The following is a 71,848-nucleotide window of genomic DNA, read 5'->3' as shown; positions in this document are numbered from 1 at the left end:
TCCATACAATTTACATCTCTTTTGGTTGTGAGATCATCAGAATTAACGATATTCTCTTGATTGCTAATGTTGTACTCACTAGTGTCAATATCATCATTATCATTATGTAATTCATAAATGGTGTTGTTATGCCCATATGTGGTAAGTATAATAAAATTAATTAAATCAAACCAAATGGTAAGTGATATTACAATAAGTTAATGAGACTCCACTTATTATTTTACTAGATTTCACTTGCTATTTAATTAAATCGCACTTACTATTTAATGAGTTTCCGCTTACTATTCCATTAGACTTTACTTACTACTCAATAACCTTCCACTTACTATTTCATTACACTTCACTTACTAATAAATTAAACCTTATTTTCTATTTAATGAGACTCTAATTATTACTTGTTGATACTTTACTCATTAAGTGGTAAGTTGAGTCACAAAATGCTATAAGTAGGGTTGAGCATAAAAATTGAAAAATTTGTAAATCAGTCTGGTCTGGACCAAATTGCATGGTTTGGATTGGTTTTCTCATTGCATAGTTCAGCTCTAATTTTTGAAATAGGCGAATTGTACTTTACAATTTGATTAAAACTAACTTTATTATATTTATTTTGATATTTATAAAATTTGATTATAAATTTATTCCTAACTTTCTTAAATAAAATAACACTATACATTTTATTTCTTATATTTTATAGTGTGTCTTAAAAAAATAAAAAACAAACAAACAAAATGTGGAGTGAAAGTAGTCATGTTAAAAGAATAATTAAAAAATATATACAAAATGTAGAGTGGAAGTAGCCAATATAGGTGTTATTAGTTTAGCACAACTAATCCCTTCGAATACTAAAGTCTTTCACCTTAGCATACGAATTATAAAATCATTCTATGTTTTCTTCCGAATCAAATGTTATTTCAAATACATCATTTTCAGTTAATTCATCTAGAAGCTTAATATCTCTTTCAGTTGGAATATCATTAGAATTGACGATATCATCTTCATTATGAACATTATACTCACCATTATTACCGTCGTCATCATTCAGTTCATATATAATGTTATTCTTGTTTTGCTTAGTGTTGTCTTCCATCTGCAATAAGCATAAACAAATTAATTTAGAAAAATCAAGTAAAAAATGTTAAGTATAATACTAGGTGGTAAAATAAATGGTAAGTGGTAAGTCGAATCACAAAGAGTTGCAAGTAGAATGAGAAGGAATGGTAAATGTTGTGTTTTTGAATGGCAATTAAACTTATTTAAACCACGCTTATTACTCAATAAGACTGTACTTATTATTTTATCAGACTTGACTTACTACTTATTTGAATCACACTTACTACTCAATGAGACGTTCCTTACTAGGTGGTAAAATTAGGGGTGTGCGCGGTGCGGGTCGGTGCGGTTTGAGAGAAAAATAGAAACCGTATGGCGGGTGGCGGATTGATAAAAGTGTCACTAGAATTTGCCATTTTCCTTATCAAAAACCGGCGGTTCGGTTGGCAAATAATGGCGGATTTGCCTTGGCGGTTCGGGTGGATTGGCGGTTTATAAAAAATATAATTCAAATTACAAAACTTAAATCAAAGAGTAAAAAAAAGACGAGAGACATCGTGATGTTAAGCATCTTGCGAAGCTTTCTTCTGATGCAGCAAGTGTAGCAACAACATGATAATATCAACACTATGCCATCAGTTCATTACAAGTATCTGTGGAAGCTGCAATGATCAAATACAATACATAAAATTCCCCTCGAGCATTAATGTAATACTATATTCTAAGGTATAGAACAACAAGCAAACTTAAGTAAAAAAGAATTTTTAGAATCCTATAAAACATGATTTAATAGCGGTGCGGGTCGGTGCGGTTTGGAAGAAAAATAGAAACCGGCGGATTGATAAAAATGTCACTAGAATTTGCCATTTTTCTTACCAAAAACCGGCGGTTCGATTGACAAATAATAATGAATTTGCCTTGGCGGTGCGGTTCGGTGCGGTTTTGGCGGTTTCGACGGTTTTGGCGGTATTATGCACACCCCTAGGTAAAATGGATGGTAAGTGGTAAGTTGAGTCACAAAGAGTTGCAAGTAGAATAAGAAGGAATGGTAAGTGTAGTGTTTTTGAATGGTAATTAAACTCATTTAAACCACACTTACTACTCAATAAGGTGTACTTATTATTTTATCAAACTTGACTTACCATTTATTTGAATAACACTTACTACTTAATGAGACTTTCCTTACTACTTTATAAGACTTGACTTACCACTCATTTAAGCTACACTTACTACTTAATGAGACTGCACTTAGTACTTTATCAAACTTAGCTTATCACTCCTTTAAACAATATTTACTACTCAATGAGACTCTATTTACTATTTTATTAGACTTGACTTATCAATCATTTAAACTAAACTTAAGACTACATTTACTATTTCATCAAACTTTTTTTTTTTCTTACCACTTGAATCTCATAATTTTTCCTTTAACTAGGTGAAATGTTGTTCCAACAAAACATAAAAATTTATAAATTCAAAATATAATGTGTAATAACTCGAAAATTTAAGTTATCTCCTAAATTTTATACTAGTATTATGGTTGTATGTGATGATACATTATTAAATAAATAATAATAAATACATAACCTAATTTGGCATTGGATTATCAAATATGGGATTAATTAGGGATTATCATTTGGGGCCAAATTAATAGAAATATAGAATTATAATATTAGTTGGGCCAAATTAAAGTTAAAGATAGTAAATAAATAAATATAAAAGTAAGAGTAAATAAATAATAATAATAATAATAATAATAGGTGTGGTAGTAAAATAAATAATTAATTTATTGTTAGTATAAGATAGAGTGTAATTTAATTAGGGATTAATTTATTTATATAATTATATTAAAAAATTAGGCCAAAGTGTAATTATCTTAAATACTTATTAAAGATAAGTATGAATCTATATAATTAATTGGCGAATGTGTCGAATGATTTGGGCTTGGCCACGTGTTGGCCAGAGAGTGGTTTCACCTCCCTATTTATAGGGAGGAGGTGATTCACCTGGAAAGAAAGGAAAGGAAGAGAGAAAGGAGGGAAAGAAGGAAAAATTAAAGGAAGGAAAGGAAAGGAAAAGAAAATAATAGAAGTCGAAAAGGTCTTTGGTAGTGGAAAGAAAGCGTAAGATATTACAGTTAAGGTGAGTTATATTATACCTTGAGTCGCCATAATGTATTTTACGTATGTTTTAACTTACCATAATTTATTTTATACAAGTTATGTTTTATAAATTATTATAAACTATATTAAAATTTCAGTTACGTGGATTAGTTTCTGAATTCTATTTGTTAAAAATGAAACCCATTGATATGTTTGTTTATATTTTGATGAATATTTGACAGTGACCTTATAAACAATTATGTTTTGTAAGTACCACCACGGGAGTCCCATGCCTTGGGGGACTTAAATAACTATCGGCTTTTGTTTGGTCATTTTGTGGCCCTCTATCTGTCATGGATCCATTGACCTCTGTTCTGTGCGGAGCAAAGTGCTGTGCGGAGATAAGTGTGATACACTATTGTGGGAGCCACCTCTTGAATCCGTACCTCTGTTCTGATTGTCACTCATGTAACCTCTGTTCTGTTCTGTTCGGTACCGTGGTTATGATTAGTTATTTACATAATCTCAATTTTGCTACTTAAATGATTATTTGTTCAAACAAAGTTATCTTAAATATTTCAGTTATATAACTATCCATGGTTATTTTGTGCCCCTTATACTCTTGATATAATATTTCTCACTTTGCCATGTGCTTATAGCTGTTTACCAATTTTCAGGAAACAATGCAATTCAGAAATAGCTTTTGGAAAGTCTTAGAGATGGGGCTGCGGAATAGACACACACAATACTTTTATGATAATTTATATGTAAATATTGGCCTTTTTGATCAATAAATTTTATAATAAAAATAGAAGCTCCAATGATTATTTTGGTACCCTCAATTGAATATTATTTCCGCTCGCGTTTATTAATTTGTTTATGAATTGGCCGGAGGTAACCTCAGTTACTGGCCATCACGATACTTAACCTTTGGGTACGGGGAGCGGGTCGTGACATAATGAAAGTGAAAGTAAAAAGAGAGAGACTTACCTAAGGAGTTCTAAATCAATAACAATTCGATCTTAAAATCTTCAAAAGTTTTAGAAATGAACATCAAATTTTGTTTATGGAATCCTCACATGAATATGAAATTTTCCTATATTTTGTTAATCATATTCTCATTAATTGCATTTATTGTGGTAGATGAAAAAGATATTAGGTTTCATTTATTGTCATTAAGTAGATAAATAAAAAAATCATAATCCATAAAATGTAAAAAAATATAATAAAATTTATAAATTTCAAATTTATTTTGTACATTTTTTTTTTGTTTATATTCTATTTTATAAATTTTATATTTATTTTAGAGGTTAAGTGCCTTTTATTAAAGTTTGAATGGTAAGTGTAGTTATGTGGAATAGTAAGTACAATCATATCAAGTAATAAGCGTGTTTAGTTGTTGTAGTAAGTTGGAAACCACTCATTTAAACCACACTTAGGTGTCTTTTGGCAAACTTGGCGTTTTAGCTTTTTTGATTTTTTTAGCTTGAGACTTTTTTGTTTGTTTGGTTTTCTTATTTGGCTTTTTTGTATTAGAATGACAAAATTGCCCTCCACTTGGAAATGATGCTTTTTTGAATTTTTGTTGTATATGGGTCAATTTGGTAATTTTGCATCAAAGTCAAGTGTTTTGTCATTTTATGAATTTGTAGCTTTTTTTTGTCCATATGTGCTTATTTAGTCCCAACTCAAAAACCAAACCGGGGCTTACTATTTTATCAGACTTACTTACCACTCATTTGAATAACATTTACTACTCAATGAGACTCTACATACTACTTTATCAAATAACATTTACTACTCAATAAGACTCTATTTACTACTTGATCAAACTTGACTCATCACTTAAACACTTACTACTCAATTAGACTCTACTTACTACTTTATCAAACTTGACTCATCACTTAAACAACACTTATTACTCAGTTAGACTCTACTTACTATTTTATCAAACTTGACTCATCACTTAAATAATACTTACTACTCAATGAGACTCTACTTACTATTTTAGTAGACTTGATTAATTAATCATTTAAACTAAACTTAAGACTGCACTTACTATTTCATCAAACTTGATTTTTTTTTCTTACCACTTAAATTTCATAATTTTTCTTTTAACTAGGTGAAATGTTGTTCCAACAAAACATTAAAATTTATAAATTCAAAATATCATGGAAAGTTAAAGTAAAAAAGAGATACTATAGAGACATAGATTCTTACTTAAGGGTTCAAAATCAATAACAATTTTATCTTCAAATCTTCAAATATTCAAAAAACTTTAAAATAAACATAAAATTTTGTTCATGGAATCCTCAAATAAATTTTAAATTTTCCTATATTTTATTTCTTCATTAATTGCATTTATTATTTTCAAGTGTGGTAAATGAAAATGTGTGACAACCCTCACCACTGATTAGTGCTAATCTATGATTAAGCATGTTAACTGACTGGTTGACTGAAATCCTGAACTGATTGATTGAGTGTATAGCTTAAGTGCATTTCTATCTGTTGACTGTTGAATTATCTGTTCATGTATTATGTCTAAACTGCAAATTGAAGGCCCTATCGGCGGCCGAATCCAGAACCGATTAGTGTTTTGTGTTAATTAGAATTTATATGATTTTATGGTATGTTTAATTGAAATTTGATTTTGTATGATTAAATTAGATTAAATAATGTTGTATTGCATTAGTTGGACTTATTTACCAAAATGCCACGTTAGTGGGCCATCTCATAAAACATTTGAGACTTAATTCATATCTCTTCCTCAGCCATTTCCCTATACCAAACCGACTAGAGAGAGAGAGATAGGGGATAGCTTGATTTCATCATGTTTTGGCTTGGAGATTAAGAGAGTTGAAGGAAATTTGCATAATTGAGCTTCTATATTGAAATTAGAGACCCAAGGTAGGACATTCACCTTCTTGTTTGTGAATTCAAGTTAGTTCTTGCATGGCTCATGGTAGATAGGAGCCTAAGGTCATAGATTGGTCTTAAATTGTTGAATTAAAGCTTGTATCATGCATGCATGTTCATATTGTTGAGTTTTGAAGTTGTTTTATGAGGATTTCTTCATGCATGTTCATATCTTTGGTCTTGATCTATGAACTCACCATGTTTTGGAGTTAAACATTGCATTTGATCTTGTTTCGTAGCGTTGGAGTTCCTAGGAACCCATGCTTGTGTTGAATTTGCATTGTTCTTTATGTTCATGAAAACTTCTTTGAAATTTGTGTTCAATTGAACTACCTTTGGGTTTGATTTCTCAAATTAAGCTTTGAAACACGTCATATTATGAGTTTACAAGTGTTGTCCAGAAAATCAGCCCAAAAGGATCGAATTTAATGCTTTAAAGTTGAGTTTTGAGCTTGGAGGTTCAATCTGGAAATTCCAGATTTTGGACCCACGCTCGAGCGAGGAACTTTACACTTGAGCATACTATAGCGATCCCGGTTTTCCCTTTCTGTATCTGTTGTATTCCAGACTTTGGTTCCGTGGAGCTGGTAGTTGTATCTACCTTGTTGTCGTCCTTTGATTCCATTTGTTTGAGTTATAGGTTGTGTTGGGCTTGGTTGTTACAGGTTGGAAGAGCTTTGGCTCCCATTGTTATTGCCCAGTTTTTGTATGGTCCGCTCGAGCAGGTCATTCTGCGCTCGAGCATAGTTTACACCCTTCCAGTATTTCGTGTCCCTGCAAAACTTCTGCAGGTGTGTTTTCTACGCTCGAGCGGGTTTACTGTGCTCGAGCGGGTCGCGCTCGAGCGGGCTTGTTGGAGCTCGAGCGGGTAGTTCTTTTTCTGAAAAGTTCTGGAAGATGAAAATCTACGCTCGAGCGGACCTAGTTTTTGTTCTTTCCGCTCGAGCGCTGTGTTTTCCGCTCGAGCGGGAATGTCGTATAACAGAGGGCTGCTGGGCATTTTTGAATCATTTTCTACTCTCTCTCTCTCTCTTACTTTTCCAAAAACGTTTTTGAGAGCCTCTCTCTCTAGAAACTCCCTTTTCTCTAGGGTTTGATCTAGTTAGAGTGCTTCCCTCCCCTTTAGCCTTTGTAAAAGTTGTGTTGATCGTCGAGGGCTTCGTTTTGATCCGTGAATCTTGGAGTTTGAAGCATTTTGGTTTTCTTCATCCTCTTTTCTTGGGCTCCAAATTTGAGGTAAGGATTCCTACTCACTCTTATGGTCTTTGACATAGATTTTTGGTTGTTTTGATAAAATGTTGAAGTTGGGTAATTTTGGGACTTAGGGTTTCAAAATGTTAAAAGAGGGTTTTGTTATTTTGATTCTAAAATGTGTATTGTGGGTTTCAAAATAATATCGTTGTTGGTTGTTGATATATAGACTATTGGGTCAATATTGGGAAATGAGGTAGAAAACCCTAATTGGTAGTATAAATTAATTGGTATGATTAATTTGGGAAAATTGTGGTTATATGGAATTGAGTTGGAAATAATGAAATTGGTTCATTATATAGTAGAATAGTGGAGTTGGATTTATTAATCGCTCACTTTTGAAAACATTGATATTTTATCTGTTGGAGCTTTTATTATCTGTTTAGAAATAATTGCTTGGGCTACCGGTGGAGGGTAGTTTTGATTGTTGTAGATAATGTATGATGATTAGGCAAACTAAAACTAATCAATTGGATATGTTATAGAGTATGACGGTTGATAGAATACATTAACGTTATGTATTGATTGATTATGTATATGACCTATGTGTATATACGTTGTGTGTGTGGAAGGAGATAGGGGATGTACTCCACGGTTTAGGGGAAGATAGGGGATGGACCTCTAAACCGGATGTTATTTGGGAGGATATAGGGGATGGATTCCACTGATACAGTTCATATACTTGTCAGTTAACGTGTTGATAGAGCTTATATGCTTATCTATGGAAGTGTTGATACAACTCATATGCTTATATTTGGAAGTGTTGATATAGCTAATATGTATATCTGTTGAAATATGGATACAGCTTGTATGCTTATTTGTTGAGATGTTGATACAACTAGTATGTTTATCTATTGTAAAATGGGAAATGTTTAATATGAGTCACTGTCTCATATAAGTGGTTGGCCAGGTTCTGAGCCGTTGATGTAAATTGTGAAATTGATAAGAAATGGAAACTGAAATGAAACATGAACATAGTGGTCATGAAATGGAAATGGGTTATGAATTGATTTATGGAAATTGAACATTTATCAATTGCTAATGTCTTAGTTATTGCTCATACTGTGTTTAGCATATTTCTACTGGGCGTTGGCTCACCCTATATGGGACATTATTTTCAGGTACAGGTAGTATGCCACCTCCAAGGACATAGCTTGGATGATGATGAGAGTTGAAAACTCTTTTTGTTATTTTGTTTGTATTACATGTATATCAAGCCAAGGGCTTATTTTGTATAGAGTTAGTACTCTTCTTTTGCGTAACCAGGCGTTGACTTGGAAAACTGTAAGCCCATAGGGCATTTCCTTTTGTTGTTAACATGTAATACTGTTGTAAGAACTACTCTGATGAATAGAAATGCTTGGTTTCTTTTATAGCAATGCATGTCTAAAGTGATAGGTTTTGTGTATTATTTTGAGGGCGTTACACGTACACTCTGAGGTCATGCAATCCGCTCGAGTGTGGAAAGTGAAGCTCGAGCGGAAAATGCGTGTATCCAGTACTTTGCATGTGTTTACAGTCCGCTCAAGCGAGGGAATGCACGCTCGAGCGAGGACCTGTGTCTCACGCTCGAGCGTGGATCGAGCGCCTATCAAGCGTGATTTTTGTGTATCCAGTACTTTTACTGTAGCTTGCAGTCCACTCAAGCGAAGGAGGTCACGCTCGAGCGGAGATCCTTTGTCTGCATGTCTGTTCGAGCGTAGAAAGCCACGCTCGAGCGAGACCCCTATTTTCTGAAAATTTTGAAAAGTGTTTTTAAGTACATCTTTGCATCCTCATTCCATCCTAAGCATTCCTAGGCTTAGTTTAAAGTGTCTTAATGAGGTTATTGATGTAGAACCATACTGAGTCTAAGTAGGGACTAAGTCTTCGATTCCCAAATGTGTAACTTAGTGTTGTTCATTCTGTAACTGTAGGGTTGGTATCCGAGGACGCTCTAGCCTATATGTAGCCCTGTGCTCTGTGAGTAACAATGTTGTAAAGATATGTTCAATCATGAATATTTTTTGAATGAACAACTATACTGCTTTCTGAAATGATATTTCTCACTGAATGAATGTTTGCCCTATTTGTGAACTGTAGTCGTGGCATCCATAGCAATTTACTGTTACTGTACTGTACTGCTACGGTCACAGAGATTTCCGTCGGTTCCCATGTTTGGAACCACTACTGTTTACTGATATGATGGCCATTAATTGATTGTTCGGTATGATAAGACCTACTGTACTATTTGCTATAGGATGTACCACTTATGACTGCTATGATCGAATAACTGATATACTGTTCAAATGACTGTTTTAAATACTGAAAGGACATTCATTCTTAACCTCTTTACGCATATGTCATTCACTGGGCTTTAGCTCACTGTTTATATATATATATATATATGTAGGTGTCCAAGCACTGGATCGAAGCTAGGGGCGTGGGGTTTAAACTCCCTTTTTGTCAAGCTAACCAACGTGCCTCACTGCAAGGTTCCAAGTGCTGCCAATCTAAGGCTGCTTCGGAGTGTTTTAGATTCCCTTTTTTTGTCTCTGTTTTGTATAGACTGTTACTGTACTGTTATGGTAGGGATTTGGTCCCTAACCTGAATGATTGTATATGATGTATGTGCATACTATCTTTTGTTTCTGAATGTGTATATGTATGAATAGTCTTTTTGCATACAGACTGTCACAGCTCATTGGACATCTTTTATTACTGTTTTGGCTTCTGCCAGCCCCTGTACTCTGTATTACTGTCTTTCTTGATAAGCAGGCCTTTGGTAATCACGGATTACTGGCCGGTTATGGTGCTAAACCCATAGGAACGGGTTTGGGTCGTGACAAAAGGAAACTAGGTTTCATTTATTGCCATTAAGTAGTGACATCGGTGGGGCCATAAAAGGTTTTGACCTACCACTTGGAGCCCAATTCATAGCTTAAGCACTAAAGCCCAACACCCTTGAGAACCCAGAGTTGAACTAGGAACTAATGGCATCTAAACACGTGTCAAGCAGGGAACCTGCCACGTAAGCAGACAAAGATCCTGCAGAGTTATTGCACCACACATCAACCATTAATAAAGCTCCTGCAGCATTAAATGTGATAACCTCTTCACGACGGAACGAGCAGCCTCACCGTGAACAATGCAAGCTAGAGTATAGACTTTCGGCCAACACGACAAGTCGGAGTGGACAAGGAAATGATGGACAAGGGATATAAGGAGGCTTCCCAGACACAAAAAGAAGGTTAAGTTCTCTATTCTTATTCTCTCTCTCTACACACCATCAATCTTTCTCTTCTAACTTGATCATCGGAGGGTCCGTTGGGGGACTCCCGTTTCCCATTGGATATTTTTGCAAGCACACCAATGAGCTTATTGACTGGTGAATGGTATAGGAAGCGTGGGTCAGCCCAACTCGCCCTCTAGGGATTAGCAGTATCATCAGTTGGCACCGTCTATGGGAATGCCACTCTAGGTAACAGTTGTGCTTATTGTTGCCGGAGACCCGTTCCCGATAATTCTTCCTCACCGGCCATCAAGGTGAATGGTCACAACGAGATCCATGGCTTCTCAACACAACATCGTCGACCCCAAGCCGACCCTCCCAACCCAAACAACCCACCTCAATACTTCACAGAACTCACCAATAGTATCAATCGCTTGGCCGAGCAAAACCAGGCCTTGATTAACGCTTTGCTCCAGCGAAACCTCCCTATACCTCCTCTACCACCACAAGATATCTCTTTCAATCGAGAACAAACCCCGAGCCATCCTTTCCAACAAGCCCATCTCTCAAACGTAGAGGGTGTCTGCAAGCCCCACCTCAAGACATGAACTCGCCACCTCGGGGTTTATATCCATCAGTTCAAGAATCTGCTCCTAAAGGAGAGGCTAGTAGTGTTCAGCCCCCACTGCACTCTAGAGGTGACAATGTTCCTATTTGGGATGTGGAACTCGGAGCCATGAAACTCCAGCTTCAAGGAGTCATGCAGAACATACAGAATAAACCCTTCACAACAGCCAACTCCCCGTTTGTTGCCTCTATCAGGGACAAACTCCTACCCCCCAAAGTTCAAAATGCCCTCAATCGACTCATTGGACGATACAATGGATCCAGTTGATCATTTGGAGACCTACAGGACCCTCATGATCCTCTATGTTTTTCCTGACGAAATCATGTGTCGAGCTTTCCTCGTGGCGCTTAAAGAGTCGGCTCGACTATGGTTTAGTCAGCTGCCACCGGACTCTGTCTCTACTTTCCAACACCTAAGTGATTTCTTCCTGAGCCATTTCATTGGTGCTTAGCGCCAGCGGCGCCCGGCAACTCAATTACTTAATATTCATCAAACGGAAGGGGAGCCGTTACGTAGCTTTGTCACCTATTTCAACACTAAGGCCCTACAGGTGGCGGAAAACGATGACAAGGTCATCCTCACAGCCTTCATGGCCGATATACGACCATTCGATTTCCTTTTCTCCCTTTCTAAAAACCCTTCAACCACCATGGCCACCCTCCTCTCCAAAGCCTAAAAATATATGAATGCCAAAGACTCTTTGGCAGCCTGCCAAGATACTATAACTAAAAATCCAACCTCTAGGGAGAAAAAAAAGGAATCCGAAACCAGACCCTCCTAATATACACAACAAACCCCTCAGTATACCGACTAACTCGCTCGAGCCGATCGACCGGCACCTACCCGACTGCCCGGTCGGTTCGAGCGATACACCCCCCTCAATTCCTCTATGGAACAAGTCTTGAACCATATCCAATGAGATTACAACCTAAAATGGCCCCAACCATCACGATCTCCCTCCAACCGGCGAGATCAATCCAAGTACTGCCGTTTCCATCAGGACCACGGCCACAACACTGAGGAATGTGTTAACCTTAAAGACCAGGTAGAGGATTTGATACTCCAGGGGTGCCTCAGTCGATTCACGACAGCTCGTTCCCAGTAACGACCAAGGACCGACCCGCTAGGGGACCACCGTCGACATACCCCCCCGACAACCCGCACAACCTGAGCGAGACAATGATCGACCCCTACCACAACCTCGAGCACAAGGCAATCATGTCTCCCCCGGTCGGAGAGATCAGAGTCATCGCTAGCGGGCTCACATGCGGAGGTCCATCCCATTTGGCCCAGCGAGCCAAACTCAGAAAAATCAAACAAGGCTCCGACAAAGAAGTCACAACATTGGATCGCCCCTTCAAACACCCCAAGTAGTGGACTGAAGCCATCACCTTTACAGAAGTTGACTGCACAGGTATTCGTTACCCCCACGATGACCCCCTCGTTATCTCTGCTCTCCTATCCAATTACAAAGTCAAACGGGTGCTTGTCGACAACGGCAACTCTTCAGACATCATCTTCTTGAACGCCTATCGCCAGCTTAAGGTCGGAGAAGAAAAATCATCCCCTCTCCAAACCCTGCTAGTCGGCTTCACTGGTGATTGGGTGACCTCCATAAGCTCCATTGATCTCCCCATCACCATCAAAGAATATCCACGGCAAACCACCAAGCTACTCACATTCCTCATCGTCAACTATCCTTCTGCTTATAACATAATCCTCGGACGCATGGCTCTCAACGCTTTCCAAGCTATTACCTCTACATACCATCTAGCCATGAAATTCTCGACTGACCTCGGGGTCGGCACCGTGAGGGGTGAGCAGACAATGGCTAGAGAATGCTACGTTGCCTCACTAAAGGAAGTCAAGATGAAGAAGACTATGATCATCGAAGGTCTTGATGTCAGAGACGAGAAAGAATTAGTTAGAGGGGAACCAGTGGAGGAACTTGTCGAAGTGCCCTTCAATCATACCAACTCAGCTAAAACAACCAGGATTGGCAGTCAACTATCCTCTCAGGCTAAGGCTGATCTCACAGCTCTCTTAGCCGAGCACAACGATGTCTTTTCCTGGACCCACTCAGACATGCCAATTATCGATCCCTCTTTCATTACTCATCACCTTAGTATTGAGCCCCACTTCCGACCTTTCCGACAGAGGCAGCGTATTTTTCATCCGGAACACAATACCCTCATCGCCTGTGAGGTGACAAACTACTGAAGGCGCAGTTCATCAAGAACGTGGACTACCCCAGGTGGCTGTCTAATGTAGTCTTGGTCCACAAACATAATAGTTAATGGTGACTCTGCGTCGACTACTCCGACTTCAATCGGGCTTGCTCCAAACATAATTATCCTCTCCCCCGGATAGATCTGCTGGTCGACGCAACCACCAGACATCAGATGCTTAGCTTCATAGATGCCTTCTCCGGCTACAACCAGATCCTGATACACCTGGCTAACCAGGAACACACCTCCTTTATCACGGACAGAGGAACTTATCACTATCGTGTTATGCCATTCGGCTTGAAAAATACCGGAGCAACTTGCCAATGCCTAGTTAATGCCGTCTTTTAACATCAAATAGGTCGGAACATGGAAGTCTACGTCGATGACACGCTAGTCAAGAGTAAACTCTCCTCTGATCACTTAGCAAGCCTGTGAGAGACTTTCGAAACCTTACTCAAATATCAAATGAAACTGAATTTGGAGAAGTGCGTCTTCGACGTAGAATCTGGGAAGTTCTTGGGCTTCATGGTTAGCCAATGGAGCATTGAGGCTAACCCTGAAAATATTAAGGCTCTGATAGAAATGCGGTCCTCCAGAACAATCAAGGAGGTTCAACGGCTCACGGGCAGAGTTGTCGCCCTCAATCGCTTCATTTCCGGGGCAATCGATAAGTGTTTTTCATTTTTCAAAGTCCTCCAACAGGCTTTTGAATAGAGCACCGAATTCGAGGAGGCTTTTCAACAATTGAAGCAGTGCCTAGCCAACCCACCCTTCCTCTCTCAAGCGCTGCCAGACGAAACCCTCTTCCTTTACTTAGCTGTGTCAAACACTGCAGTCAGTGCGACCCTTATCAAGAAAGAAGGCTCAGTACAATGTTCAGTTTACTACATTAGCCGCGCTCTCAGGAGGGCAGAACAGAACTACCCTCTGCTGGAAAAAATGGCCCTCGCCTTGGTCATCGCCTCCAGACGTCTTCGACCTTATTTCCAAGCTCACTCCATAGTAGTTCTTACTGACCAACCTCTGAGAAAGGTCATGTAATAACCAGAATCGTCAGACGGACTTATGCAATGGTCTGTCGAGCTAAGTCAATTTGAAATCTCTTACCGACCTCGAACAGCGATCAAAGGTCAGGCTGTCGTCGATTTTATTTGGGAATTCACCAATCTCCGTCCAAACGTGCCCCCTCTACCAGCACACTTCCCCACTGATGCAGAAGACCCTCACTCCTGGACCCTTAGTGTTGATAGTTCATCTCGCAAAGAGGGTAGTGGGGCCGGTCAAATCCTCACCACCCTAAAGGATGAGTACTTCAAGTGTGCCCTCCATTTCCTATTCGGCGCAAGCAATAATGAGGCCGAATATGAGGCCTTGATAGCAAGTCTTCGACTAGCGAGAGACATTGGTGTAAACCATATCCAAGTATTTAGTGATTCCCAATTGATTGTTGGACAGATTACTGGGGAGTTCAACGCAAAAGAAGAGACGATGCGAGCATACAGGGACATTGCCCTTCCTCTTGCCCGCTTTTTCAATACTTTCCAGATCAGACACATCCCTAGGTCAAAAAACTCCAAGGCGAACGAAATAGCTCAATTAGCCTCGGTCGACCAGTCAAACTTCAGCCATGGCATCCGCATTGAATATCTGACCCATCCGGTTACTTCGCCAAACCCACAGGAGGTTCACTTCCTCTAGAACGAACCTATCCTATGGGCTCAAGACATCCTTCTGTTTTTAACACGAGGGGAGTTGCCGAACGATGAATAGCAGGCCACTAAAGTCAAAGCCCGGTCGTCCAATTACATCCTCATCAGCGGCCTACTGTACAAACGAGGATTCTCACGCCTATACCTCAGGTGTCTTAGTCCTGCTCAAACGACCTATGTGATGAGAGAAGTCCACGAGGGCATTTGGGGTAATCATTCGGGGTGCAAGGTCTTTGGCCCATAAAATCTTCCGTACCGGCTACTTCTGGCCTACTCTCAATCAAGATGCCACCAAATTTGTGCTTAAGTGCGATAAATGCAAGCACATTGCCAACATCTCCCATGCTTCACCAACAGAACTGATTACATTCAGCAGTCCTTACCCTTTCGCCAAGTGAGGCATCGACTTAGTTGGTCCTTTGCCCACTGGTAGGGGCCAAACCAAGTTCGCTGTGGTTGTCAACGACTACTTCACCAAATGGGTGGAAGCAGAACCCCTTGCTACAATCACTGAGTGAAACACCACCAAGTTCATCTGGCAGTCGGTCGTGTGTCCATTTGGAATCCCTCAAGCCATCGTTTCAGACAATGGCAAACAATTCGACAATGCCAAGTTTAGGAAATTCTGTGCAGAGCTCACATTAGACCATGTTTCTTTTCCCCAGGTCATCTCTAAGCTAATAGGCAAGTCGAAGTCACCAATCGCTCCCTTCTGAAGATCATCAAGACTAAGTTGGAAATCGCTAAAGGACTTTGGGCTGGCGAATTACCGAACGTACTTTGGGCTTATCGAACAATCGCTCGAACCCCTACTAGGGAGAGCTCATTTTGCTTAACATACGATGCCGAGGCAGTCATCCCAGTGGAAATCGGCCTGCCGACCCCTTGGGTTTTACACCTGAATCCTAAACTAAACGAAGAGTTGCATCGAGCTGACTTGGACCTAATTGAAGAGCTCTGAGAGGCAACTATTGTTCGACGAGCATCATATCAGCAAAAAATGAGAACACATTATAACCGCAAAGTCCGATCACGAGAGTTCACAGTAGGAGACCCAGTCTTACATGAAGCCACCCTTGCTACTAAAAATCCAACCGAGGGCAAGCTAGCAGCCAAATGGGAAGGACCTTATGTTGTCAAGGCCAGACCCCGCCCGGACACTTACCGTTTCCAAGATATGGAAGGCAGAGACCTCCCCCATTCATGGAATGCCGAACACTTGAAGCATTATTTCCAGTAAAACGGCGTCTCATGTTTTTGTATTGTTCAATTGTTATATGTTCTATAGCGATCCCGGTTGTCCCTTTACTGTTCTGTTGTATTCCGGACTCAGTTCCGTGAAGTTGGTAGTTGTATCTATCTTGTTGTCGTCCTTTGATTTCGCTTGATTGAGTTTTAGGATGTTTTGGGCAGGGTTGTTACAGGTTGGTTAGGCCTTGGTTTCAATTCCTTGTTGCCCAGTTTTTAGGCGGTCCGCTCGAGCGGGTCTTCTTACGCTCGAGCGGGGATTGCACACCCCCAGTATTTCGTGTCCCTGCAAAACTTCTGCAGGTGTGATTTTTACACTCGAGCGAGTTTCTTTACGCTCAAGCGATAGCGCTCGAGCGGGTTTGTTGGCGCTCGAGCGGGTAGCACTTTCTGGGTATAAGTTCTGAGAGGGGGAAATTTACGCTCGAGCGGACTGGTTTTCGCGCTCGAGCAGGCCTTTTTGCGCTTGAGCATACCTAGTTTTTCGTTCTTGACGCTCGAGCGTTGTGTTCTCCACTCGAACGGGAATGTCGTATATCAGTTGGCAGCTGGACTTTTTAAAATCACTTTTTACATTCTCTCTCTTACTTTCTAAAAAGCCATTTGAGAGCTCCTCTCTCTAAAACCATAACTTCTCTCTAAGTATTGATCTAGCTAGGGTGTTTTCCTCACCTTTGGTCTTCACAAAATTTGGGTTGATCGTCGAGGGCTTCACCTTAATCTGAAAATTTCGAGTTTTGGAGCACGTTGTGTTTCGTCATCTTCTCCCCTTGAGCTCCGAATTTGAGGTAGGGATTCCTACTCACTCTTATGGTCTTTGACCTAGATTTTTGGTTGTTTTGATAAAGTGTTGAAGTTGGGTAATTTTGGGACTTAGGGTTTCAAAATGTTGAAAGAGGGTTTTGTTATTTTGGTTTCAAGAATGTGTATTTTGAGTCTCAAAATAATGATATTGTTATTGGTTGTTGAAATATAGACCATTGGGTCAATATTGGGAAATGAGGTAGAAAACCCTAATTTGTTGAATAAATTAATTGGTATAATTAATTTGGAAAAATTGTGGACTTATGGAATTGAGTTGGAAATAATGAAATTGGCTCATTAAGTGGTGAAATGATCGAGTTGGATTTATAAATCGCTCACTTTTGAAAACATTGATATTTTATCTGTTGGAGCTTTTATTATCTGTTTAGAAATAATTGCTTGGGCTACCGGTGGAGGGTAGTTTTGATTGTTGTAGACAATGCATGATGATTAGGCAAACTAAAACTAATCAATTGGATATGTCATAGAGTATGACGGTTGATAGAATACATTAACGTTATGTATTGATTGATTGTGTATATGACCTTGGTATGTATACGTTGTGTGTGCGGGAGGAGATATGGGATGTATTCAGTTTATGGGAAGATAGGGGATGGACCTCTAAACCGGATGTTGTTTGGGAGGAGATAGGGGATGGACTCCACTGATACAGCTCATATGCTTGTCAGATAATGTGTTGACACAGCTCATATGCTTGTCATTGGAAGTGTTGATATAGCTAATATGCATATCTGTTGAAATGTGGATACGGCTTGTATGCTTATCTGTTGAGATGTTGATACAACTAGTATATTTATCTATCGTAAAAATGAGAAATGTTTAATATGAGTCATTGTTTCATATAAGTGGTTGGCCAGGTTCTGAGCCGTTGATGTAAATTGTGAAATTGATAAGAAATGGAAAGTGAAATGGAATGGAAATGGGTTATGAATCGGTTTATGGAAATTGAACATTTATCAATTGCTCATGTCTTAGTCATTGCTCATACTGTGTTTAGCATATCTCTACTGGGCTGTGGCTCACCCTTTATGGGACATCATTTTCAGGTACAGGTAGCATGCTACCTCCAAGGACATAGCTTGGGAGGCAAGAGGCAGGCGAATTGTTTTGCTTATTTTTTTTTTTCTGGTGTATTACATGTAAATTCAAGCCAAGAGCTTTATATGTATTGAGTTAGTACTCCTTTTTGTAACCAAGTGTTAACTTGGAATGCTGTAAACCCGTAGGGCATTTGCTTTTGTTGTTAACATCTAATACAGTTATAAGAATTACTCTGATAAATAGAAATGGTTTGTTTCTTTTATATCAACGCATGCCTAAAATGATGGGTTTTATGTATTATTTTGAGGGCGTTACATGTTCTCTTTTGCCAATCTACGCACTTGTTCATTTTTGCCATTTCCTTACATGGTGTAAACTTGTGGTCAACAGGATGTGCCTTAAATGACAACAATTTGATATCTCCATTATCTGTGTTGCGTTTCACTGATGAGTTTTAGACTAAGACTCAGCCCGATTGAGCCCTCCAAGTCTTAGCTAGACTGAGCAAGAAAAGCTCAGCTAGACTGTGTTAACCTAAGTTTCAGCCCGACTGAGCCCTCCAAGTCTCAACCAGACTGAGCATGAGGAGTTCAACCAGACTGAGTTAACCAAGGCCTTAGCCCGACTGAGCCCTCCAACTCTCAGCCAGACTGAGCATGAAGAGCTTAACCAGACTGAGTCAACCCAAGCCTCAGCCCGACTGAGCCCTCCAAGTCTCAGCCAGACTAAGCATGCAGAGTTCAGCCAGACCAAGTTAACTAAGGCCTCAGCCCGACTGAGCTTTCCAAGTCTCAGCTAGACTGAGCATGAAGAGCTCAGCCAAACTGAGTTAACCCAAGCCTTAGCCCGACTGAGCCCTCCAAGTATCAGCCAGATTGAGCATGTAGAGTTCAGCCAGACTGAGTTAACCAAGGCTTCAGCTCGACTGAGCCCTCAAAGTCTCAGCCAAACTGAGCATGAAGAGCTCAGCTAGACTGAGCATGAAGAGCTCAGCTAGACTGAGTTAACCCAAGCCTCAGCCTGACTGAGCCCTCCATGTCCCAGCCAGATTAAGCATACAAAGTTCAGCCAGATTGAGTTAACCAAGGCCTCAGCTCGACTGAGCATGAAGAGCTCAGTCAGACTGAGTTAACCAAAGCCTTAGCCCGACTGAGCCCTCCAAGTCTCAACCAAACTGAGCATGAAGAGCTCAGCCAGATTGAGTTGACCAAAGCCTCAGCTCGACTGAGTCCTTCAAGTCTCAGCCAGATTGAGCATGAAGAGCTCAGCCAGACTAAGTCAAAACTAGTCTCATTTAGACAAAGCATGCAGTTAAAACTAGTCTCAACCAAACTTAGTTAAATCTCAATTCATTCATACAAGTTCGCTTACTTACCCATTTTTACCATTTATACAAGTTATGTTACTTGTCCAATTTTACTATTCATACACTTTATTAACACAAAAAGAGAGAGAGCCAACAACAACAATAACAGAACATGTACTTGTATTAACAAACTTGCACCTTTATACACTTCATTACAAAAATTACATTCACTTCAAAAAAAAAAAAGGGGCAACAAGCAAGAAGAACGCCCAGCCCTTAATCCCCTTTGCTAGACGCAAGATCTTCCTCTTCTACCCCCGCATCCAAGGGAGTTTGGGTAACGTCATCCTTTCCTACTTTCACCAGATTGAAGTCGACATCTGGGAACAGCTCTTGCGCCTTATACTTGAAGCTCATCCAGCCGCTATCCCAATACTGGCTCATCTCGTGCTTGTAGAAGTCTGACCGCTGAAAGCTTTGGATCACTTCTTCTTCGCTCCTACCTTCAGCAGCCACTCCCGACGGCCCAGCACCCCATTCTCCCTCCTTCGCTAAGCTCTTGGTGACCGCCGCGTCAATGGCCATCTGGAATTCGGCAGACCCCTTAAATTGCTCCACAGCTGCCGCGCATAAGTCTAGGTACGCCGCCCTTTCAGAGGCCATTTTGGCCCTCTTTTCTGCCAATGACTTCTCCAACTCCGCAATGCACCCATCTGCTTCTTTCTTGTCTTTAATCCCCTGGTCACGCAGATCTTCGTTGTTGGCGAGGGCTTCTTCCAACCTTTCCTTGGCAGTGGTGTAGGCTTCTTGGACTTCGCTCACCTTCCTCTGCTTGCCCGCCAACTCAAACTCCAGCGATACCGCCTTGTGGCGCACCATTTCCAACTCTGATTTGGTCACGGTGAGCTCGACAGCAATACGTTCTATCGAGTAGCTCTGCACCACAGCCAATACTTCCATCTTCTTAGCACTTTGCACAAACTCCAGGCCCTTTGCATAGGCATTCCGCACGGCTTTCCTCCAGCCTACCGTTTTGACCTTTAAATTTTGCTACTATGCTTTCACCCCTTCCAGCTGGGCCTTTAGTGGCTCTGCCTTAACCTTCGCGCGCACTGCCTTATTCAGCAAGACAGCCGCCAAGGTCCTCGCCTCCATCTGCGCTGAGCAGAACCCTCTCAGGAGATCGGTCTCTATAAATCGCACCATCGACCGCACGGCCGTATCCTCTATTACCCCAAAGAGACGGTCGGCTGCGACCCTGGCTTCACCCCTTTCTTTTGCAGATCAACCAGCCACCACGCGCACGTGATACATGGCGATCTTCAACGTAGCACCCATCTTTGATTTGCTTACCCCCCCTTTCCATTTCCCTTCCCCAAGACTTGGGGCCACTTCTGGCACAGGTCCCATCTTGGGTGATTGCGGTCCCAATCTCTCACCTACTGCCACCTGCTTTAGCTCCGCCACGCTCATCACCACTTGGGTATTTCAGCCCATGGCTTCTTTCTCCCTCACCCTTGTCTCCCCTACCTCTACTTCTAGGGCTACCTTCGCCCTCCCCTCTTTCGTCTTCTTCAAAACCGGCCCCCCTCACTCTCCTCCTCAGTTGCCTTCTTTTTCTTCTTCTTCTTTAACATCGTATCCACCTCTTGTTTACTCCTCTCCTTCAGTGGATTCACTGGGGGCGGCAGTGGCGCAAAATCAGTCAGATCTTTATCTCCCAAAAGCTTGGGACATGGTCGGACTCGCTCCTTCATGACTAGCTTAGACGCAGGGCCTAACTGCGGTTCCTTATACTTGTCGGCCTTGGCAAATGTCTTTCGCTCCTCTACTTCCTTCACCTTGCTCCTTGCCTCTAACTCTTCCAGTGCAAGATCCTCCTCGGTCGGTTGTGGCCCCAGGCTCAAGGCGAACAAGATCGAAGGTCAGATAAGGTCATCCCACTTCACACCCTCCTTCTCCCTTCACTCTTTCACCCGTTTCACCCTATTCTCGGCCTCTACTTCCAGCCTTGGCTCTACCGATTTGATGTGAATTTTTCACATTGTACGCACCTCCTTTTCGCCATTGGCTGATACGTAGAACCACCTTGGTCTCCACCCCTTCACCGACGATGGTAAACTTGCCACTAATCCTTTACCTCCCACCATTTGCTAGGTCACCCATGTTTCTTGTTGACTAGAGGCCTTGTAGCAAGAAAAGTACTCGTCCACCGTCATCGCCACCCCACCGGTCACCCGTGGCCATGTGATTACGTAGGCTAGTAATATTTTCCATGCGTTGGACATAAGCTGACCTGGCGCCACCTCCAACCGGTTCAGCACGTCTACCACTATTTGTGGAAGTAGCAACCTCAGACCCCCCGCAACGCCTCCTCATATAGCGTGAACTCCATCGGGTGCGCGTCTAGTGCCCTCTCCTTGGCCGTCGGCAACTTTAACTCTATCTCTGCCAGAATCTGGTACTTTTTACGCACCTCCTCTAACTCCCCTGCTGTAAACGTCGATTTGTCAGCCTTGGTGTGCCAGTGATCCGGTCCTACTTGGCTAATTAGCTTTGCGGCCACGATCATTGTGGACGGACGCGATCACACTACTTGTCTCGCCCCTCTCTCCTCCCGCCTCTCCGTCCTATATTGCTTCACCAAATCCACCGCGTCGTTTTCACTCAACGCCTCTAACCTCATGGCATTGGCTTTGTCTCGAGCCATCTCTTTTACGTTTCTGTATATTGCTTCGGACGCCAGCGCGAGTGTCACGACCCATTCCCCGTACCCAAGGGTTAAGCATCGTAATAGCCAGTAACTGAAGCTACCTCCGGCCAATTCTTGAACAAATTAATAAACACGAGCAAAAGTAATATTTAAGTAAGGGTACCCAAAATAATCATCAGAGCTTCTATTTTTATTACAAAATTTATTAACCAAAAAGACCGATATTTACATATAAAAAAATATCATAAAAATGTTGTGTGTGTCTATTCCGCAGCCCCACATCTAAGACTTTCCAAAAACTATTTCTGAATTGCATTGTTTCTTGAAAATTGGTAAACAGCTATAAGCACATGGCAGAGTGAGAAATATTATACCAAGAGTATGAGGGATACAAAATAACTATGGATAGTTATGTAACTGAAATATTTAAGATCACTTAGTCTGAACAAATAATCATTTAAGTAGCAAAATTGAGATTATGTAAATAACTAACCATAACCACAGTACCGAACAGAACAGAACAGAGGTCACAGGAGTGACAATCAGAACAGAGGTACGAATTCAAGAGGTAGCTCGCACGGATTATAGAGGTGGCTTCCACAATAGTGCAGCACTTATCTCTACACAGAATAGAGGTCAATGGATTCATAACAATACAGATGTACGGATTCAAGAGGTGGCTCGTACAAATTATAGAGGTGGCTCCTACAATAGTGTAGCACTTATCTCCGCACAGAGCAGAGGTCAATAGATCTATGACAATGGAGGGCCACAAAGTGACTAAATAGAGACCAATGGTTATGGAAGTTCCCCAAGGCGTGGGACTCCCGTGGTGGTAATTACAAAACATAATTGTTTATAAGGTCAAATATTCTTTAAAATATAAACAAACATATCAATGGGTTTCATTTTCCCAAATAGGGTTCAGAAACTAAACCACGTAACTGAAATATTTATATAATTTATAATAGTTTATAAAATATAACTTGTATAAAATAAATATGGTAAGTCAAACATACGTAAAATATATTACGATAACTCAAGGTATAATATAACTCACCTTAACTTTAATACCTCACTCTTTCTTTCCACTATCAAAGACCCTCTCGGCTTCCATTATTTTTTTCTTCGTTTTCTTCTTTTCTTTCCTTCATTTCTCTCTTCTTTCTTTCCTTCTTAGCAATCCTGAGCAATCCTCCAATTTATGGAGAGGCCATCGTGGGCAGTAAGCCATAAACTACCCACGTGTCTAAGTCGCATTCGCTTGCCATTAATTCATTCTTATCCAAAATATTTAACTTTAGAATAATTCTATTGTGGCCCAAATTTTAAACTAATTATATATGTATATATATATTTTTCAATAATCTCATTTATAATTAAATAATACGAATATAAAATTTAAGGGACAACTTAAATTTTTGAGTTGTTACAGCGAGAAAGTTCGCAAACTGTTGGAGGGGTATGTCACACGAAACGAATGAGGTCAGGTCTGGGATGAGTTGGTTTCTTGCAATGAGGTATGTAAAACGGATAACTCCAAATGCTCACGGTTTGCCTATATTCCAAGGATTGAAATTAAAATTCACCAGTTTGAAAATTTCAAAAGTTTCTAACCCCACGTCCCATCCTAGTCCTAACCCTTCGCTTCCTGCTAACGCATCACCTCCCCACCACTTGATCATGCCACGTGTACAACCATGGTTCACCCCCTTCTTTTCCGTTCATCGTCTATTCCACTTCACATCATCACGTGTTTTCATCACTTTTCGAGCCTTACGCGTTGCCACCACTTCTGGCTCAGCCCCCTTCGTGGTCGGCTTTCCTCTCGATCGGTCCTCTCGTTCGACCCCCTTTGCGGTCGGCTCTCCTCTCGGTCGATCCTCTCCCTCGACCCCTTCCATGGTCGGCTCTCCTTTAGGTCAGTCCTCTCGTTTGGCCCCCTTCGCGGTCGGCTCTCCTCTCGATTGGTCCTCTCGGTCAACCCCCTTCGCAAACGGCTCTCCTCTCGGTTGGTTCTCTTGCTCGACTCCATTCGCGGTCGGCTCTCCTCTCGGTCGGTCTTCTCGTTCAGCCCCCTTCGCAGTTGGCTCTCCTCACAGTCGGCTCTCTCACTCGGCCCAGCACACCCCCCATCCTCTTTCTTATTCCCTTCGTTGGACTGAAGCTGCACTTGAGAATGGGGGATTACTGACATCGGTGGGCCCACAAAAGGTTTTGGCCCACCACTTAGAGCCCAATTCACAGCTCAAGCACTAAAGCCCAACACCCTTGAGAATCCAGAGTTGAACTAGGAATCAATGGCATCTAAACACGTATCAAGTAGGGAATCAGCCACGTAAGCAGACAAAGATCCTGTAGAGTTATTACACCACACATCAACCACTAATGAAGTTCCTGCAGCATTAAATGCGATAACCCCTTCACGACGGAACAAGCAGCCTCACTATGAACAATGCAAGCTAGAGTATAGACTTTCGGCCAACACGACAGGTCGGAGTGAACAAGGGAATGATGGACAAGGGATAAAAGGAGGCTTTCCAAACACAAAAAAAATGTTAGGTTCTTTATTCTTATTCTCTCTCTTTACACAACATCAATCTCTCTTTTCTAACTTGATCGTCAGAGAGTCCGCTAGGGAACTCTCGTTCCCCGTTAGATATTTTTGCAGGCACACCAGTGAGCTTAGTGACTGGTGAATGGTGTAGGAAGCGTGAGTCAGCCCGACTCGCCCTCCAGGGATCAACAGTATCATCAAGTAGATAAATAAATAATAATAATAAAAAATCATATTTCATAAAATGTAATAAATTATAGTAAAATGTAGAAAATTCACATTTATTTTGTATATTTTTTTCTTAAATTCTATTTTATAAATTTTATATTTATTTTAGAGGTTTTGAAAATTTATTATAACTTAATTTTTTAAGTTTACCTGTTACCTGAATGGCAGGTTAAGTGTATTTTATTAATAATTGAATGATAAGTATAGTTATTAAAAATAGTAAGTATAATCATATCAAATAGTAAGTGTACTTAGTTATTGTGGTAAGTTGAAAACCACTTTTTGGTTTCAAAATAATTGAAAACTACATTATTTTTTACAAAACTACTTTAGATTTCTTAACCTGATTTTAATTATTACCAATTAATGGTTAAATTTATTTATTTTTTAGATCTAATGATCCAAATTTATTTATGTATGTTGTTTTGGACTGAAATATACAAGGAAAAAGGTTGTATCTCTGTCTGTTTCATCACTTCAGCAATTCTTTATGTGATGTAAGAATTCTCCTCAAAAGTAACAAGGAAGCAAATTTTTCTTCTCTGTTTGTGGTTATAATTTTTAATTAAACTCTAGTTGTGCGCGCTTTTAGTTCTGTCTGTTTTGTAAGTTTGTTTAATTTAATAGTGCCTTGAGATGGAGAGAATGATAGCCAAGAAGTGATAATCAATTTAGTCCAATTAGCAAATTTACAGCTTATTACTGGCTTGGTTTTTCTTAGTTCATTATGTGGATTAGTACACTTTGGGCATGTTTGATTGGAAGGATTAAAGCATGTGATTAGGATTATTAATCCGTGGGTCCAATCATCCTATGTTTGTTTTGACATTTTGATTTAGGACTATTAATTCAATGGATAATTAATCCAACAAATTTGTAGCATTATTAGTAATGGGGTAGGGGTGGGATAGTTAATACCACACTAATTTAATAGAATTATTAATACATCACTATTAGTATTGTGAATCAAACATGACCTTTAGACCTACGGACTCGGCACAAACTTCACTTTCATGATTTAATTCTTTTAAATTTAAAATGAAATGATCAAATTATTCAAACTATAAGATAAAAATTATAATTAATTCAGTTTTTAACCCGCATTTCTCCTTTCGAACAAAAAAAAAAAAAAAAAAAAACTATTTTCTATCAATAATATTACACACATCAATTATATACTAACTATTATAACAATATAATTATAATATTATTATTTTAAAATTATAACTTCATTCATTATATAATTATAAATTATAAAAACTTAGGTTGTGTTTGGAACGATTTCCAAACTAAAATTCTGCCCACACATTCTAATATGATGTTTGGATAGGATGTTCAAACTATATTTTTACAACATTTAGAAAATTCTACAGAAAACTCTATGGGCGCGATTTTCAAATTTTTTTTTTTTTGAAATTTGGCCTAATTGGTCGTCCCACTGGATGTCCTACCAGACGTCCTACTAGTCGTCCGGCCGGTTGACCGAAACAGTATATTTTTGTTTTTTTTTTTTTTTTTGCAATTGACACATATTAATTTTTATATATTTAAAAAAAATATTTTCTGATTTTTTTTTGAGCTTTAATAGAATTTTGAGTTATATGTTTGATTATGAATGGTAAGTTTTTGTATCAAATATCACAAGTCACATTAAAAAAATTTCACTCAATTCAAAACTCTTTTACCAAATAAATTTTTTATACACAAATCATAATTCCAAAACTCACAAATTCAAAATACAACTCCTATTCTCAAATCATATTTAAAAAACTCTAACAAGGCTATCTTAAAACATTTATCTTTTTTCTATCACATCACTTCTCTATTTTTCTATACAACTTCTCATAAAAAAAATTAAAAGTAAACTTTTTTAATCGTCCCAAACAACCTCTTAAAATTATATCTCCGCATGTCTTATTTCCTGCTGTGGGCGTTGCGTTACTTTGCTTCTCTTTCCAAACGAAACGGAGTGCGGCTTTGAAGGAGAAGGAAAAAAAAAAAAAAAAAATGCAGAGATGGTCTGATTCTGAGAGAACGAGCTGTGACAAATCGAAGACGCCCGAGTTCAAACTTGGTCAGCGCGTCCACTCGGGCGGAGATTGCCGGCGAATCGGGACAGTGAAGTACGTAGGAGCAGTGGAAGGCTACTCCGGGTGTTGGGTCGGCGTCGATTGGGACAATGGCGATGGAAAGCACGATGGCTCCATCAATGGGGTTCGCTATTTTCTCTCCAAATCCCAGAAATCAGCTTCCTTTGTTCGCCCCCACAATTTGAGCACTGGGATCACTTTTTTGCAAGCTCTTGAAATTAGATACAGGACCATTTCCACTAAAGAAGAGGAAGGTATCTAATTAATTCAAATTCTTGTACATTTATATCTTCTTATATCTGTATCTGTTCACTTTGTTTCTTTTAAATGTGATGTGAGGATGGGAATACGTCATCTTGATTTACCCTCAATTCTAGTTACTAAGCCACAAGACCTAGTGAATCCATGCAAGTGTATAGGCCTTACTCTTGACCTGTTATAGGCATTAGGGTACCTTTGGAGGACTAGAGGTGTAAGCAAGCCATAGGAGATGTGTGATTGGATGGAGACCTGTTTACCAAGCCAAGGGAGGGCTACTCTAAATGCAACAACAAAGGAGTTGCCGATGGCATTACAATTATTTCATGATAGATAGGAATGGTGTATGGATCTCTTCTCATATTGTTCTTTGTCCTTGCATCAAGGTTTTGTTAGTGCTTTGCTAGGACTAGCATAAGTTAACAATTTCATGATATGTATGTGTGAACTTAAAGGTAGAAAACCATGCCTCTATCAAAGGAAGCGCATCATTAAGCTAAGAAGTAGCCTTGAAGAATTCACGAGGGGAGTGCTAAGGAAGCTTCGTAGGCATGGGACCAAGTGAAAACCAAAGAGGATCAAGGCTGAACTAAAAGTTCAAGTCATATTAATTTGTTTGACCAAATCAGGAGTTTGGTCATTTAAGTGCTGAGCCGTAGTATCACCCCTGGGTGGGGTTGGTTGACCAAATCTCTATAGATGGTCGACCAAAGGAGTTCCAGAGAGTTGCCGAGTTAGGTGTAAAAACATGTAAGTTCAATCAAAACACACCTAACACACTAAACACACTTGGATAATCAATTACTTAGTTTGTGGATTGAGGACTTGCAAAAGCAAAGAAGGCCAAAATTTAAGAATTGTTCTATTTACCCCATCCTCTAGGACACTTTCAGGTTCCACTGGCCATAGCAGCGTGATCGATTTCCATCCTACCTTGATAGTTATAGTGATCTATTTTCATTGAATGTTGATATTTCTAGTGATCTATTTTCTTCTCATCTGTGCTGCTGTAGTCTTCCTCCACTTAAAATTTATTATATTTTATTTGTTGGACATGAATAGCGCAATGTTGATAACATCTTGCAATACTGATTTGAATACTCTATTATTATGTTGCAGATGAAATGTATGTCTTTTCTGCAAGCAACAGACGAGTGTCAGTTCAGCTCCTGGGTAAAGATAAAATTCAAGATAAGCTAAGTCGATTTGAAGAGTTGGCAGGTGGATCACTATCTTACTTGGGTGTTAGCTCTTCTGGCCCCCCAGGACAAATTGGTGCAACTGTGCCGAGTACGTTGCCTATTGAACTCTGCTAATCTTATTTTAATTGTTGTACTACTCTTTTAGTATCTATTCCATAAACTATTTGAATTTTGATAGGCATCTGTTTGTTTTGTTGAATTTACAAAGTTTAACTGTTTCTTTGGAAAAAAAATTCATGGTAGAGGATTATACAGTGCCCCCACACCACCCAACCTGAAACTGAAAAGAGAAATTAAATCAAAATGAGATTTTTAATTAAATTTTTTTTTCCTGAAGTAAAAGTAAATTTAGGCTTGATTGTCTTATTTGCAGGACATGTTAGGGATCTTCATGGACATGTGTGTCGTGTGTTTGAACATGTCTCAAGACACCTTTGTGGTTTTTATTTTAATTTATTTTTTAATAATAATTTTGGAAAACTAATTTGGAGTTAAGTAAAATATATAGAACAAAGAGGGGAGGAAGGGAAAAAAAAAACAAAAATACATTGATGTCTCTTATATAACTGTGCCCCAAATTTATATTTATATTCATATACATAACAAGTAAAATTATATAAAAAATTATATAGATATATATTTTTTATGTGTCCCTTGCCTTGTTTGTATCATAATTTTTCAAACCACCGTGTCTCGTGTCTGTGTTTGTATCTGTGCTTCTTAGGTTTTAGGGTTCTGTTTGTTCTCAAAAATAGAAAAATGGAAAACTTTTGTTTAGAAAACTATTTCAGGAAAAGAGTTCTGAAAAACACTCATTTTTAGTATATATTATGAATTTTTAAAAAATATTTGTGCACAAAAAATGAAAAGCATGGTTTTGTTTTGTTTTTATTTTTTATATTTTAAACTTTTCATTGTTTTTGTTTACGAAAACATGAAAACAAAATTAATTTTGAAAAGGGTACCAATCAGAAAATTTCATTTCTTTATGTGAGTTGGGTGCTTCTGGTCTTGTTCATGGTTGTTAAAATCGCGATCCGGATCGTAGGATTGTACGATCCTACGATCCTGCTTTGCCAAAACGATCTAGATCGTTGTAGGATCAATGTTACAACAGGATCGCAAGTAGGATCGTGTAGGACCGCATGGGATCGTGTAGGATCGCATGAGATCGTGTAGGATCGTATAGGATCGCAAGTAGGGTCGTAGATTTTATGATTTTTCACCTTATTTTTAATATGTAGTATTTTAATTTTAATTTTTATCTTTTTTTTTAATAGAAAGTAGGATCTTACGATTCTCGATCCGATCCTACAATTCGATCCACCAGACCCTCTCACCGATCCTATACTTAGGATCCCGATTTTAACAACCTTGGTCTTGTTAATCAATTACACTGGTATTTGACCGATAATTATATGGTGGTTTATTGTTTAAATATCCTTGCAACACTGAATCTCATGGTGGATGCACACATAATAGCATAACTGTGTGCTTGTTCTACAACAAGTTTATCTATTCCATTTTATACCTTATGCATTTATTCTTTTTGATTCATTATATACAAGAATGACGAAGGATCACAGTACTGTACTCATCTTTCAGCTACCTTTCTCCTTGTCCTTGCATCTTCCTTCTTGTCTAATGGAATTTAGACCCAATCATCTTAAATGACTGCATAATGCAGGAGATGGTCTTGTTTTCTCTTGCTAGATGATTCTTTCATGCTATTTCATTGCTATTAAATTTTTTTAATACTTCCGTTGCAGATTTGAAGGAGCTCGACTTGACTGGAAATCTGCTTTTGGAATGGAGAGTATGTTTCATTGCTGCAACAACATCAATCCATGTTGTCATACTAGCTTAGGTTGCATGTTTTTTAATGCGCTCTATTAATAGCTGTTGAGTTAATTTTGTTTCCATTTTTTTGTTTTCAAACACTTTTGTATGTTTCCATTTTTTTTTACCATTTTCCGAAATGTTTCCGTAATTTCCATTTCTGTGCTAACCAAAACAACACATCAAAACCAAATTTTGTTCCTAGAGTTCCACTGGTAATAGTTTTCTGTGAGATGGATGCATGCATGTCCTTGATATTCTGAAATTGTTTTTGCCTGGTAATAGTTTCTGAAGCTTAATACTGACTTTCTCTTGTTTGGGTTTGTCTTTATTGCAGGATGTTGGTGCGATATGCAAAGAGTTACCATCTCTTGGAGCTCTCAATCTATCCAACAATTTAATGGCCCATGATGTAGTGGGGCTTCGTCAACTAACGAACATCCACATTTTAGTTCTAAACCATACTGGTGTAAATTGGGAGCAGGTGAGCCATCCTATTTTTCTTTTTAGTTACTTTCTTTAATTAACTTCAATTTGAAATTCTAAATATAATCTATTTGATCTAACAGGTTGAAATCCTTGAACAATCATTACCGGTCATTGAAGAGCTACATCTGATGGGAAATAAAATAAGGGAAATAACGGTAAAGAAAAATTCCCTTCTATATGATTGTTAAGGGAGCTTCTATTTGCACACCATGCTTTTTCTTAGTTCACACCATTTTTATGGTTTGGATACTGACTATTGAAAAAAAAGTCATGGTTCGTTCGAATATCAAGTACCGAACCAAAGGTACAGCTGAACCATGGGTTTCGTTCTGTAATTATCATATTGTTGTCATTATCATATTGAAGCATTCAAACATTCTTTTCAATTTGATGATGATGAATCCATGCATACAACAACAGAGCTGTACACCTATTCTGATTGTATATGCATGTGAACTCCAGTTGAATCAGTTTTTGTTTCATGTGCACCTGCTAGTTGTTTGTAATTGGTACTTTGTATTCTTGAACAACTGCACTGTATTGTTTTTGTTTATTTATTATGTATATTTATGTTTCTCTTTCCAGCCTACATCCTCCAACACTGTTCAGGGATTCAATTCTCTGCGGCTTCTGAATTTGGAAGACAATTGTATTGCTGATTGGAAGGAAATCTTGAAGCTTTCTCAATTAAGAAGGTATGCAAAGAAGTGTTAGTTGTTCTTGCAGTAAATTTTCCTTAAAAGTTTTCGGAGTGTTACAAAATGATTTCTGCATTCAGTTTGTTGCAGCTTCATTTGAACAAGAACAGTTTAAACCGGATATGGTACCCTGATTATGATACAATACTTGACCACCTCAACGGTTGTGAATCAGTTGAGAACAGTTATAGGCCTTTCCAAAATTTACACTGCCTGCTTCTCGGTAGATATCAAGTCTCCTTATACAAGTACCACAATTCTTGATTTTGGCAGTCCTATTAAGTGTTTATAATTTGTTCTTTTCTCGTCACATTGTCCAGGAGGTAATAACATTGAGGATCTGGCTTCTATTGATTCACTAAATTATTTTCCTAACTTGATGGTAAGGTTTTGTAATGTGAGCTGTTTGGCGTGTTCTTAAACTTCTGATCAATTATTGTATTTGACAGAAATCTGTTTTGCAGTGGTGTAATGTTGAATCATATGAATTCAAATTTAATAATGAACATTGTGTCCAAATTGCTGCCTGCTATATCAACTTGAATTATTCTTTTTAATCCAAGTATTTTGAGTTGTTATGTGTTGCTACAGGATTATGTTATATATTAATTACAAAATCATGTTTCCAATTCAGATTAAAGTCTCTGACTAACTTTGTAATATTTTCAAATCACCTTTTTCTTCTAGCAATCTATATGTTTTTTGATGACCCTTGGTTTTGTCTGCTGTAACAAATATTGGCCATGTCAGGTCCATCTGCAGGTTGATTACCCATTTAGTGGACTTCATCTATTATATGATTTTTTTTCCTTCTTAAAGAAAGAAATCTATGATTTAAGAGGAAAATGTCTGAGTTTTACAACAATACTTGTTGTGGGGGTATGAGGTGCTCTAGAGTTAAGTTGATTGGAAACTTAAAAAATACTGATTTTCTTTTGGGGGAATACTTACATCTGGTTAACAATATTTCTTCTTCTTTTATTTATTTGTTTTATATTATATATACGAGCCACTGAGAATCCTGTTATAGGTCCAGTTAAAATTGATTAGATAAAGTCATAAAGGCACCAAGTAACAGTTATTGCCTGTAAGAAAGATTACTGTAAAATGTGTGATTCTCATTTAGCTCAAATATTAACAATAGCCACTAATGATGATATTCCTTTTCCTCCAACCATTGAATCGCTTGTGAACTCCAAAGTAATAGTGAAGAAACTATTGTCTGTTGCTGAAAGAGGCTCTGACTGAGCTTACTCCCTCTAGCTTTAAGTATATCATCTTCAGAAGGGTTTCTTGTCAGCTGGCTATGGGTCTATGAGGTACAGACCTAGGCAGATGGTTTTCCACTCTTGTCTGTTTGAAGCTATACCCCAATGCCATGTCTGACACACCATTATCCTCATCAGATCATCAATATCAATTTTGTTAAGAAGCTTTAAAGAAGATATATATGTGAGTGACAGCAAATAAAGCTGCAGTTAATTAAATTACCCATTGAAATGCCAAATGTCAAATTATCCATTACTTAATCATTAGCAGAAAGAAGATGCCCAGCATGCTGTCAATGATCTCCAATTGAGAAAAACTACAGTAAATGGAACTGATACCGAGTCAGGACATCCTAAAATTTCTTTATCTTGGATTGTCTGTTAACTTTTATAATCAGGTTGCTATTAATTGACTCAGTCTGAGCATCCATGGTTTGAACCAGTATTCCAATCTCTGACCTTTGGTGATTTCAATTTTCAGTTACTAGTGATACAGGTAGGTGATGTTATCCTAGAAACATTTGATGTTTTTCTAGTATATCCATAAGATGTCTTACTCTATAATTCCCTCTTTAAACCTGTCACATCTTACTCTTATCCATGCTTGTGATAATTTTTTTGTGTGACCTTCATACATGTCAAGGTTGATAATTGTGGTGGTTTAGCGATATAACCAACTAGAATAAGAATTTTGATGGCCAAAAGCAATTATTGGGAGTCCTCTTGGCCTTTCAGCAATACTGGTTGCTAACAAGAGATGAAGTAATATCCTAACAAGAAAATCTTTTTCTATTAAACCGATCTTTAAGTTGCTGGCTTTAGGATAACTGAGTACCTAGGAACAAGTAAATGCTAACCACCTGATTCCTTCCCCAAAAGGTTTAGCCGACGGTATCAGTTGTGTTCATCGTATCCTCTTCTATTCCCTAGACTTTCCTTCCAATTTTGGACTCCATGCATGCTTGCTCGGGTAATATACTGAATCTGTTGAGAGACTTACTTGTCTGTTACCTCTCTCAACCATAAATTAAAAACTTTGAACAACCCTTTTTATTTCCTTAAGCAAATTTTAAATCTTGGTACTGGCCTCTGTACTTGGGCATTGACTCTTGTTCTTTTGTTACAAGCGCAGGATATAAGGCTTTCTGATAATCCAATAGCTGATCCAGGCAAAGGCGGTATTCCAAGATTTGTTTTGATTGCTTGTTTAGCAAAAGTTGAAATGTTGAATGGGAGTGAGGTAAATCTTATGAGTTGTATTTGCCCTGTTTTTGTTGATTTCTAAGGTTGTAAACTTGATGCACCCTCCTTGCCTTTAAAAATGTCAGGTTAGTCCTCGAGAGCGCAAGGACTCTGAGATTCGGTATGTTTTTTTTCTCCCGCTTTCCAGCAAATATATAGTTTTATATACATAATAAATATTTCATTAAAACAACAACAACGTAACAATAATTCATAGTAAAGTTTAAAGGATGAAATATGTATAAATTTACCTTGTCCACTTTTATCATTGGATCTCAAGTTACTTTGTTCAAATTTGTAATGTCTTTCGCGTCATTTGGGATGATCTAATTATGTTTACTTTTTGACTTTTTACTAAAAGATGTGTAGAAAAGTAGAGAGATGATGTGACTCAAATAAATGTACTTATCTAAATAAATGCATTTATTTAGTTTATGCCAAATAATGGAAACTGGTGTTACCCAATTGCCGAAGATTGTCTAGGTCTAAAAAATTTAAATAATAATAATACATGTTTGGACGTGTGTCCAACATGTGGGAAGTGTCTGATGATTGTCGGTGTCCAACACTGACACACTATTAATCCTACTCTGTTGAGCCGTACTAATAGCCTTTCTAATACCCGTTTGTACCCCAGTTAAGATGGTATGAAACCCATCCAAGATTTGTTGTTCTAGGCGAGTTAGCGATTTGGCTCACCTGTTGGAGCTTTCAGTTAGAAAGATGGGCAGGAGAATTCCTGTAGAGCATCACATGAGAGGGAAGTTCTTCCAGGTACATTGACAAAGATTAGCATCTTGAAATTTATCAAAAAAAAAAATCAGCATCTTGAAGTGGAAGCTTCGAGAAGGAAATAAAGAAGAAAGAAAATGGACGAATGGGTCATTACCACTCATGTAACACCCTTATGACTGAAGCCTGAGCCAATAAATACTTGAGATTGTGGACAGCTCCTCTTCTTAGTGTTTTTTCCCACACCATATGCTTGCTCGATCTGAAGTGATGAATAGGAGTAGCAACTTGTGAAAAAGATTTTAGGTTTCAGGTTTCAGGTTTCTGGACAATGGTATCAGGTGTTGTTTCAGAAAGTGACCATAGAAGTGAAAGGGATGCAGTGTCGAAGCATGATTGGGAGTTGGTCAGAAATTTGAAAGAGTTTTATTTTTTTTGTTTTTACCAGGAACTCAGGTTATGCATGGTTTCCCATATTTTGTGATCTTCAAGTCAAGAAAGGCTTTGGATTTTCTTGCATAGGCCTACTGCTGAACTACATAAATTCCTTGAATGTTCTAGGGTTACTGTTATCCAGAAACTAGTTTTGTTGGAGTGCCTTGTTCATTTGTTTGTTTGTCATTTTTTCTTAATTTGAGAGAGCAATGGTAAAGGGGTGTTTGGGGAGTGGCTAAAAAAGCCACTACAAAAAGTCAACCATTCTCTCTACTTTTTTACATGTCTTTTCGTAAAAAGTTACTAAAAAAGCCAATTCCCAAACATCCCCAAGAACTGAGAAAAGTCAATATCTGACTGTCAAACATGAAGCTTACCCACAACAAGAAGAAAAAGCTTTACGTATATGATATATGGTGTTTAATTGAAATCTCTCTTGCAGGTATGTTCGTTTAGTCATGTCAAAGTTGCATGACAGTCCTGAAGAGATCAGGCGGCTTCACCCCAGGTAATTTTGCCACCAGTTAAGTATTTATTCTGTTCTATTAGCTAAAATACCTAACCAAATTTACAGGTTATTTAAAAGGGCTGTGAAAATTATTTTATATATATATATACTTTTTGTAGTTCATTATAATTAAACTTTGGCTTTGGCGGCTTGCTTTTGAGCTTATTGGTATTGATGATCAAGACTAAAAAGCTCAAATTTTCTTAAACATCCACCACCAAAGACAAAAAAACCAATGCAGGTCTCAACTCTCAAGTTCTGTACCAAATTGGGTTTTAAGGGAAGAAGATGAAGTTAGGTTGAGGTTTTCAGTGGTTAGGACGAAGATGAAGTTAATGATATGCTCGTTCATTTACCTTAAAATTTGATTTTGACTCTTTTTTTTTTTTCTTCTTTTTCTCAATGTTAAGTCTTGAAATAGGCGCATCTAACCCACTTTCTGGCAATTTGGATGGAATTTTTTGCGGCTGGGAGGTGAAGTTCAAAATTGCCAAAACCATATGGGTCTTTAGCTATTATTAAACGATAGTGGGGTAAAGTGTTCTGAGGCCAAACCACAAAGGGTAAAGTGGATTTTGCCGTCTACAAAGCATCGTTTAAATATTAATTAAGGGTTCACTTTCACGGGATTTTGACCTCACCTATTGACGAGTCTTCTGTATAAGTAGCTCGCCAACTACAATTGGCCAATTGTGACCATCTGGTTTTAAATCCTGGTAGACATTTTGGATGGAAAAGGTTAGTCTATTTGGTAATTAATTTTTAAACAAGTTTAAGATTCAACCGTAAAAATCTTGAATGATGGACCCCGCTTGAACAGCTTAATGCATTGTAAATTTGTCATTGTTCAGACTGACTGATTGTTGATGCTCTATCCTTGCTTGGGCTTACATTTAAAATTGTAGGTTTTTAGAGCTTAAAGATTTTCATGGAATCGAGGATGAAAGGCCATCTACTGGAGCAGCTGGCCCTCAGAAGATGGCTTCAGGGCTTATTTGTATGAACCTAAATTTTTTAGATTAGTTTTCATAATAGACATTTTCTTTGCAGCTATAATATACACATTTTCTTTAAGCTATCACTCTGAAATGTCTATTATGAATTTTCTTGGTATCAATTTCCTATAATATACACATTTTCTTTGCAGCTATCACTCTGAAATGTGTTGGAGCATCAATTGGAGAAAAACCGGCATTGACAAAAAAGTTGCCAGCAACCGCGACGGTAATTTGTCTTTTTACCTGTTTTCTAGAATGTCTCTGGGTGTTATTATTAGTTATAAAAGTTACATTGCATTTAAATGTAAATATTATTTTTAGGTTGGCAAGCTAAAGATTCTATGTGAGAGCTTTTTCAAGCTAAAATCCATAAAGCCAATATTGTTTCTTCAAGAAGAGGTCTGTATTTTATGCCTCTCCCTCTTGGTTCCTTTTAGTGATTATTATAAACGCTAACTTTGATAAGGAGTATTATGACACTACATGGTGATTCCTCTGGTGTGGGTTTGTGAGTGTTTTGACAAGTTAGATGTATGCAATCTTATTTTGCACTTGGAAAGGTTGTTTCCATGTTTTGAACCCACAAATAAAATGTGTACACTTGATGATTGTCCTGTTAAATAGTTTTCTTTGCAATTGCAGGGTTCGCCATTGCCAACATTGCTCGATGATGATATGGCATCCTTGATTGACCTTGGAGTTGGCAATGATTCAACCATTCTGGTAGATGAAGAGAGTTGATGATGTATGTAAATCCCACATACTGTTGAGGAATTCCCTATTGCAATTTTCTAAATATATCCAAAATAGTTGTACGCTTACTGGTGTGTGAAGTTTTGTTGTCCCTTGTTTAAATTTTGTTGGATTCGACAGCCAAAAAAAAAGAAGAGAAACTCAATTTTGGTGTTTGATGGCCTATGCAAATTGTTAAATTGTTTTTTTTGTTTTTGTTTTTTTGGATTCAACAAATTACCTTCATTGAACAGACTAATTGACCATGAGAATAGCTTGTAGCTCACCTACCAGGAAAACACACTTCTTTCATAGTTGAAAAATCAAAGTACCATTAAGAGATTAGAAGTTGAGAAAAGAAATTACTTATTTAATCAAACTAAATGGGCTTTTACATTCAATTTTTTTAGTTGAAAAAAATAGCTCATTTAGATCATTGTTCCCCATTTTGTCAAATATCCTCGTTAACAATGAGATTTTACAAAACCAAAAATTCATTTAAAATACCATGATCTCACAACACAATTCATCTTCTCTACTCGGGAATAACCATCTCTGCCTCGTTCCATTCCAAATTCATTTTGATGTCCATTTCATTCATGTCCAAAATCATATACCAATGAACTAATCGCTTCCTCACTTCCCAGGAAAAAACATATGTTGTGATAACCCTATATTCTTAGGTCATGCCCGATTCCAGGTTCATCAAATTCATAAAAAGTTCTGCTCATTATGCATAGAATATCGTCCAAACAGCACAATAACCCGCATAGCCATAGTTCTAAAGGTATTAAAATAAAATAAAATAAAATAAAAAGGGTTCTGTAAGGATGCAAGCTAGCATATGATAGGAAAACAAACATCTACATCTGATATTACTTTCCTAAAGACAAATATCAAAATTTTCAGCGATGTGCACCGTACATCTGATTCGAATCATACTGAGGGTGGCCAGGCTGGGGTGCACCACCCCCTGGTAAATTTCCATAACCACCCGAATGTGGGATGGATTGATCATATCCGGGCTGTGTTGGTGCTGGTTGGGCATAACCAGCCTGCCCAGCTGGTGGTGCACCGTAAGCCGAACCAGGAGGAGCACTACCATAAGAAGGATCAGCACCACCTTGGTAACCATAGCCTACATTGTTTTGAGCCGGTTGTTCAGTGTAACCTGGTTGTGAAGATGGGTATGATCCCGGAACCACTTGAGCAGAACCAGGACCCCCCTGCTGACCATAACCTGAAACAGGCTGGCCACCTTGCTGGGGATACACGGGGGCGGATCCTGTGGCTGGCAGAGGCTGATTATACCCATCAGTAGCAGATGCAGAACCATATGGATGATAAATTTGCTGCTGCTGCATCGGCATGCTCGACGCGTACGGGTATGTTTGTTGAGGCACTGCATTTTGACCATATGGCTGGGTTGAACCTTGATAAGGTATATCACCAGGTTGACTAGCCCTAGGCTGGCCATAGGATTGGGAAGGAGGTCCATGCTGTGGTGGCACACCATAGGATGCTGGCTTACCATACTGGTCCTGTGGAGGAGCATAGCCTGGATGAGTACTACCTTGAGGGTAGGGCCCTGACTGCGAACCTCCATAGGGATGCTGACTCGGAGCCTGGTTTTCATATTTTGCTTCATTGTATCCATGCCCGTAGCTCTGTGGAGGCACAGTTTGGGAATAAGGAGCTGGCTGCCCATAATTGTAATTTCCCTGTGAATGGGGAGGGCCCATAGGTGCAGCATAGGGGCTGGGACCATGAGCAGGAACGGGATTAGATATCGGGACAGATGTCGGAGTATCAACCATATGATGACCTTGCCCACCGTAGTAGTCATAACTACCACTCTGGGAAGTGGGACCCTGCTGCATTGTTGATGAAGGCCTTTGCTCCCATCCTGAACCGAAGTTGCTTCTTGGAGCCCCTTGTTGTGGAGGATAATTACCATATGCTTGAGGTGGGTACTGCGAGTTCTGAGATGGATACGGCCCTCGTTGCTGATAATCAAACCCTGTTGTTGGCTGAGAATGAGGACCTCGGCGTCCCCATTGTGCTGAAGCAGCGGGTCCACGTGGACGGAACGCCTGTTGTTTATAACCGCCAGAGAGAGGAGAATTCCTTATAGGCTAATTAGAGCAATGGAAGAAAAAACAAAAACAAAAACAAAAAAAAAAAACAGAAATCAGCAACTTTTTACTCGCACTGATTTTCAAATATGACAATGCTGATCCATAAAAAAATAGGATGGAAAATGAACAAAGAAATTGCAGCTTGTGATCCCTCTCTGGATTATATGTTGGAGGGGCTCGTGGTTTGTCACAAACATGGCAATGAAAGTAGCACACATAGATGAAAACAATGAGAAAAATGTTTATATCAAGATAAACAACATATATTAACAAATCAAACTAGTTGAATAAGGTAGACTCTGAAACCCTACGAAACAAGCACTTGTCTCAGATACGTGCACAGAGAACCTCAGTCAATCCAGTCATGCCAAAACAAAAATAAAAGAGATTAAATTTACACAACAAAGAAACAAAAGAAAATCTTCCTGCAGAGCAATAGGTTTGCGATATTGAGGACATGTTTTTTTTTTTTGTTTGTTGATAAATTTGGTATTGAGGACATGTTAGAGTCCACATATTAAGTCTACGTAACCAAATTCTTATATGCACCAAAAGAAAAGAAATAACAAAAGAATAAAATAAACCACCAAAATACACAGCAAGCACAGTTCTTGTTTTTTTTCAAAAACTGCAATATAGTATATAAATAGTCTTCAAAACGGAGCAGATTTTGGTACATGCACAAACAAGATTGAAGCTGAATCACAACCCTGAACCCACCATACAACTTTTTACCTCTTCTAATTTCTGATCAGCAGCCACCGCAATTGTTACTCCTCACCAGGCATGTTCTGACACTGGTGTTATATTACCATACTTCAACAGTTTCAAACTGGTATAAAATTTTAACTCAATTTTGCACCTAAGTTTCAGTACATGTGCATTGAGAAGTTAATTAATGTCACCAAAAAATAGTCCAATCATGGCCAATACATGAAGTGTTAAATTGACGATGTCATCAACAATAATCATCAAATAATGATGTGTTGTTTGTAATAGATGAACTATGTACAACAATTCTAGAACTCTCATACTCATACGAAGCTCATGCAGAAGGAAATTATTGGTAGTGAGCTATTCATAGAAGCATTGTGTAGAAGCACCAACCAGTAGTTTACATGACATTATCCGGGACCCAAACTGATATCCATAGAGGTGATACGATCTTCAGCACAAATTTGGGCCAGCATATAAAATAAAAAATCAAGAATGTTCCAAACGATCAAAAAAGGTGAAAATTGCATATCAATTACTATATAAATCAGTCATCATCAAATAGAAGATTGGATCTGATCTCTTTCAGAATTCTTAATGACAAAAGAATGACAACACTGATGTTTGACTTCAAATGAATGATTTGCTAACATGTGTGCCAGAGCTCAATGCATCATAGAGGACATACCATATTCTCCGAGTGTTTCAGGATCGATCATATAATTTGGGAAATATTTATCCTATACAAGCTTGAAACATGATTACTTAACCAGGCATGACACTTTCGACCAACATGCTTCATGCATAGAACAATGCGACACCAGAGAGCACTAGGACTAACACAATATGGTGGTAGTAATATTATTAGTTTTAGTTTTTAAGTCTCAAAGCAATCTTACCAACTATTAAAATCCTGCAATCGCGAGAGTTAATGCCTGATACCTCTCTTCAGTGGATGAGAGTGAATAATGGTTGTTTATTGCTACACCAAGAAGGAAATGCTGACCCCATGAGGAAGGCAATAGCCAAATCTGCATTTTTAAATCCAACCAATTCTAAATCGACACCTTCAAGATAAATAAATCATGGCAACCCTCAGTTTGAATATAAGATCTTCCTAATTGCAGTCAAGTGACCTTTGGCATGGATCATTCATCAACATTGCAAACTCTCATGAATTCTATTCAAGTAATGAAGCTCACTCCAATGTAGAACTACGCAATAATTCTTTCTTCAAAATATGAAAGAGCCCTACTCAAGCAACACAATATACAGGAACACTTGTATATGCAATCGTCCACACCAGCAATAGATCATGACGATGAATTCGTTATCGAAAAGCTAATACAGTGAAAAATCCATTATATGAACTAAAGAATGATGCAAATTGGCAGATTTTTGTAGTAACTTTCAGCTTTACCTATTAAACCTACAAATTTGCTAAAACAACAGTATTCACAGGCCTTTGGATATGGCATTATCTCAACCAAGCAACAGTAGCTCTGATCAAGAGTACTTCCATGAAGTGAAAAACTAATTTATGCATAGCTCGGTCATTATCTATATGGGAGACAACTATATATAACCAATTTATGTACATAACCAAGTGATTATCCCAGTAGCATTATTAACAGCAATAGGTGAACCAAGGCATCAAGTTCTACTAGGGCCTAGGCGCAAGGTGAGGCACACCTTACAGCTAAAAATAGATAATTTAATATAAACAAATAATTTAAGGTTCAACATAAGAAAGATCAAATATTAAACCCTTGAAACATAAATGAGCTATTCATTAATAATTTACAAATTCATAAATGAGGCATGAGTTATCCACAAATTACAGTTTAGTTATTACAAGCATTTACAATTTACAGGAACGAAGAAGAAGAAAAAAAGCAGAGAACCAAGAAAAAGAAAAAAGATGAGGAACTCATTTACAGAAGTAGAGAAGAAAAATAGAGTTAAAAATCAGGAAAAAAGGAACAGGTGTAAATCATTAAAAGCAGAACTCTGCAGGAAAAAAAAAAAAACCAGAGGCATGAAATCATTGCAACAGGGAGTGAAAAAAAAGAAAAGAAGCAGCCCAATAGAAGAGGGAGGGAGGGAGGGATAGAGAGAGGTGTGAAATAAGAAAAAGAACCACAACCCAGCTGAGAGGAGAAAAAAAGGAACCTAGAAGGCGTGGACTAAGTTACATGGACTCAGGTACCAGTACCAAGTGTGAGTGTGTATCCAAACATTCATTAGACCTTCATAAACCTAAATATTAAGATATTGGGATATGCATCTAAAAGTTGAGTATGAGTACATAGACATATCCTGAACACTTACATATATTACATATTGTATAATATTCTTAGATAAGATGATATAAATTACTTAGAATGTACTTAAAATTAAATAGAATTTAGAAACTTTCTATCTCTCATCTATGTGACAGACAAGAAATATTATTTTACTAGTAAATGTAATATTCTTCTTCAAACATCATAGAAAATTCGAGGATTCAAGTGTCTAAATTAAATATGGGTGTCGGACACATATCCCACACCCCTACCTTTGTCATATCCGGTGGACACACATATTATGGGGAAATAGAAAGAGTTCAAGTAACACTGGGAGTGGAAGTAGAAGAAGAACATGGTCCATCAGATGAGCAAGACTCTGATAGCTGAATTGAAGTTCTTCAGCAGGGGAAAGTTGTTAACAGCGCTGTTGTTCAATGCCTAGGGCATTTTTACTGGGAAAACATGGCTCAAACACATGTCTGCATTTTATATTAAGCAGTTAAATTCCCTGTGGCTGAACACACAAAGACATCAGTTAAACCAAAATTTTAGTTAAGTGCACAATGTGATCGCCTTGTGCATGTGCCAAAGGCACGTGTCTCAGCCGTCTTGCATACATTGCCTAGCCTCAAGCTGTCCAATGCACTACAGCTGCACCCAGCCTTAAAACAACAATGGATTAACGTACTGCCCACTTATACATAAGGGGCCAACAAGCAATGCACATCTCTCTCTCATAAAAAATTGACATAAAATTCTCATCCGTGCTAACCAAATCTGAACTTAGGTTCAAATAGACATCAGTACGTGTTACTAGAGAAGTTCTTTGATAACAACATGGGATAATATGGTGCGGTAAAAGAGTTGACATAATTATAGCACAGATGAAGACCTTTTACAAATGCTATAACAATAAGAGAGAAGAAAAGAACATATCAGTTACAAAATAACATACTTCAAAATTAAACCTATCGATGCTATTCTTTGTTCAAATCTAATTACATATGGTCTCAAACTCAGAGTTGAATTAACTGCCAAGCCCAAAAAAAAAAAAAAGTTTCATGGTCCAGAACACCGATTTTATCCAAAGCAGACCTGAACAAACACTAATAAGAATACTCTGAAAATAAAGATGTCCTAACAAAATTCAGTTTCTAGTCTTTGAAGGATCTGGACTCAACAAAATAAAATTGTAACAATCAAAAGCAAGGAAAAACAATATCCATTGCGATTTTTTTCAAAAGAAAGGTGAAAGTTCAAACAAACCTGATTCATAACTTCATTTATCATTTCTCTTGCCATCTCAATCTGCTTCTTATCACCAGCCACGCGCACTGTCCTTTCTTTAGATTGGTCCCCATCAGGAAGATGTTGTGGTATCAACTAAACAAAATTACATTGTCAGTATTTGTGAAATGGTATCACTTTTATGAAGGACAGTCATCACCTCTGTTGAGAATTCTTGTACTTATTTTCACATACATCTCAAAGCAGGGCCATATGATATCAAGTACCTGAATGCGTGCCCCTGATCTCGTCTGCAGATTTTTAATAGTCTCCCCACCTTTACCTATGATTACACCAACCTGGGACAAAAGAAAGTTCAAATATGGAATGGTCAGAAAGAAGGAAGCAATAGAGGGAGGCAATGAGGCAGAGAGGGTGAAAACCAACTAAGATGAAGACCAAAGTCACCTTCTCATTTGGAACTTGTATGAGAACTTGTTCCACAGTGCCAGCAGCCTGTACCATACCGAAACCCCTAGCCACAAGGGAGGGGGAACCCCCCGCATCAGCCTACAAAAAATAAACGTAGCTTTATCAAAGAAGAAACAAACCGTAACACCAAAAGAACAAAGCAAATGCAGGTCAACCATAAACAAAATGTGGGGGCAATTAAGAAGAGAGTAGATGAAAGAAAAAGACATCAAGTCTAGAAGCATAAGACCTCAGCTATAACATCCTTTATCAGTTTCTCAGCCATGTTTATATTTTCCGAAGTTCCTATTAGCTCCACAGGCCGGGTGGCAGAATATGGATCAGCATCAGCATCCCTTGTGATCTGAATCTTGGCACCTGAATTGATTTGTAGAAACCGTATAGTATCACCAGCCTTGCCAATGAGAACTCCAACCTGCACCAAAATTGGCAATCTTTTAGAAAACACCATATATCAAAGAAAATTGGAGCTAGTTAATTCCACGGATCAGCACAGACTAAAAATGTTGATGAGCTGTATGGTGAAACATAAGAAAAGGTTGCAAAACATCCCATTTCCCCTTATCTAGTAGCCAGCTCATGTACAAGTTAATAAATATTTTTCTCCATTAAAGTGTTTCTCAATTTATTTTATCTTCTAAAACTCTTAAATATTTTCAGCAGTAAACAACAAAACTATGTCCATTTTATCTTATAACTAGCATTCTATTAGTAGCCAATGTGAACTCAACTAGATCAAATTTCACCTCAAGCCATGGATAGATAAATCAACTACCCTGATCCCATTGTGCCACACATCCCTGGTTAAATAAAACATGCATCCTAGTAAAACTCAAAATTCAGATGATGATGGAGCAGGACAGCCTAGATTTTTATGGATTCAAAACCCAAATTACAAAGGAAAGCTATGTGTGAAAATGTTATAGAAGTCATGTTTCTGTGGAATTGTTGTACTTACGGAAGGCTACGAAGAAACTAAAACACTACTAAAAAGACAATAAAAGAGAAGAGCAAAAGAGAAGAGCAAAAGAGAAGAGAAAGAGAAGAGGAGGTGAAAGATGAGACCTCAAAAGGAGTAAAAAGTACCCCATGGAAGATCCATCTGGGGTCCACACTAAAATCAAGTTCTAGATCCCCTCTTGAATCATGAAACTAACTCATTCATCAAAAGTCAGTTTTTTGCCATTTATAGACCATATTTTGTCTTTGCCACACCCTCATCTAAACTTCATAAGCAATTTACCATCATTTTCACAATTAACCCTTTCATCTAATAATCCAATTAACAAGAACCCAAGTTGGGGAGAGGGGTGTTTGATCTCCCTTGAAACCCCATTTCTTACTAACAAGAAAACAAAAGGTAACATCATAATTTTCAATTCACCTTATTATTAGGGATTTCCATTTTCCGTGACAGAGTTTGAGTCTCAGATGCAGGTTGCTGTTCTGCAGAAGGAACATCCTCCTGTTGAGGAACTTCTGCGGGGGGCTCCTGAAGCTGTTCACCTCCAGATGCAGGTTGATGTTCCCCTCCAGATGGCTTTTGCTGAGCACTTTCCAGCTGAGGATCATCAACAAAGGGTTGCTGAATGTCTGCTGTCTGGTGAATATCAGTAGATGGTTGTTCTTCATTCAGCGTCTCCAGAGCTTCCTCAGCCAGTGGCTGAGCTTCATCTGACTTAGCATCAATATCCACAGATGGCTGTTCGTCATCCTGCGTCACAGGCTCATCCACCTCCTTTTGAAATCCGTTCTCAGCCACTACACCCCAAATGGAAAATGAAGGCTTACCACAAAATTTACAATTCAATCAAGAAACTCAGTGTTCTGGATCCAGAAGCGACATAAAGAAGCACACACAACCTCACATGCATATACCGACACCCACACCCCAAGGGCGGATGTATGAAGGGCACCGGGAGGTCATGTCCCCCTCCCTTAATCTTTAATTTTAATTTTATCTTTATAATGCAACTTATGGCATACACAAGATGTGCTCCCTCAACGGCTAAAATTAAGAATATTGATTTGATGAGGTGAAATTAGGAATTTTGATTTGTATTGATTTGTGCTAAAATAGGAGATTTTGATTTGTTGTGGTTTATGCTAAAATTAGGGATTTTGATTTATTATTTTTAAACAGTCATAGAGAAATACTTTTAAAGTAAAGCAGAGTTGGAATTATCTCTTCCTCAAATAGAAGGCGATAATTTTTCTTCCTCAAAACAAAATTGCATAGAAATCAACTTGGCGATAATTCTTCGTCCGCAACTATTTCATGTCAAGACACACACGCGCATGAAAAGCCAAGAAAGAGATAGCATAAGTTTCACAATGCCAAAACCCTAACCATGCATCGGACCAAATCTGCCACAGAGAAACGGAAACAATACCTAATTCGTCGGGATCCTTCTCCAAACGAGGTCGTTTCGATGTGGAATCATCAGCAAGAACTACCTCCGCCTCGATACCTTTCACGATCGAGTCCGATTCGTTCGCGTTGGAGTTCAAGCTGGCCATCGTCGGAGGCTCGGGCTCCAAATCTTCATGTTTCCGCTTGTTGTCTGTCGGCGAAGAGCTATCCTCCGCCTCCGCCACAGCCACCGCCGCAACTTCTTCCTCCGCCATGAGAGATGAGGCTATGGTAGTCTAGGGTTTCAAGTTTACAGGAGGGTTTTGTGTCGTCCACAGAAAGACCAGAGTATATTGCTCTAGCAACCGGGTGCCCAGCGCATATTTTGTTCCGGCCAAACCGACCAAATCGAATTGATTGGTTCCACATTTTTTAAATTTTTTTTTTTTTTTTTTTTTATAAATATGGATGCGTAATGATGAAGGAATGATTATAAATTTATTTTTTTTCAATTGGTTTAGTTTTGAATTGGTGATAGATTTGAGATTTTTTTCACTACAATCGAATGGTTAAATCACTAATAATTTGTAAAATTTTATATTTTTAATTTGTTACTGCAAAAATTTATACTTTTGACGATCAAATTTAGCGACTAAAAGTATTTTAGTAATTTAGTCGCCAAAAATATCACATTTGACGATTAAAAAATTTATTAGTGGGCGTTGGTTTATGATTTAACTAAAATTTTTTAGTCGACAAATATTAATTATTGGCGACTAAATTTAGTTTTAGTCGACAAAAAGTTCACTTTTGACAACTAAAAATCGTATTAGTTGCCGTAAGTCTATACTTCAGGCTACTAAATTTTTTTAGTCGTCATATATAATGTTTTGCCAACAAAATAAATTTTAGTCACCAAATAATAAGCATATTCTTATGGTAACTCTTTGGCGACCAAAAAAATTAGTCAGCATTTGTTAACTTTTACCGTCTATAATTATATTTAGTCGCCAAAAATACTTTGGGTGACTAAAAAGTCAGTCGCCGTTAATTTATCTTCGGCTACAAAATAGAATAGTCGGGATATATATTGCATTTGCCGACAAAATATTGATTTAGTTGTTAAAAATGGTAAAAGTTTAGGGAGGGAAACAATTTATTGTTGCCCGCGTTTCCTCTGTTAGACAAAACGATATTCAAACTCTCTCACACCTAGACTGTCTCACCACCAAACCTCACACAAAATCACTTCACCACAGCCCACTGTGCGGAGGACGTCGGCACGGCCACTACCACCATCGAAAATCACCACCGCCACAGACGCAGATCGCAGGTGCTCTCTTTCACTCTCTTTAGTTCGCTCTCTAGCTCTCCATCTGTCTGTGTGTGTGTGTCTCTCTCTCTCGCTCTCGCTCTCGCTCTCTCGCTCGCAGCCTCTCTCTGTTTCTGTGTATGTCTCTCTCTCTCTCTCTCTCTCTCCCATCCTCTGTTTCCCCTTTTTTTGAAACCCAGATTTGTTGATTTAGGATTTTACTCTCAACGTCTTAGGCAAATGTCTAACTTTGGCGGTTAATTAGCTGCACATTTTATGGATTCCTCATAAGCTTGCATGTTGAAACAAGAAAATTTTTTGCAGAAATACTCATTTCCCGGATGACTATACTGTTAGCAATACTTGTGCTGATTGATATACAAAATAGAGCATGTTAGTCTTTATACAACAGTGCAGCTACACTACAAACAATGTTTTCACAAACAATTTATTTCTTAGATTGCTTGCTCATGAGTGTATTGTTTGATTCACTTTTTTGTTTGATTCTTTTGTATTTTTACTTGTGAAATACTCTTTTTTTGGAACCCCTTTTAGATTGTTAATCATTTCTTTTGTTGAATTTCAGCTTGAATTGAACCTCAGAGATAATTTCTTGATCTCGGTTATGCGATTGTTGGTGAAAACAAAGTTGTTGTACCCTACAATTTAAATATTAAAATAAAAAAAAAACCCCAAGAAAATAAGGGACCCTAATTTGGTCATTCGTTTTAAGAGGCCACTGAATTTTATCTTCTATGTATTAGTGTGTGTTAGTAAATTTGTGTACATAAATTAATTCTCATATTTGTTTACAGATTTGATGACAAGGATTTATAATTGTACAATTTGAATCAGACGTATTACTATTTAATTTTATGTGTAGGGATCTCAATGGACTTTCCTTAGCAGGGGAACTTGCCCCAGACCTTTAAAAGCTTTCTCACCTAAGATCTCTATAGGTATTATTTGGTTTCTATGGCTTTGCATTCACAATTGGGTGTTTTTGGGTAGTTTGACGATTGAGGAAAATTGATTAGCAATTTTGGGCAGTTTGATGAATCATTTAACAATTATTAAATATAACATTAGATGGCTTGTGTTAGCAGCACTTGAACAAGTTGAAAAAGTGAGCTTTACGTGCATTTAATGAGTGACAAAAGTGTAAATTCTTGTAGTGGTTGTTCATTTGGTTAATATATGTTTTTCCCTTCTATTTAATCTTTCTGGGACCAAGATTAGAATTCAATTCATACTTCCTAGTTTAATCTAAGTTATAAACACCAACAGTGTGGCAGCAGAAATTTTCATACTCGAGCTGCACAAATTGCTTGAGTTTTAGGGATCAAATCCCATTTGAAACCTTTCCAATTCCATTCAGCTTCTGGGTTATAGGTTGTTGCAACATGTTTGGCTCAATTATTAGCGAATGGATGAGAATCCAAATTCCCCCAAACAATAAGAGAAGAAAAAAAAATCTCCTATGGCATGTGTTAGTTTTGTTTCTTAGCTAGTTGAATGATTGACTTTGGATCATTTCAATTGAATTTGTGTTCTCACATAGTCTGTTTACTATATATACTTAGTTGTTGTTCTTTTTCTATTCAAGTGTGAATCTTAACTCTCCGTGCTTAGAATATAAACAAATCTAAATTCATTTTCATTTTCCTATGACTAGTTATATTTTGATATTTTAAAGGGCGCAAATACTACTGCCCTAAAACTCTGCAAGAATTTGGAACAACATGGCATACGTGTGATACCAGAGAGCTCATCCAGGTGTGTTTTATGCCAAAAACATTGTTTAAAATCCATTAGTTTTTTCTTCTTTTTTCTTAATAAAACATGGGATACTAGATAGGATTTTTTTGGATTTCCCCCCCTTCAACGGCATTATAAATCTTCCCATTATCTCAGAAGTTTTGGTAAGAAACATGTTATATGTGAGTCTGTACTTAATTTTTTTTTTTTTTTTTTCCTGCTTGTCAAATATTCATGTAAAATCTCATGGCTTTTAGTTTTATCATATGTTCAAAACTCAATAAAGTGGTGATTTAAGTCAAACTGAGTCATTTTATCTCTGCTATTGAATTGGTAAACATTGTGGAATGCTTGGGTGCATATGCATAAAAATAAAATAAAATAAAATAAAAAAACACTTTTGTCCAAATAAATTCAGGTTCTGTTTAGATTGAAGGATTTCAAATGAATGGATTTAATGTTGAATTATACATATATATATATATATATATATATATAAAACACTCTTGCCCAAATATATGAGTTCATTATTCTTAACTTCATTGTTTTCTTAAACAGAGGAAAGGATAGTCAAAATGAACTTGTTGGTTAGTTTGAACTTGTTATGAAGGTATACGAGCTCTAAAATGTTCCACTAGTTTATTTACTACTTCCGATTTAGTTTTATCTAGTTCTCATTCCTTTTAGATTGCTTTTGTGTCTTTGAATCTTGATATTAATTAGATGTATCCACAAGGAAGGATGTCCTACCATTTTCGAGAGATGCGTGAAGGTGATTACCTAACTGTGAAGGGACCCAAGGTAAGTTTTCTTCCTCTTTTTGGCATAATGGTAATTGGAATATGGATTATTATGGCAATGTGAAACAAAAATGAGAACTTGATATAGACAGCACGTAATTAGCACACGGAGGTTGGGAGTTAGAGTGAAAAATACCTAAAACTTGATCGAAAAAGAGCGTTCATGGGGGGTCGAAAATGCAAAACAACCCCTGAACCATTCTATGGATGTCATGGGCAGTTTCCTCATGACATATAGGACCTGAGAGGATAGACGACATGTAATTAGCACACGTAGGTTGGGAGTTAGAGTGAAAAACTCCTAAAGGTTAGTTGAAAAAGAGCGTTCGGAGGGCGAAAATGCAAAAAACCCCCCGAACCACAATATGAACATCACAGGAAGATTCCTCATGAAACATAAGACCTGTGGGGACAGACGACATGTAATTAGCACACAAAGGTTGGGAGTTAGAGTCGAAAATGCCTTAAACTTAGTCGAAAAAGGGTGTTCAGGGGACGAAAATACAAAACAGCCCCAAACCACTCTATGGATGTAACGGGCAGCTTCCTCGTGACAAATAGGACCTGTGGAGATAAACAACATGTAATTAGTATACATAGGTTGAGAGTTAGAGTTGAAAACGCCTTAAACTTAGCCCAAAAAGAGTGTTCAGGAGTGAAAATACAACACAACTCCGAACCAGTCTATGGATGTCACATGAATTTGCAAATTAAACAAACAACTACTAGTAATGCAACACATAAAATAGGTAATGAAGAAATCCACGTCTAATTTTTCAATTGTAAAAACCAACATGACCGAGCGTTTGGAAATTCCTTTTCAGAATCCAACAAAGATGTCTGAATCCAATAATAGTGAATCGTGACTAAGCTAAGTTGAGGCTTGATTAGCTAGAAAGCAAGAAATAATTAGCTCTCTAGATCAACTTCACATGCATAGAGAATACTAGAAACACCACAAATGACTATCAACCAAATAAATGAGGATAAAATACACTTGCATCTGATTATGTAATGCTCAAACCTGTGAAGAAGATGAATAGTTTAATTCATTCACCATAACCTTTAATGTTTTTGCCTCAAACTATCAAGTTCTACATGCATTTATGGTACTAATGGGTGCAATTTTTTTTTTTTTTGTAGATGGCTTTTGGCGTGAACTTGTGAATATTTCATTTTTGTGCATGGAGGACAATTTACACTTTTGTATATTCTCGCTATTTTGTAGTCCTTTACTTTTGTGTGGATTAGTATTAATCATACAGATAACTTTTGGCACGGTACAGATTACTTTTGACATCAAATGGATAATTATTGGTGTAGTATATAGATTACCTTTTGTCGTGTAATTTGTATCACGCCAAATGGCCTTTTGGCATGGTAGTGAATATATTGTGTACAGAGGACATGGTTTTCGTATGATTCTATGTTTTGTATAAAATTATTATTTTAGGTTGGAATATATATAGTTTGTATGGAATTTGACACTAAAAGTTTTTCTTTTTTTGATGGTTGGAAGTGAAAATGGATGCAGATTGTGGAATGGTTGATAATATATATATTGTATTGTTTTGCTTATATACATGATACAGGTTGCATGGAATACATATAGGTTGTGGACAAATTAATTTAAAAAAAATACAAAATGATGTTTTTGGTGACTAAACAACTGATAGCTAAAAAGGAAGAAAATAATTTTAGCGACTAAAATTTTAGTAGCTAAAACAAATAAAACGAAAAAAAAACTTTTTAGAGACTAAATATTTAGTAGCTAAAAGAAATCAGACTTTAAGCGACTAATATATTAATAGCTAAAAATAAAAATAAAACAAAAAAAAGAGTTGGCGACTAAATATTTAGTAGCCAAAGAAATCAAATTTTAGGCAACTAAAACATTAGTAGCTAAAAATAAAAAATAAAACGAAAAAGATTTTTGGCGACTAAATATTTAGTAGCCAAAAAAGAAAAAAAATTTTAGGCGACTAAAATATTTAGTAACTAAAAAAAATAAAATGAAAAAAAAAAAAAAATTGACGACTAAATATTTAGTCGCCCTAAATAATATAAGTTTTTGGCGACAAAAAGCTTTAGTCGTTGGAAATGAGCTATTAATTTTATTTAAAAGCTTTCGGCGACTAATATTTTAGTCGCCAATTGTAGACTTTCAGTTATTGATATTTGACATGTTTTTTTTTTTTGGAGGAAGTGCACATGTTCAATTATGCTATAAATTTGTAAAATTTTAAATCGTCAAACCAATTTGCACCCATCCGTCAGAATGGCGGACGGATGCGAATTGATTTTCTCCAATCAGCCAATTCGGCGGACGGATGGTGGATTGAAGGTTCCGTGGCCGCAACCGACTTGCGACCACCCTTAGTTTTCTTATATGTATTTATTATTGGTATTTAACAATTTACTTGATAATATTTTGGTTATGTTCAGTTGGATTGGTATCCAAAAAAAAAATATTGACAAGTTATTGTATTATGTTCAAAATTTGTAAAAGTTTAAACCACTAAACTAATTCGCATCAATCCACCAATCCGCTCAATCCACATCTGCCAATCCGACAAATGGATACAAATTGATTTTTTTTTAATCCACCAATCCAAAGGACAAATAGCTGATTGAAGGTTTTCTAGCCATAACCGAACCGCAAGCATCCCAACCAGCAACATGAAGCATGGCGTATGCGATTGCGAATGTGTCCATGAGAGAAAAGACCCCAAGCGCATTGTGTATGCATAAACTCGAATAAAATCGTCCGTTTATTTTTATAAAAATAATAACATAAATATATTATTTATATATTAAATAATATCTTTTATTTAAAGAATAAAAAAATTTATCTAATCAAACTCGAGTTTCATTAATGAGAAGGAGATTTCATAATCACGCCTTGGGCCGCGGTTTTGGCCGAGCTGAAGGTGGTCCGAGCATGTTTGGGCCGAGCTGGGCCAGGCCGTGCCGGGGGGAAGTTTGCTCGAATTGAAGTCCAGACCCAATTCGGTCGAGATGGTTCTCTATTAGCTCGGCCTCCATTGGTCGCACGTTCAGCTTGGCAAGTAAGGTCCTCCGCAGATTGGCTCAACCGAGCATGAGCTCGGCCGTAGCAGAGGGCTACTAAGCTCGGTCGTAATGGAGCCCAGCGAGGAGCACTATTCGTCTCATATAGTAACACGGTCGTAGGAGGCTGGGTTAGGGCCGCTGGGCTGTTCGTTCGCGCCAACCCCGTTTGGCGGTTCGATTAGGTGGTGTTTAGTTGAATTTGCGCTGACACGTGAGAAAATGGGATAGAAGAGCAGGTCCACGCGTCAGATGGCGAATGGATGCAGAGGCAAGCGCAGAAGGTATATAAGCATGACTGCGCCCCCCATGTTGGGGATGAAACATCAATTGGTGAGAGAAACTCTAGCATTCAGTCATTTCCTTGCTTTTTCTCTCTCTCTCTCTGAGTGTGTGCTAACTTGACCATAGGAGGGGTTTTCCAGCAACACACCGCCGGGTAGCTCACCTCCATTGTGTTTGCAGGTGAATCGGATCGAAGCGGAGCTTGGACGTGAGGAGTACGGGCAGTATCGGATATTTTCCCTCGTACAATTGGTGCCGTCTGTAGGAAGGCTTTGAGCAGACACAACATTGCCCTCCAAGCTCGTCGGATCACCCTTTATGGCAAACAACGATGAAGTACCATTGTCTGCCATCGATGGTGTTACCCCAGAGTCAGTTCGACGGAGAGACGGACTTCCCGATGTTCCAAATATGGCGGACCTGGAGACTTTCCCGTGAGGACTTCCAAGAGATGCACGAGATAAGCGCGCCAGAAGCTTTGGTCACTCGTGGAGCCTAGACGGACACCGACGGCGGAGGGAGTCGCATGGTCGCCGCTTAGAGCACAAGTTGAGGGACCAAGACGCCGTCATCCAGAGAATGACGACGGAGATGGAAGCTCTCAAATGGCAAGTCAAAGGGAAGGGTGTTACTGGAGTGGGAGACCACAGTGAGCGCACCCAGCCCCGCCGCTCAGGCAGCCAGAGCCAGCGTCACACGTCCTCCCTTTCCATATCCAGAAGCTATGGGGTTAGAAACTCAGACCCTCTTGTAGAAAAGTCTAGCGCGCAAGATAGTACCTACTATCTCTTACGTCCGTTGACGACATCTGGATATTTGTACTCCGTTCGTTCAGAGGACTTGAAGGACTTCTTGAAGGAGCGAACTCGCCGACGGGAGGTTCAAAGGGTGCCGGCGCTCCAGCGGTTATCCTATGGAGGTCACCACAGTGAGGAGGTCCTAATGCCGCTACCCCGCTCAGCCCTGCCTGTCCCTTTGGACAAAGATTTGGCGAGGCTGAACGCCACCCCCTTCTTCCTTGACATAGAGACCACACCGCTCCCGACGGGCTTTCACCAGCCCAGGTTTACGCTGTATAATGGGAAAAGCGATCTATACATGCATGTAAGCCATTTCCGGCAAGTCATGGCAGGACACAGGCGTAACGATGCCCTCATGTGCCTAATTTTCCCATCTAGTTTGGGCAAGTTGGGCTTAAAATGGTTTGAGAGGCTCCTGAAAGAAAGTATCGAAAAGTAGTGTAGACACCCCATTTTTGATCGTCCTCAAGACTTGGACGTCATCGTTCGAACACTCGATGATCATCCATGCTCGTGTTCGTTTTGAGTTCCTGAAGGTCTCGGCTGTGCGTCTTGTCTTGGAGACTCTCAACTTGTCTGTTTTGCACTTGGTTGTGCACCAAGAGCTTGTGGTTTTGTTTCTGAGAGAAGGGGATGGCCTTTTGGTTAGCCCTCCAACGCATCGGCCAGGTCCTATGCCTATCGGCCTTTCCTTCTTTCCATCGGCCATATCTTTTGGTCGAGGCCTTTTTATTTACTTTTGTAGATATTTTTGTGCTAGCTATGACAATTGGTGAGCACAGACTTCATCATCCATACACGTATATGGAGGGATTGAATTCAAGCCTTTAGCTTGCCCAACAAGCTTAGGACTTGAATTTCTATAAGAAGGGAGGTCCCTCTCCCTTTCCAGAGGTTCTGAAAATCTGAGATACAAAACATATATCTCTCTCTATATATATATATATTTCCCTCTCCCTTTCTCTATATTACTTAAAAGTTTGTTTTTTCTTCACTTTTGCACTACAACACCTAGTAAAGCACCATTGCTTTGTTGCTGAGGTATTAAAGAACCTTGTTTGGACTCTCAAAGCTTGTTTTCTTTGGCTTAGAAGTGCTGGTTTGCTGTGGTTCTTCAAGGGTGAGTTGTTATCTCTTTTAACCATTGTTTTGCTTAAGTGTTTGGCCCCATTTGCATATTATTCTAGGCCTTGTTTTCAACTGAAAAAAGTCTTGTTTTGAAGTGCTTAACATTTTGTTTAAGGCCTCATTGTTATTGAGGGGTGGTCTACCCCCTTTGTGCCTTATTTGGCCTTGTTTTGAGCCATCTCTTTTAGGCCTTTGGATCATCTTGGTTTGGAAGTGTGGTTTTGAGGCCTCAAATAGGAGGGGGTTGTCCCTCATCTTCTTCTCTTGTGTGCTTGTGGTATTGGCTTACCAAGTTAGCATGTTTTTCTATCTCTTTGAGGCTCCATCTTAGCATGTTTTTGTGACTTTTCTAACATGTTATACCTCTTTTTTGGGATGGTTTGATCACTTGTTGCAAGTTTCATATACTTGTAGTGCAATCCTCCTTGCTAGCCTAACATGCTTTGTGCTTTAAGCCATTGTTTTAGTATGATTTTGGCTCAACTCCAAGAAACTTTTCTTCATGTTTTGCCATGCTTAAGCTCTGTTTGAAGTTGTTTTGGTCATGCATGCCATGCTTTGTATAGCTATAGTTCATTCATGCTCACTAGCTTTGAGTTTCCAAGCCACTAGCATGCATTGCTTGGGCTATTTGCATGATTTGGCATAATTTGGTATGTAATTTCAGAGCATATAGCATTGCCATACACTTACACGTGTCACTCTTTCAATGCTTTTGGAAGCTTGAGCTTTATGCCTTAAACATGAGCCAATATGTATGACATCATGCCTAAGCTTTTAGGATGTCATTTCAATGTGTATTTGGTCTTATTTTGCCATGACATAACTCCGATTTCTGCTGGTAAAGTCATCTCATGCTTGGTATTGATAGGTGTAGTGTAATCCACTTGGTTGGCCTAGTATGCTCCATGCTTCATGCCTTTAATTATAGCTTGTGTTGGCCATGTTCAAGCATGTTTTTGGCACTGTTTTGACCTGCCTTAGGACTGCTTTGAGTCACCTTGGCCCTTTGGGGTTTGCTTGATAAGGCCATGGTGTAAGTCCCTTGGCTAGCTTTAGGCTTTAAGCCCACTAGCATGCTTAATTTATTATATGTACATGATTTAGCATCTTTTGGAATATGATTTCAGAGCCTACTTCACTGCCACACATTTTTCACCCCTTTAATGTGCTTGAGAGTTGGTGCCTTCATGCTTTGTTTGTGAATCAACTGGCATGCATGCTTGTATATACTTTTGGACTTCATTTTTCGCATGCTTTAGCCCTTGTCTTGGCATGTATAAGGCTTGTTTGAGGTTGGTTTGGTCCTTTAAGTGTTGCATTACATAGTCCTTGTGTATTGTCCTTCATTTGCCATTGTATTATGTTTGCATGTTATCACTTTGGCATGTTGTTAGCATGTTGTTGTATGCTCATGTTGTTTGCATGTTGCATTGTTGTTTGCATGTTGTTGCATGTTCATGATGTTTAGCATGTTGTTAGATAGCATGTAGGTTGCATGTTTGTGGCATTGCATTGTATTTGGATTAGGGTGTTAATATAAACACGAGAAACGAGAGACGTTTTGTACTTGAAGTGACGAAACGTGCCTCATTTCTCGGTTGCCGACCCTCTTGATCATGCATGATAGAGATTAAGGCACTTATGTGTTATTTGTGCATTCATTGACATTGATTTGTGTAACTCGGCCTCTTTGGCCATCATGCATTGAGATGCGTGATTGATGGCTCGAGAGCCGAGCACTACACTCATTTGAGCTTTAGACATGATAAGGAGTGTGGTTGTACACACATTTTCTTGTAGATACACTGTCATGCCTCTGTTAGTGCTCTGTTGTAGCAAAAAGAGAATTTGTAGGAAGTAGTGGCCGACCGACCATCAGATCTGCCGATCGACCACTCAGTCTGCCGATCGGCTAGCAAAATTGGCCGATAGCCATAAACTCTAGCCGATGGCCATTCCTCTTGGCCGACCACCCCTCAGTATGTCCATAAGGTGGAGCAAAAGTATCTTGGAAGTTGGCACAATTTTCAGAGGTCCAAAACAGTGCAAACAAAGGCAACATGAGGCACGGTAGTGGATTTCTGAGAGAAATTGACCGAGCATGCATCTCTTCCTTGCCCGTGAGGCAATTTCTTTATTTATGATTAGATCGTGTAAACTAGTCATTTGATTACGTTTTGTAACCTTCTAATTAGCTTAGCATAACTATTTGTTTCAATTTGGATTGTAATAATTAATTAGCTTGTTAGTTAATTAGTTTTGGTTTGTAACTAAGTAGCATAGCTTAGTGTAGCTCTTATTCGGACCTTCCGTCGAGAGGGCATAACTGTTGTAATAAGTGTACGTCTGTGTGATGCATGTCTTGCAACCCCTATTTCTTTCTCCCTTTTACTTAACCACTTTCGTTGGTTAGTTTAGGACATATTTCGATTAGCATACCTTGTGCTTCGTATGCGTGCATCATTCATCTGTCTTGCATGCACTGGGCTCGGCGCATCATACAAACTGCATTGTATTTCAATACCAATTTGAATACATGTTATCTAAATTGCATTCACATGACATCTTAGAATAGCCGAGCCTATTGTAGCTGCATTTTTGCATGTGTTGCATTAGGCATCCTTGACATAGCTAGGATCATGCATTGATTACTAACTAGCTTCTTTTTTGGCTTGGAGTACACTGTGAGTGTTTATGCTTTAGCATCCTTGCATGTGTGTAAGTGACTGCCATGTTAGCATGTTTGCCATGAGGCTATTTGCTTAACTGATATAACTGCATGAATGCCTGTGGATGAAGGTTGGATTGCTTGAATTGGAACAATTCATCAAAATGCGAGCTTTAAGCCCACTTGAGAATAGCAAAATCATGTTTTCTTAAGCCCACTCGAGGGTGGCAAAATCCACGTCTTAGCCTACTTGCGAGTAGCATTTTCAAACCATTTTCAAACAAACAAACATGAGATGTTTTGTTCTAATTTAGGCGATCTAGTCTATACTTGTATGCTGTGCGCATCACATAGTAATTCTAGATTAATAACTGGAATAAGAACACATGTGTTTTAAAAAATAACATATCATGTTAGTAGAGGCCGATCCTTTGATCGGGCGAGCGGGGGTGCTCATTTCAGGACCTTCCCCTTTCGTACCCAAGTTCCCGAGCCAAGGCAACTTTGGTGATGACGGACACGTGGCTTTAGGCACGAGTCAGGGTTTCTTAAATTTCTCAAAAACAAAATATTTAGGTAGTGACTCTGTAATCTAGCAAAGCAGTCCATGTTTGGCACTTCTTGATTAAAATCGATTTTCCAAAACGATTTACCGGATTTAGACTCTTTGGTGATTTATCATTCTTACATAGCACTTTGTGAGATTAGATTCAGAATCGTGACAGGAGTCTGAACTATAGTAGCTAGAACTACGATTCGTGCTTTCGCGTGCGGAGCGGAGTTTGGGCGGTCTACAAGTGGCAGCAGTTGGCGGAAGCATTCGTGACTCGATTCAAAACCAACACCAAAATGCCAAAAGAAGTGGACCACCTCCTGAGCGTCAAGATGGAGTCAAGCGACTCTCTCAAAGGGTGCAACGCTAGGTATTGGGAAACCTTCAATGAAATCCTAGATTGCCCGACCAACCTAGCGATCACCCAGTATAAACGCGGTCTCTTGGTCGGACATAGGCTGAGGGACTCACTCACAATGAACCAACCAACTTCCATGGGGCAACTGATGCAACGCATCAATGAGCACATTCGAGTGGAGGATGATGCGACGACGTCCACCGTGAAGGCAAATCCGGTGGCAATAGACAAAAGAGTGGCTGGGAAAGTACACGCGGTCGGACAAGAGACAAACCGTTCAAGTGACCGTGCAGGAGAATCAGACCGTGGTCCGAATCGTAAAAACTGGGGTAGAGGTCGCCGCAGTGACCGAGCAGAATATCCCCGCAATGACACAGTAGATGCAAACAGGAAGTTGAACACTCGGACGGGCATCACCACTGTATTCAAGATTCCAATCTATCGCATGCTTAGTGAAATCCGCGACAAGGATTACATCCGGTTTCCCGCTAAGTTGGGCAATGCACAAAAGGGCTTCAATCTGTGGTACCGTTGCACATTTCATAGGGAGCGAGGGCACCGGACGAAGGACTACTTGCCCTTGAAGCAACACCTGTAGGAGCTAGTCGCAGCCAATCACTTGGACTGTTACATCGATGGGGGCGTTAAGGCCGCGCACCACACCCCAACCGAGCCGAGTGGTTCGGATGACCAAGATGCGCCCCCCTAAGGAGTGGTCAATGTGATCCACGGTATAGTGGAGCTGGTGCCGGTATGCGAGCTTCGAGGGATGATAAAAAAGGCAGAACATATGAGGGAGGTTCTGTCGGTCCAGCCCGTAATCAAAAGGGGCAATACCGATGAGAAAAATGTGATTAACTTCTCAAGCAGGGACCTTGAACACATTCAAACGCCGTACAATGATGCCCTAGTGGTCACCTTTCATGTCAGGGAATTCAACGTTAAACGCATCTTGATCGACCAAGGTAGTTCGGTCGAGATCATGTACTATGATGCCTTTAAGCAGCTCAAACTCCGAGATACAGACTTAGCTCTGGCAACTTCGCCACTAGTTGGTTTTAACTCACAACTGGAGTAGCCGATGGAAAAGACAATCTTAGCGATCAACGCCGGGTCCGTTGTCAGGCAGGTGGAGTTTTGGGTATTGAATGTGCTGTCCACATACAATCTTATCCTAGGTAAGGGATGGCTTCATGCCATGCAAGCAGTAGCGTCAACCTATCACCAGGTCATGAGGTTCCCCTCAGCTACGGGGGAAGTTGAGGAGATTTGGGGCGATCAAGTCATGTCCAAGCAGTGTTTTGTGGCAGTGAATGGGAGCTGAGCTACCAAAGGCTTCGTGCAAATGATCGAAGGACCGGAAGACCAGAGTGTCCTTGATGATATGGGCACCAGGGCCGAGGAAAAGGCTGTTGAAGAGTTGGTGGAGGTGCGAATCGACACAGAAAGACCTGACAAGTTCTTTTTGCTGGGATCCATCTTGACCGCCCAAGAAAGAACCGAGATGGTGGAGTTCTTGGTGGCGAATATCAAAATCTTTGCATGGACGCCATACGATATGCCTGGCATAGATGTAAGCTTTATTTGCCACCAACTCAATGTTTTCCCGAATGTGCGTCCTGTCATTCAAAGGACGAGGAGATCCGCCCTTCACCATACCGAGGTCGTTGCAGAGGAGATCTAGAACCTACTTGAAGCTAGGGCAATCTAGGAAGTGCACTACCCGCGATGGGTTTCGAACATGGTCGTAGTACCCAAGAAGAATGGGAAGTAGCGAGTTTGCGTTGATTACAAGACGGTCAACCGAGTTTGCCCTAAAGACAGTTTTTCTCTGCCTAGAATAGACCAGCTAGTGGATCTTACAGCCGGACATAACCGGCTCAGTTTCCTAGATGCTTATCGCGGCTATCACTAGATCGCCATGCATGCACCCGACCGCAAGATAACCTCTTTCACAACTCCGAGGGGATTGTTCTGTTATAGAGTCATGCCTTTTGGTTTGAAGAACGCCAGGGCAACTTTCCAGAGAATGGTGACCAAGATGTTTGCCCCTTTGCTAGGCCGCACGATGGAAGCTTACATCGACAACATGGTTGTCAAGAGCAAGTGGCAGGCCGACCACTTGTCTGACCTAGCCGAGATGTTTGCCATTCTTAAGCAACACAAGCTTCGCGTGAATGCATTGAAGTGTGCCTTCAGTGTGGGGTCAGGGAAATTCCTTGGCTTCCTAGTCACCAACCGAGGCATCGAAGCGGACCCCTCACAAATTAGAGCCATACAAGAATTGAAGCGGCCTAATTCAGCAAAGGACGTGCACCATCTTGCCGGTATAGCAACCGCGCTTAATCGATTCATAAGCCGGTCATCAGATCGTTGTCGAATTTTCTATCGAGCTTTGAAGTCCAAGTTTTCATGGGATGAAGAATGTGACAAGGCTTTAGGTGAGCTCAAGGCATATTTGTCTTTCGCCCCACTATTGGTTACACCTAAGCCCGGCGAAGAGCTCTACCTCTATCTTGCCGTCTCTCAACATGCAATTAGTGCGGTGCTAGTTCGGGCAGAAGGCATCTAGCATCTCTCCATCTTTTACGTGAGCAAAACCCTGCTACCAGCCGAGTCGAGGTACTTATCGCTGGAAAAACTTGCTTTGGCACTAATGATGACTTCTAGGAAATTAGCGCACTACTTTCATGTTCGCACAATCGTGGTGTTGACCGAGTTCCCTCTAAAAGCCTTATTCGAACGGACGGACTTCTCCGGCTGAATTCTGAAGTGGGTAGTTGAACTGGGGCAATTTGACGTCAAGTTTCAACCCTGCACCGTCATCAAATCCCAAGCATTGGCCGATTTTATTGCTGAATTCTCGCCTGGAGTTCACTTGGCGTGCCCGGTGGATCTTACTATGGCAACTGGGGTGACAAGTGTAAAAGCAACAGAGATTGCACAGTGGAATGATGTTGGCGACGTGAAACTTGCGCGCCCGTTCGCACCACTTTCAGTCAAAAGCCTACTTCAGACCGGCGATGCGACGATGGACTTAGGAATGACAGGTCAACCTGTTGGGTCCGGCGCTGTATCGCCGAGGGAGGATGAAGACTGGTCTGTTAAGATGATCAGCGGTGAGCTTGTAGCAGACATAGCCAGGCAACCTAGCGATCTTGATCCTATCAACCTTCAAGCTTCCCAGGATCCGTCAGAATGTTGGAAACTTTCATTGGTGAAATGTGGAAACTTTTCATAGATGGCGCCTCAAATTGGCACAGCGCCGGTCTAGGTATAGTTTTGATCTCGCCGGACGGTCTAACCATCGAACACTCTATCGCACTTGGATTTCCAGCGTCAAACAGCGAGGCTGAGTACGAAACACTGCTGGCCGGACTTAAAAGTGCGCTTTAGTTGCACGTAACCGAGTTGATGGTATACAGTAACTCCCAACTCGTTGTCAACCAAGTATCTGGAGTGTACGAGGCCAAAGATGACAGAATGGCCAAGTACCAGGCTCTAGTGAGAGAACACATCAAGGCATTCCAAGCGATAAGTGTGCAATAAATTGGCCGTGAAGAAAACGGCCGCGCAGACGAGTTGGCCGGTCTGGCTTCCATGTTCGAAAGTTCAACTCCCAATCCTCTCTTGATCAAGTTTCTTCTAAGGCCTAGTATTGAGGACTCAGAACAAGCAGAAGTATTTTGCACCAAGCTTGGTCCCTCTTGGATGGACCCTATCATCATTTTCTTGAAAGAATAGACCCTTCCGGCCGACAAGAAGGAAGCACATAAAGTTCGGGTGAAGTTAGAGTGGTTTTGGCTCTCTCCATCTGGCTCTCTATATAAGAAGTCATTCACCCGTCCGTACCTTAAGTGTGTTCATCCAAACAGCGTGAAAGTTTTCCTTTATGAGATCCACGAAGGTATGTGTGGAAGTCACATCGGAGGGGAGATCTTTGGCCTACCGCACTATTTCGCAAGGATATTGATGGTTGTGCATTCAAGCAGACGCTCAGAAATATGTCAGAAAATGTGAAAAGTGCAAAAAGTTCGCTCACCAAATTCACCAGCCAACTAGAGAACTACTCCCCCTCACAAGTCCTTGGCCTTTCGCGATGTGGGGGCTGGACATAGTGGGACCACTTCCAACAGTGCCAGGCAACCGAAAGTTCTTCACTGCGGCGACAGATTACTTTACCAAATGGGTTGAAGCTGAGCCCTTAGCGACGATCAAAGAGAAAGATGTCAAATGATTTGTTTAGCGGAACGTGATAATGCGGTTTGGCGTCCCCAAGGCTTTGATTTTTTATAATGATACCCAATTTGACGGGCGTTTATTTAGAGGATTTTGTGAGGAATTGAAGATAGAATTCTACAACTCCACCCCGGCCTACCCGCAGTCCAACAGCCAAGCCGAAGCGTCAAACAAAACCATTCTCGATAGGTTGAAGAAAATGTTAGAGAAAGCCAAAGGAAAATGGGCCGAGGAACTTCCTAGTGTCCTTTGGGCATATCGGACAACCCCGAGATGCTCGACCGGGGAAACGCCTTTTGCCCTAGCATATGGCATGGAGACAATCATTCCATTGGAAATCAACGTGGCCACCATCCATAGCAAAAATTTTGAGCCCGAGTTGAACTCTAAAGCAATCGCCCTGGAATTGGACCTAGCTAACGAGCGCCGAGAAAAGGCGTTAATCCACGTGGCGGCATACCAACAAGAATTGTCCAGGAAGTACAACAAAACGGTGCACCCCAGACCGTTTAAAGTTGGGGACTGGATTTTAAGGAAGGTGATGAGCAACACGTTGGTGCCCGGTGAAGGCAAGCTAGGGGCAAACTGGGAAGGGCCTTATAGGATGATCGGTTTGGCGGGCAAGAGGGCATACCACTTAGAGGATTTGGATGGCAAAGGCGTACCCGGCCATGGAATGCGGCTAACCTCAAACTGTACTATTTTTGGTATTTGTCTTTTATATGTAATTTTTTGTGAAAGGACTTGTTCCCCTTTACTTTACTTTTGAATGTAATACTCCATTTGCCAATATAATAAAAATGAATTATTTTTGCTAAGGAAGTTTGTTGTGTTTGAAGTAATGTAGTAAATGAGGGACATACTCTTTTATTTTAGTCGAGATGCTCTACTCTGGCTAGAAGAGATGATGATGTGCTCAACTCTTTTGTTTTTGCCGAGATGTTTTACTCCGGCTAAGAGAGTTGGTGATTTGTCTAACTCAAAGGTTCTAGCTGAGATGATTTACCCTGGCTAAAAGGGTTGATGATTTGCTCAACTCAAAGGTAGAGCCGAGATGCTTTACCCTGGCTAAAAGGGTTAATGATTTGCTCAACTCAAAGGTAGAGCCGAGATGCTCTACCCCAGCTAGAAGAGTTGATGATGTACTCAACTCTTTTGTTTTTCCCAAGATGTTTTGCCCCGGCTAAGAGAGTTGGTAATTTGCCCAACTCAAAGGTTCTAGCCAAGACGATTTACCCCAGCTAAAAGGGTTGATGATTTGCTCAACTCAAAGATAGAGTCGAGATGCTCTACCCCGGCTAGAAGAGTTGATGACGTGCTTAACTCTTTTGTTTTTGCCGAGATGTTTTACCCCGGCTAAGAAAGTTGGTGACTTGCCCAACTCAAAGGTTCTAGCCGAGATGATTTACCCCAGCTAAAAGGGTTGATGATTGGCTTCACTCGAAGGTCCTAGTTGAGATGCTTTACCCCGGCTAAAGTGTTGACGATTTGCTCAACCCTGTGGGTCTAGCCGAGCTGTTTTACCATGGCTAGACGAGTGATCCATTCAATTTTAGATAACTTTCAATTTTCGGTTCAATCAAATTGTAATACGCCGGACAAGAATAACATGGTCAAATGGAAAACGACGGCAAACATTGCAAACAAAACGATAGCTTTTCATTGATAAGAAAATTTGGTACATGAAGTGGGGCTTGTAGCCCGGTTACAAAAACTCAAACAGAAACCACAAGGAAAAAAGTCTAAACTACTCTAATGGGGAGAGGTCGACAAACTCATCCCCGACTCTTTCTGTCGCAACTTCTAAGTCAACGACAGCAGCCTTTTCCTTTTCGCTGAGCTCCTGTTGGCTACCGTCATCCTCAGCTTCCATCTCCGCCGCCTCTTGCAAAGCGTTGAAGACTTCGTTGGCGTAAGGAATTAGATAGGCCGGCAGGAAGGCCGGGGGAGGAGAAGCAAACACCTCGGTCTCTGCTCCTTGATCGTGCTTTTCAAAAGTGGCTTTCCAACCGGACTTGAAATAAATGTCCTTGGTGGCTTCGACTTGCTTGCTGTAGTTTTCCTCGACCTCTTGAAACTGAGATTGTTGGTCTCGTCCATGGCAGCCTTCCTCGCTTCTTTCTCGGTTACAAGTTAGGCTTTCAGCTCGTCTCTCTCCTACTCGGCCCTGCCAAGCTGGCCAAGGAGTCTTGCATTGTCAGCATTGGTCATCTCGAGCAAAGCTTTAGACCTTCCCAGCTCAGTTTCCAAAGGCTTGACCTGATTGGTCCCATTGGTCACCGTTTGTCGGAGCTTGTGAATCCGGTTCATCACAAGATGTTGTTTCTGGATGGCTTGCAAGAGGACGCGTTATAGTTCGAACAAAAAAAAATCAACCGTGCAAACACTAAGGCAAATTTGCATAAACGAATAGAGCTCTTACTCGAGTCATAGATTTAACTGAGGACTTGACGAGCCAGGTGTCGGGCATGTGGTCATAGCCGATCACATCGCTCGGTAGGAGTAGTGCTTTGGTTAGGTCAAAAGTCAACAGATGTTCTTTATCGCCTGACCGAGGCATTGGTCGGGATCTCCTTACCCTAGTGCTTCAAATGCGGCTGCCATGGTGGCGTTGGCTCAGAAGCATCCGCTGGTTGCTCGGTGCTCAGCTCTACAACGAGCTCGGCTGTTGGGTTGGCGGACCGAGGCCTTTTCTCGGCTCAGCAACTTTTCTTGCTGGTTTGCACCGTAGTGGTCGACGCCAATGCGATCATGGTTCCAGATGTTTGACCAGCAATGAGCGCACGGGAAGGGATACTCGGCAACTCGGTAGATGTGGCGGTGATGAGATTCTTGATTCGGCTCTGTTTGGCCATCTTCTCTTTCTCAGTTAGCCGGATTAATGGTACATCTGGTAGTGTTGGATCAGGCGGTGGGGACAATGCTCATAGAAAATCTATGACTCTACTTCTGCGGGGAGCTGAGTACCAGTAGCTCGGTACGTAACCAAGAAGATTGTGGCAATCTTGGTTACGGTACCGCAACAAGGCTCTGATGGCAGTCTTGTTTGGGTTGAAGTAATTTGCTTGCAAGGCCTCAATAGCTGCAAGGAAAAAAGCAATTAGTACAAGATTGTAAAGAAAAGTAACTTGACCGGTCAGTGAGCACGGTTTACATGTCGAACCAAAGTTCTTGCTGATGTACCAGCCGAGCACATCGGCCGTTTCATAATTTCCGAATACCCAAAAAAAGTCATCGTCGTGCATGTTTTTATCTGGGGTGCCGGTGACAAGCTTTTCCTTGCCCGGTCTAATCTTCAAGTAGTAATTAAGCCCGTCGCCAGTATGCCCGAGGGTGTATTGCCGTAAAATCTCGGTCAATCCTAGGTTCAGGCTAAGCCGGTTGTTTAGCTCGGCTACCCCATTTATTATTTTGAAGGTGTTGGTTAAAACTTGTGTTGGCGTTAGCCCAGTGCGCCTCAGGAACTCACACATTAGAGGCTGAACTGGGAAGCGTAGGCCGCCTTCGATTATGGAAAGCACGGTGAAGGGGCATTGGTCCAGTCTGCCCCATGGGGTGGTGTCCTTTACACCGAGCTCAAGATGTACGTCTGCAGGGACGCCATATTCTTCTCGGAATGCGGCTAGTGCGCCCGGCATGTCAACGAGGAAACAGTAACGCCCCATGTGAAACCAGCTTGTTTCAGCACGACAGTTTTGGTTTGGCAAAGTTTTGAGCAAAGGCTGCTCGGCCTTTGAGAGCCCTGGTGTTGGTGGCTGGTCCCCTAGGACTCTGTAGTAAAAGTCAAGTGTAAGTGATAGCGCGGTTGCGCAAACGAGCTTGACTTTAGCTCGGTCACCGGAAATGTATCAGCATTTCAGTCAGTATTATACCGGAAGCTCGGTCGCTCGAGCGGACTAGATATTGGCCCGGTCTAGTGGTCGAACATTTTGTTAGTTCGGTTCCCAACTAAGTCTCAAACTTCAAACTTGCTCGGTTCTCGTATTTTTTGGGATCAAATGAGGTCTAGGAGCCCGGTCTGCCCCAAATCCTCGCGTGTTCATCACAGAAAATGAAGAACAGTTGAGGGAGAAAGGGCAGGGATGGTTCTTGGGGGCTACGTCCTAAAACCTACTTGCTATCGTGCCCTACACTTAACTATGAAAATCGCAGGCCTAGAAAACATGAGTAACAAATGAAGAAACAATGAAGGGTTGGAGAACTTACAGGTTAGGGCATTGATGGTGGCTTGAAGCAGTGGGACGGAGGCCCTCAGCGACGACGATGGTGTGAAACGTGCTTGTCTAGGTGCTTTGATCTCAATAGAATGAGTGAGGGCGAGAGCTCTCGATCGCAGGATGGTTTTGGCAGAAGAAGATGAACTGAACAAGAAGGAAAATGAGATGAGGGACAACGGCTATAAGAAGGGAGAAAGGAGCGCCAAAATTTGAATATGAAGAGACGGCATGGGTTGGCCGTTCGAGGCCAATGAGTGAGTGATGCGTGTCCATTATGATGGTGGCGTCAATATTGAAAAGACGGGTTGGTAAGTTGAGACGCCAACCGAGCAAGTCCAAGACTGGGCATGGGGCTTAACGCGGTTAATGTCTTACGACATACGGCCGGGCAGGGGGACGACCACGGCCGGAACGTGTAATCCCAGTCACGCTAGTGCGGATGGAATTAAGGGGCAATTGAGAGGGAGATTTCATAATCACGCCTTGGGCCGTGATTTTGGCCGAGCTGAAGGTGGTCCGAGCGTGTTTGGGCCGAGCTAGGCCAGGCCGTGCTGGGGGGAAGTTTGCTCAGAGTGAAGTCCAGACCCGATTTGGCCGAGATGGTTCTCTGTTAGCCCGACCTCTATTGGTCACACGTTCAGCTCGGCAAGTAAGGTCCTCCGCGGATCGGCTCAACTGAGCATGAGCTCGGCTGTAGCAAAGGGCTACTAAGCTCGGTCGCAATGGAGCCCGGCGAGGAGCACTGTTCGTCTCGTATAGTAACACGGTCGTAGGAGGCTGGGTTAGGGTCGTCGAGCTGCCCGTTCGCGCCAACGCCGTTTGGCGGTTCGATTAGGTAGTGTTTAGCTGAATTTGCGCTGACAGGTGGCGAAATGGGATAAGAGAGCAGGTCCACGAGTCAAATGGCGAATGGATGCAAAGGCAAGCGCAGATGGTATATAAGCATGACTACGCCCCCCATGCTGGGGATGGAACATCAATTGGTGAGAAAAACTCTAGCATTCAGTCATTTCCTTGCTTGCTCTCTCTCTCTTAGTGTGTGCTAACTTGACCGTCGGAGGAGTTTTCCGACAACACATCGCCGGGTAGCTCACTGCCGTTGTGTATGCAGGTGAATAGGATCGAAGCGGAGCTTGGACGCGAGGAGTACGGGCGGTACCAGATATTTTCCCCCGTACAATTAATATTAATGAATCGAGCCGAACTTAAATCCAGTTAGTTATGAAGCCGAACTCAAACTCAATAAAATGTGCATTATTTTTGTTGAGTTTGAGTTTTTAAATATAATTTTTATTTTTTGTATTTTTAATAAATTTTAAATTTTTTTAAATCGACTTAATTTAAATTAAAAGGTAAACACACACACACAAAAAAAAAAGAAGAAGAAATTCGAATATTCAAAAAAACTAACAGAAATTCCTTTTTTTTTTTTTGGATTCCATTATTTATTTATTTTTTTGTATCTAGTAAAAAAAATTAATTCACAAATATTTTTATTTTTACATATATCTAGATTAAATACATCTAATTTTTTTTAAAAAAGTAATTCAAGTATGAAAAAAAAACAATTTTCAAATTGGAACAATTTTCAAATACGTTTTCCACACACAGATTTGGCGAGACTTTCATTGGTCAAATACTTTAGGTGGGGGTCTTCGTTCAATTCAGCACTTCCTTCACTTTTATTTTAGTTAAAAACGAACGTTATGCATTCTGAAGCTTTTTTAATACAAAATGATCTATTTCTTGTAGTGTTTTTTTTTTTAAAAAAAAAAAAATTCAAATCAAAACGTTAACTATTTTTTATCCTTTTTTTTTGTTCAATTCAAACTATTTTGATTCATAATTTTAAAATTATCACTATCAAATAATTTTAAATAAGTTTTTGCTAAATAAATTGTGTAATTCACTATGTTATGTGGGATTATATCATGAAAATAGTTATGGTCATTGTCTATGTGTGAACAAGGGCTGGCCGCTTTGGACCAACTTGCCTGGCCAACCAATGTGCCTTGTCAAGCAAGTTATTGAACTTTTTCAAATTCAAAGTAAAGTCCCAAGTCAGTTCCAAAAAAACAAAAAAAAGTAGAGTCCCAAGGCCTAAAGGTAGAGGCCCATTTTTTTTTTTTGAAAGAAAGGTAGAGGCCCATTTGCAACTTGATTTTATAGTAATTTTTTAATTTTTTATGAAGTAAAACAAATTAATGTATTTAAAATAATTTTTTTAATTAAATAAATAATTATGAGTAAAAAAGTAATTACTTAATGTGCATGATGATGTAACATTTTGATTTTTTGACATTTTGATTTTTTTTGCTTTTTACCTTTAGATAGGGACTTTTTTTTTGGGTTACTTTTTAGCTTTTTTTAACAAAAAAAAAGTTAGAGATGCCAAACACCTCTCAACGTGGAATTCTAGGCGTAAGTGGTAAAATAGAAGTTTATAGCTGGATAGCCTAATTGGTCACTGGGCTTGCTTTCTATTTGCCTAATGAGAAATATTAGAGATCATGGAAATTTTATCATGAAAATGATCATGAAAAATTTGTGACCCTTAGATTACCTTGATTAGTGTATGGTGCTTTATTGTAAGTATAATCCAAAGGTCACAAATCTTTCATGACTATTTTCATGAAAGACTTTTCATGATACCTAACATTGCCGTTGCCTAATTCATCTTTGATTCTCATCGACTCTTTTTGTTTGCTCGAGAGCATGCGATTAGTGGCATGTCATTTGATTCTTGAGTTTATGCTTTTAGAACACAGAGCCTTAATTATAAAAAATAAAGTAAAATATAAATCTTAATGTGATAGTTCATATTTTTTAATAACTCAGTATCTGACTCAATGAATCGATTATTCCAAAAAATCAAAACGTTGGTTAATATGATGATGTATAGGTTAAAGATTAAACATATATAGTGGTCGAAATATTGGGTTCAAAGTGAGGTTTGTGTGTAAATTAGCATACATTGATTTAATAAGATGTGTCTAATTAAACATCCCAAAATAAATCCCAAAAGTTGTTGAATATAAAATTGTGTCGTCAGGTTAGAGGTGGCCTGGTGGTCAAGGCTTAAAGTTTGTGAGTGTGCTTTCTTCATGATCTCGGATTCGAAAGCTTATAGATGTAACTTTTTCTTGGGATCAGTCCATATAATTTATTTCTTGTGTTACTTTAGTACTTATAATTCCAATTGTAACAAGACAAAACATTCATTATTATAGCTCAAAATTACAAAAATACCATTGCCATATTATGAATTTTATGTATAGAAATTCTGGTTGTAAATCATTTTCATTCATGAAAATGACAATCAAAGAGTGATTCAAAGTTATATTGATTTTTACGAAAAACTTGCCATCCTTCAACTTCCACAAAAACGGCGTAAAGAATGGGAGTTGATGGTTGCAATTACATGCAACACAAATGTCTATATATAGTAAGGTTACAAAGAACATCCATCACAGTGCTATCTATTTCTATCATCTGAAACAACTACTTGTCAAGTTTACAATGGATTCCATGAAAGCAATTTCCTCTATTGCCATTCCATCTTCCTCTTTTAGTCCTCAAACTCGATGGACATACGATGTGTTCTTGAGTTTCAGAGGCGAAGATACACGTGACAACTTTGTCAGTCATCTGTACACCGCGTTGGATCAAAAGGGTATTTACACATTCAAAGACGACGAAAAGCTTGAAAGAGGGACAGAGATTTCAACCAAACTGGTTAAAGCCATTGAAGAATCGAGGTTTTCGATTGTGGTTTTGTCGAAAAACTATGCTTCTTCAAGATGGTGTTTGGATGAACTAGTGAAGATTCTTGAATGGAGGAATGTGATGGGGCAGACAGTTTGTCCCGTTTTCTACCATGTCAATCCATCGGAGGTTCGAAGACAAAGTGGGAGATTTGGGAAAGGATTTGCAAAGCTAGCT

At 39.6% G+C, this 71,848-nt stretch overlaps 5 protein-coding genes across 7 annotated transcripts in view; 4 read left to right on the top strand and 1 right to left on the bottom strand.

Moving 5' to 3' along the window:
- Nucleotides 1-14,451: 14,451 nt before the first annotated feature.
- On the top strand, nt 14,452-15,084 carry LOC145804003 (uncharacterized). The gene has a single exon (XM_082897411.1). The coding sequence runs from the start codon at nt 14,452-14,454 to the stop codon at nt 15,082-15,084; it is 633 nt and encodes a 210-aa protein (XP_082753537.1).
- An 11,796-nt stretch (nt 15,085-26,880) lies between these two features.
- PFI (tubulin folding cofactor E / Pfifferling (PFI)) lies at nt 26,881-37,688 on the top strand. Of its 3 annotated transcripts, XM_028226641.2 has the most exons (15): nt 26,881-27,357; nt 28,481-28,651; nt 30,333-30,379; nt 30,740-30,886; nt 30,972-31,046; nt 31,477-31,586; nt 31,670-31,812; nt 31,910-31,971; nt 33,990-34,097; nt 34,186-34,220; nt 35,709-35,774; nt 36,680-36,771; nt 36,922-36,998; nt 37,094-37,171; nt 37,415-37,688. In XM_028226641.2, exons 1-15 carry the CDS (start codon nt 27,021-27,023, stop codon nt 37,511-37,513), a joined length of 1,647 nt encoding a protein of 548 aa, XP_028082442.1. In that variant the 5' UTR covers nt 26,881-27,020; the 3' UTR covers nt 37,514-37,688. The 3 variants fall into 3 exon arrangements, 2 of the variants coding, with proteins under 2 accessions (XP_028082442.1, XP_028082443.1); XR_003636664.2 differs by lacking the exon at nt 36,680-36,771 and having other exon boundaries at nt 26,926-27,357; XM_028226642.2 differs by lacking the exons at nt 36,680-36,771; nt 36,922-36,998; nt 37,094-37,171; nt 37,415-37,688 and adding an exon at nt 36,185-36,433 and having other exon boundaries at nt 26,925-27,357.
- Nucleotides 37,689-38,205: 517 nt separating this feature from the next.
- On the bottom strand, nt 38,206-47,166 carry LOC114283764 (uncharacterized). The gene is made up of 7 exons (XM_028226640.2): nt 46,757-47,166; nt 45,748-46,124; nt 44,593-44,778; nt 44,340-44,441; nt 44,159-44,230; nt 43,911-44,027; nt 38,206-39,639 (listed from the first exon to the last, which is right to left on the bottom strand). Exons 1-7 carry the CDS (start codon nt 46,989-46,991, stop codon nt 38,410-38,412), a joined length of 2,319 nt encoding a protein of 772 aa, XP_028082441.1. The 5' UTR covers nt 46,992-47,166; the 3' UTR covers nt 38,206-38,409.
- Nucleotides 47,167-59,424: 12,258 nt separating this feature from the next.
- Nucleotides 59,425-60,048, top strand: LOC145804002 (uncharacterized). The gene has a single exon (XM_082897410.1). The coding sequence runs from the start codon at nt 59,425-59,427 to the stop codon at nt 60,046-60,048; it is 624 nt and encodes a 207-aa protein (XP_082753536.1).
- Nucleotides 60,049-71,067: 11,019 nt separating this feature from the next.
- The window catches only part of LOC114289266 (TMV resistance protein N-like), a 13,475-nt gene continuing 12,694 nt past the window's right edge, over nt 71,068-71,848 (top strand). Inside the window, exon 1 of the mRNA XM_082897408.1 lies at nt 71,068-71,848. This exon is cut by the window's right edge and continues 71 nt beyond it. Coding sequence (XP_082753534.1) covers nt 71,339-71,848 — 510 coding nt within the window. The 5' untranslated portion in view covers nt 71,068-71,338.

The sequence above is a fragment of the Camellia sinensis genome, chromosome 12 (assembly GCF_055761805.1).
Source record: "Camellia sinensis isolate YWXY chromosome 12, ASM5576180v1, whole genome shotgun sequence".
Classification (NCBI taxonomy): Eukaryota; Viridiplantae; Streptophyta; class Magnoliopsida; order Ericales; family Theaceae; genus Camellia; species Camellia sinensis.
The sequence above is the reverse complement of the archived record's forward strand: the minus strand, read 5'-3'. Positions and strand labels throughout refer to the sequence as shown.

Coding starts and splice junctions, on each gene's coding strand:
- LOC114283764 (XM_028226640.2), bottom strand. CDS start 46,991: ATGGCGGAGGAAGAAGTTGCGGCGGTGGCTGTGGCGGAGGCGGAGGAT. Junction 44,779..45,747: donor TGGAAATCCCTAATAATAAG/GTGAATTGAAAA, acceptor ATTTTGGTGCAG/GTTGGAGTTCTCATTGGCAA. Junction 44,028..44,158: donor GATCAGGGGCACGCATTCAG/GTACTTGATATC, acceptor AATTTTGTTTAG/TTGATACCACAACATCTTCC.
- LOC145804002 (XM_082897410.1), top strand. CDS start 59,425: ATGGAGTCAAGCGACTCTCTCAAAGGGTGCAACGCTAGGTATTGGGAA.
- LOC145804003 (XM_082897411.1), top strand. CDS start 14,452: ATGCAATGGTCTGTCGAGCTAAGTCAATTTGAAATCTCTTACCGACCT.
- PFI (XM_028226641.2), top strand. CDS start 27,021: ATGCAGAGATGGTCTGATTCTGAGAGAACGAGCTGTGACAAATCGAAG. Junction 27,358..28,480: donor TTCCACTAAAGAAGAGGAAG/GTATCTAATTAA, acceptor ATTATGTTGCAG/ATGAAATGTATGTCTTTTCT. Junction 31,813..31,909: donor TTTACACTGCCTGCTTCTCG/GTAGATATCAAG, acceptor CACATTGTCCAG/GAGGTAATAACATTGAGGAT.